Source organism: Rhipicephalus microplus, chromosome 10, assembly GCF_043290135.1.
Source record: "Rhipicephalus microplus isolate Deutch F79 chromosome 10, USDA_Rmic, whole genome shotgun sequence".
NCBI classification, from domain to species: domain Eukaryota; kingdom Metazoa; phylum Arthropoda; class Arachnida; order Ixodida; family Ixodidae; genus Rhipicephalus; species Rhipicephalus microplus.
Window position 1 is genome coordinate 5967176 of NC_134709.1, and position 60762 is coordinate 6027937.

The 60762-nt window shown below is 46.1% G+C and overlaps 3 protein-coding genes across 4 annotated transcripts; 2 read left to right on the plus strand and 1 right to left on the minus strand.

The window, feature by feature from the left end:
• Nucleotides 1-1861: 1861 nt before the first annotated feature.
• Nucleotides 1862-28373, minus strand: LOC119181908 (nucleoredoxin-like protein 2). Of its 2 annotated transcripts, none has more exons than XM_075874935.1 (4): nt 28239-28373; nt 9930-10134; nt 5556-5659; nt 1862-2747 (listed from the first exon to the last, which is right to left on the minus strand). In XM_075874935.1, exons 2-4 carry the CDS (start codon nt 10119-10121, stop codon nt 2606-2608), a joined length of 438 nt encoding a protein of 145 aa, XP_075731050.1. In that variant the 5' UTR covers nt 10122-10134; nt 28239-28373; the 3' UTR covers nt 1862-2605. The 2 variants fall into 2 exon arrangements, with proteins under 2 accessions (XP_075731050.1, XP_075731049.1); XM_075874934.1 differs by having other exon boundaries at nt 9930-10149.
• On the plus strand, nt 18800-25146 carry LOC119180792 (uncharacterized). Its single transcript, XM_037431928.2, has 4 exons — nt 18800-18958; nt 21462-21578; nt 23621-23796; nt 24741-25146. The coding sequence occupies exons 1-4, from the start codon at nt 18871-18873 to the stop codon at nt 24819-24821; spliced, it is 462 nt and encodes a 153-aa protein (XP_037287825.1). The 5' UTR covers nt 18800-18870; the 3' UTR covers nt 24822-25146.
• LOC119180791 (uncharacterized) lies at nt 28021-33746 on the plus strand. The gene is made up of 4 exons (XM_037431927.2): nt 28021-28509; nt 30422-30532; nt 31348-31526; nt 33485-33746. Exons 1-4 carry the CDS (start codon nt 28143-28145, stop codon nt 33563-33565), a joined length of 738 nt encoding a protein of 245 aa, XP_037287824.1. The 5' UTR covers nt 28021-28142; the 3' UTR covers nt 33566-33746.
• Nucleotides 33747-60762: the final 27016 nt, after the last annotated feature.

A 60762-nucleotide genomic window follows, 5' to 3' on the forward strand; every position in this document is an offset into this window, starting at 1 on the left:
TATGTGCATGGAGGAAGGAAAGCTTATTTCTTTCTTCATGTTTATGTGGGTTTTGTGTTTCCTTACCTTCCAAGTTTCTTTGGCTTTTGCGGGCTGTATGAACTTGCATAATTAAGAAACCGGGCTGGAGCACGGTGTTGTTACGTATTGGTAACGTGACGAACGCGACCGATTCTTTCGCTCTGCCGCGGTACCGCTGCGAAAAATGCTGTTCGGGCACTACACAAAGTCACTGCCTCACCCCGTGCGCAATGAGTACACCACTAAAATGACGAAACCCCTAGCCGCTATTTGACGAATACATCACGAACGATGTTGCCTCTCATCTTTGTGTACCCCTTGCGGACACCACCTGGTCTCTGGTTCCCCCGAGAAACTACGTGACCCGGGAGCAATTAAACGGCTACGAATTCTCGGGCACTCATATTTATGTCACCAACGGTCTCGTGAAGCAACTTCAAGGAAAGTTCATCGTGGCAGCAAAGGTAGGCTGTACGCGTAATGTACCGCATGACAATTCTGTATTTTTTTTAGCTATCCGCAAAGTTAGCGATAGGGCAAACAATCGATCGCTGAAATAGCGCCCAGCCCATTGCACTACCTGCCGCTGTTCACTAAATTATATAGCCAAGTTACCGATGTATTCCTCGTACGTGTTTTCCGCGCCAGAGGTCATGCTAGTAGCACATCTACTAATCGCATAAGCTAAACATACGCACGGCCGCCACTCACCGGTTCGGGGAACAATTAATCGCTGCTGCCGTGGCGACTGATTAAAGCTGACCGGGGAGTTCAGTGCGTGCACTGCACGTGTCGTTGAGGCGTGCTTACAAGTTGGAGCAGTGCGCCGTGAATTCGTCCTGGTCTTCGCGACGAATTAATCTCAGAAAATTTTTTCCAGTATTTTATATAGTGCATTACTCGCTGTATATTAACTATTACACTGAATTGAGGTACGAATAAAGCTGGCAATAGGACATTTGAAACAAGCAGACTTTCAGCTGAATACTCTTGTAGGCTGACTGATGAATTCCTCAGTGGCGAAGAAAACATACCTGTGGCTGTAGCCCAGAGTGGTGTCCCTAAAAGAAAGAATAATTGGTTCTGATGTATTATTCCAGAACCAAATTGATTGATTTGTGGGGTTTAACGTCCCAAAACCACCATGTGATTATGAGAGACGCTGTAGTGGAGGGCTCCGGAAATTTCGACTACCTGGGGTTCTTTAACGTGCACCCAAATCTGAGCACACGGGCCTACGACAATTCCGCCTCCATCGGAAACGCAGCCACCGCAGCCGGGATTTGAACCCGCGACCTGCGGGTGATTCCAGAACCATATTTTCAAGGGAGAAAAAGACATGATCAATCGATTACTCCCGACTGAAGATGAAGCAAGGAGGGGAGGGAAATAAAGCAAAAAGTTAGATCCTCCTTCTCAATCGTCATCATTAATTATTATTATTATTATTATTATTATTATTATTATTATTATTATTATTATTATTATTATTATTATTATTATTATTATTATTATTATTATTATTATTATTATTATTGTTGTTATTATTATTATTATTATTATTGTTATTGTTATTGTTATTATTATTATTATTGTTGTTATTGTTATTGTTATTGTTGTTGTTGTTGTTGTTGTTGTTGTTGTTTCCACGGCACCTACCGCTGTTTACTAACATCGAATAGATGTACACTTTTGAGAACATTCACTTATAACGTTAAACGAGTGGCAACAGAAATGTTGTGCTCCGTTCGTTTTTAATCAGTTGCTGCTGTTTTGCGTCGGGTCTCTCGGAAGCAGAGTGCCGCTCTCAGAAACGCACGGCCACAGCAAACGCCGTCCAACCAAACCAAACAGCGGGTACCTTTATTGAACTGCTTTTACAAAACACGATATCACTAAACCAATAAAATACGGCACTAGTGACGCGCTAGAACAACCTTATACAACATTTCAATACACTCAACAACACAAGGTAAGGCGAGGGCGTCGTCGTCGGTGTTCGTCTCACCACGAGAGACCCACGGGACACGACCCGCGCTTGGCATATCTCGCAGACCTCCGTCAAAAGACGACCATTCAAGCCAGCTGCCAAACGCCAAACAAAGTTCCCAATCTTTTCTGTTGCTCGGCCACCTATACTCGCCGCCAGACGTAACTGCTGACAGCCGCGCTAACCATAATGATGATGGTAAGCTGAGACTATATGTCGCATTTCAGGCATGTTTAAAACTTGTATACCTCGGCAGATAATCTCATTTACGTGCAAGGCCAACAAGAGGACATTTATTTAATAACGCCGAAACAAATTGTCTATATAGCGTGTCTATTTCAGAAAAGATGTAAAAAAAAAAAAAACTAACAGCCCCTAAGTTCAGAGTAGGAGAGGCGGCTATACGTCTCATTTCAAACGTACATAAAAGTTGTGCCACGTAAGGCTATCACATTTACGTGGAAATATAGAGGGGGCATAGGCGACGTTACTCAATAGCAAGCGGTGGAGCTTCTTCTTCATGTTCGAAGCAACGCTTGTACAGCTCCGAACTAGGCGCTAGTGGGCGGGTTTCTGTGCACGGCCGATGACGTCTCAGTGGCTGAGCCAATCGCGGAACGCTTGCACTCCGCGCTCCTGCACGAGCTTCTTGCCATTGGGGCAGACTACGGTGCCGTCGGTTTTCATCACCAGCAGCGTGGGCACGCCGGCCACCTTGAAGCGCTCTTCTAGTTCACTGTATAAATAACGTGCAGAGAAAAGAAAAATCAGTTGACCGTAAAGGCAAAGCAATGAATGCGATAGCAACAAGCTGTGATAGCAACAAATTGTAATAAACTGAAGCTGGCAGCTAACGCTTTTGGATCCGATATTCCGTAACTTCAGAAAACGCTGGTGTAAGAGAATCCGGCCGCTCTATGGAGGAATGCTCTTTTCGCGCAGTATAGAGCGCAGTCGAGCACTGATGACTGTCGAGTTAGCGCAACCGATAGCGACCACGCCGTCAGAATTAAGGTTCACAGGTGCTGCTCGAACGAGACCCATCCCCGCGTCCCTTCGTGCTCGTAAAAAACGGGTGGGGCGTTTCCTCTTTGCTTGACACGAGAGGGAAATGAGTGCTTTGCACCACACCCTACTACCCAAGCTGCGCGAAAGATGAAACAAAAACTACAGAAAAAGATCTGTGGACATATCACTAGCTAACACTATCCAATATGAAGCCTGTAGTTCTCATAATTCCCATGATTGTACAATGGTCACAGCGCTAATTTTTCCTCTAGATTATCGCATGAAACTTTTGGGCCTGATCGTTAGATCTTTGCTTCAGCCGCGTTGCACATACGATGCGCAGGGGCATGTCATCAACTTGGACTTTATACGGAACATGACGGCAACGCCAACGGCTAATAGCCATTGAGAGTGTTCATATATTTGCTATTGCATTAAAAAAGAACGTCCGCATGCAGAGTTTAGGAAGTGCCGCTGAGGTATCCATGTTTTATTTTAAGAAGTCTTTGTAAACTTTCGCGCTTCGAAAAATACACACCAAGAGATCAACAAAATTGAACGAAAAATGTGGCAAACTCAAATCATTCGAATCAGATAGAATGAAAATGTTAAAATTAAAGCTTAAAATGTCTCAGTAAATGCAATAAATGACTGTCTGCAGCGTTGACGTCTCGCGGCGTTGGTTTCAAACGAGCGATATGCAAAGTATGATCACCATCGCATAATGTCATCATTATCTGTAAGTGTTACAATGCTTATACAGCACACTGCGAGCATTACGAATAATTGAACCATTATTGGAGCAACAGAAAGGAAAATGACAGGTGTAACAGTAAAGAACAGGAAGGGAGCAGATGTATGTCAGGCAACAAACAAGTCTTAAAGGGCCCAATACCGCACCGAGTCCGAAAGTCGCTATCTCATCCTCGCCGCTTATTTCTTCATAAAACACGTGGAATGCCAGCGTTGGGCCAGGCCGGAGCGCTTTTCGACTACACGATGACATCTCCACTTGCGCATTCGGAAACGCACAAAACGAGGCCATATCAGTTTATCGCGCGCGATAGACATGCACGACTTGACAGGACGGGCATGCGACTGCATGGTAAAGCAGGGTCACATATAAGCGACCATTCACAGCGAACATCTCTCGCATATCGACCAATCGACAGCTGACCTCATCCTGACGTCACGGATTGTGCCAAAAAGACAGGAAACGCCAGGAAAGAATGACGCACTCGTTCTTCATATCTTCAAGGGCTGTTTAGTGGCTCTTTAACGAACTCTTAGTCAAATTCAAGAGTGAATGGACATGGGCGGGGCATATAGCACGTATATAAGTGAGATAACCGTTGGTTATTAAAAGCAACCAATTGTTTTCCTCGAGTGTATAGGTTAAAGCGTGAGGGGGAGACAGAAAGTAAAGTGAGCAGATGAGATGAATAACTCTAGGAGCGTACGTGGGCTAGTTGTAGGACACCGAACACACAAAAGTACGCCTAGAAACAGGCCCATAAGTAGTCTCTCTTCGTTTGTCTTGTTTCAAGGCGTAGATTAATGAAGAACGTTGCGGGTTTATAACGTGGTCGCAGGACCGGGTTGACTGGCGGAACATGCATGAGAGAGGCTTTTGCCGTGCACCAGGCTGAAGCTGATGATTATCCATCAATATCTAGCATCAACCAGTACCAGGCAATATTTTCCACAATTTATCCGATCTTTAAACGCCCGCATCACTAGTTTCAATAAGGGAGGCTTGTAAGCTCCCGTGTTCAGAAAAATTGTGGAGCAGTGACATGATGAGCTTCGAGCGTGGCAAGTCGAAACGGTTGTATTGTTTAATGAGGCTGAAGAAAAACTGCTGGTGTGCAACCTCCCGCAATGCCTTGTCAGCAAAGGTGGAGCCAGCTTTTGTCCTCCAGTGATCTTAAATATGTGCATACTTCTGGTGGTGCTCACTTACAGATTGAGTAACCTTTATCTGTTGGTGCAAATACTAGCGGCGTAGCCAGAAATTTCTTCGGAAGAGGGGGGTGGGGGTGTGGAGGTGATTCAAACATTATTTGTATGTTCGTGCGTGCGTTTGTGTGTATGCATGTATATATACGCAAGCAAATTTGAACGATTTGAGGGGGCATTCAGCTCCCCCCCCCCCACCTCGAAATCTAACCTCCCCCGGACTACGCCCCTGGTAACTACAACTTTATTTTGAAAAATGGAATACACTCGTTCTCAAAGAAATAACACATCGAGCACGTATCGCGGTGGATAAGGAAGACTGGTAACACCAAGACACACTTCGATCAGTAACTGACCAGAAGAAGTTGCCGCATTAAACTCGTCAAGCATGCGAGGAAAACGTTCAATTCCCTTCGCGGACAGGATAACATGCCCTTATTAAGATGGCGGCCGCAGCCATCTTTAGGTGGGCACGGCTTCACTCCTGGGCACTGACTTCTACTCCGTCAATTAAAAAAAATCTCCTTGGTACACTCCGTGATAACTAGATTTAGCCCATTCCCCGGGCGTCACTCACCCGTGGAGTGGATCTTCGAAGGGCAGGGCGTACCAGTCACCGTGGGTTTTGCGCATGTAGTTGAGCATGTCCTGCTTGCTCCGGTCGGCAGAGACGAACACGACCTGTGGCCCCAAACAAGAAGTGTACATTGCCAAGGTTGAAGACTGGCCGTCTTTATAAAGCATGCTTGTAGATTGCATATGCGCGCACCTGATCGACGGGACACAAAAAAGATACACACGCAGCAAAACGCCAGCTTCGAACAATGAATTTTATTCCACTTTCTGGCGGAATTAAATAAAGAAACATTGTCAAGAGAAAAAACATCGAACGAAGAAAAAAAAAAAACAAGAGTGTACGAATTGGTCTACCCGACATCACCAAACAGTCTAGTCATAAACATTTTACTGAGGTGAAAGAGAAAAGAATGATGTACACTATTTCTATTTATGACACGAAGAAACATATATTTTTCACATATAGGTTGACTGACGCCACCCTTACGCACTAGTTACTTAGGTGCACAATTTAGGCTGTTTCATTTACCTCGCGCGTCAGTTTTTCGCCACTATTTCTTGCAATGCAGCAGTTTTCAAAGATCGGTTGACATCCACAATATATTAAAAAAAAAATAGAATAGCAGTGTCCAGCAAATGCTCGTCTCAAGGCGCTTTGTTGTAAGTGCATCTTTCTTGTGTTCCACATATCAGTTGTTTTATACAATCTACACAGTCAAGAAGAGTATACATGTCGCAGAGCACTGTACGTAAGCGATGAAACTGCTGTCCTATATTTAATCAGGCCGAATTTCTGGCACAATCCGGAGATAGATTACAAAGCGAGATCCTCGAAGTTCCGACCAGGCGTTACTTATCCTGCGCAGAGTGGACCAGAGTGCTCTGAAGCACCACACTGTCATCTGGTTCCCCGCCCATCTCGGCCAGGTGCCGGGTGCCCTATCCAACCTCAAAGAGATCGCCCATGATGCAGCGCGCGCACTTACCGACCGCACCACCACAGGGCAACCTCATCTTTCTGAGTTAGAGACCAATAGGGATGCACCCATTACGTACAATGACATAACAAATCACTTCTACCGTGAACGCCGCATTTTCCACCCCCACATCCGAAACTTAACAGACCGCAGGCATTAGCCCTACGCCTATCACAGACAGACACGTACCCCACGTACCCAAACATTGCCAAGCTTCACGTTTATTATCCCGATGCATACCCCAGCGACACATGCCCATCATGTGGACACGCAGCGACACACGCACACATTCTCTGGGAGTGTAGAAACACTCCTCCCGACTCTACCTCAAACAAGTGGGATAGGTCTCTCAGGAGCTTACTTCTCGCCGACCAGCAATGGGCTGTCCAGCAGGCCGACGAAGCGGCCGCCAGGTACTCCCTGTCGGTCCCTACGTGGGAGACGCCCGCTACGCGCTAAGCGCGTCCTGCAGGACTGAAATAAAGTTTTTTCGTTCCATTCCATCCTCGAAGCTTTTCGCAGTGCGCGCGCATTAGACACGTGCATGCGGCTCCGTCGTAGGAGACCGTTAAATGCAACGTGGTATTCAGAAATGATAGGGCAAGGGTGGTATCGAGGAAAAGACGCCGTTGTGCTACGGAGTGGATCCCTACACGCTTCGACTCGGAACAGACACTGCAGATACGACTGCGAACATCTCCACCTTCTCAGAAGTGTCGTCCGAAAGCATTATAAACTATTTGGTTTTCAGCACTAACTTTGTTACTCCTGGCAAAATAAAGGCGCACAAGTCAATGGGATATCACAGCTGCTTTTACCAGCGGCTGTGTAGAGCCAGTCTGCAAAGGAGCTTCGCGACCGTAAATTTGATCGTGCTTTCAGACGTAAGTTGAACGGTTCATCGAATTGACCCATGCATTCGCCAGCCCCAGGATATCAAACAGCAATGCACGAACGCTGCTAAATAAAACAATGCTGATGTGAACGTTGCGTTCTCGTGAGAGTGCAGGGATATGCTCACTTGGCAGCCCGTTTCTCCATCCCACGTCTCCCTGACTGCCCGATTTGGTTCCATAAACATAGAGGGATGTATGTGGTGCGCGTGTGTTAGCAAGTACTGAGGGTTTAGCCAATGCATGCGCACCGTTATCGAGAGCGAGCCGCGCTTGGCTTCATCAACACGCATCGGCCTCCGCTTGCCATTTTTCGTGACGCGGTCAACTGCGCGTTCAAGTTGTGCAGCGCCTGCATGCTTGAAGCTGTAGCCGAGTGCCCATCTCGGATGGTGGCGTCGAAAACGTGGATGGCTTTCCTACGAACACCAGAAGTGTCCGCTTTAATTCATGCTTTCATGTATGCCCTCTTGTTCGCCAGCCTACTACGGAATGCGCTCCATGCACATGAACGTTGTTTTCTACGTCGAAATTTTCGCGCATTATGTGCGCCAACCAGGCTCTCCTGTGGTTGGCGCTGAGCGTTTTCGTGCGCTCGCACTGGCAGGGGCAGCGTCAGGATTTTTCTTTTCTTTCTGTGTGTGTGTGTGTGTGTGTGTGTGTGTGTTGGGGGTGTACTGACGACAATTACGTTCCTTCAGGGGGGCAGGGAGGCACAGAACTTATGCGTTATGTTTTGTTTATGCTTGCTCATGGGGGGGGGGGATGCGAGAATTTGGGAGGCTCAAGCTCACGTGCCCACATTCACTTAAAAAATTACACCGTCTCCTCGAAGTTGACAATGAAGTGCTGCGGAGCATCGCGGGTGTTTCCAACAAAACGTTCAGGTAACACGGCAAACCGCTAAACGCCGCCGTTAAAAACACCGCTGAAACTCCCTGTGATGCTCCGCATCACCCCATGTGTGTGTGTGTGTGTGTGTGTGTGTGTGTGTGTGTGTGTGTGTGTGTGTGTGTGTGTGTGTGTGTGTGTGTGTGTGTGTGTGTGTGTGTGTGTGTCAAGGATCCGAGACTGCCTCCGATTCTGGAGGCAGTAAAAAAAAAACTCCGTTAAGTGCGAAAGGCTTACTCACGGTAATGGGGCAGGAACAATACATTCACGGGCAAGAAAATAAAGGTAACCTTCTAGTCCTTTTGGGTGAGTGCATATTTATAATTTAGAATGTCTCCTTGAATCTATAGAATGAAACACCGGTGCGGTATATACGTACAGCCGCGTTCCCGTCGTGCGGCCGTGCTGTGTGGCGTGACATCTTGTGGCTGTTGCGGGATGTGACTTGACGTGCCCAGGACCTGCTTTGCGCGTGTGCCAGCGTTAAGATGCACGCTCCGTCGAGGTGGTTTCGGCATCTCGATGACGCGTTTCAGCTCATAACACGCACCTGTTGTCAGTCGCAACGCGTCATCTGTTAGAACTGAGATGTCTAAAGCGCCCTAAAGGCACAATCACAATTGAGAAGCGAAGCGAGAAAGGAAACAGCAGAGCAGCCGGAAAACTACGTTCAGATTGAATCTGAAAACGTTCAGATTCAATCTGTCCTCCGTACATACCAGCACCGCCTTCACCAATTCGAGAATGCATTCCGTTTCGCCCGTTTCCCGAGGATTCAACTTCGTGCTGAATTCTAGTTATGCCTGCAAAGTACTGGAAAGAAACAGTCTGCACCTCTTCAAGCGTTGTTTCGGAGAATGTACCAGAGGCAGCCACGGCAAGAGCGGACACAGCTGCGGTCTCAGCCCGTGCAAAAGCGAGGCACTACTCGCCGGTGCTTCCAGTATAGTTCTCGGCGATTGCAATACAAAGCAGGGTCTCGATGAACTCGTCCTTGTCAAGACCGCGAGACTTGTCGTGCTGTACGTGTAGTTCGCAATTTCGCCGATGCGGGTCATCGTCAACGCCTCTGCCGCCATGTTGAATTTGCAGCCCGTTGTTTACGTTACGTGGTTCGCGCTATAGCAAAGTCCGTAAAGCTATCGCGTGGCGGGCAAATCGTTCTCGGACCGATTTTTTCGCGTCGGCCTCGTGGTGTAGTTTTCCGGCAGACCGCGCATGCTCCTATGCCACTCCTGGGCACACCACGTCGGAGCCTGCAACCGCCGCAGAGCGCCTGCTCGCACGCTCTTGCACGTGAAGTCATCAACGCAGCTTCTATAGCATACTGGTTCACCAACATGTCCGTTTTGATTACGTAAAGGTAACATCATTATATTACTCTTAATATGCTTCAATATTATTACGATGCGGCCAGAATAGTATTGGCCTCTGTGCGTAGGAAACAACAATTAGTAAGAGATGTAATGACATGATTAATGCGACGTCACCAACCTATGGCACCTTTTTTGTTTTTGTATGTCCGGTCATGGCGGTGTCAGTGTGAGGTGTCCATACACAGCTGTGAACGGGGCTGTACACTGAGTGCTGTAGCCCTGTGTATGCTTCACCTACCTCAATGGCCAGGTTGTCTGCCCTGGCGTCCTTGTAAACGTTCGCCAGGACTGGCGTGAACATGCGGCACGGCGGACACCACTGCGCGGCGAAGTACAGGCAGATCAGCTGCTTGTCCCGGAGCACAGTGTCGGCCGGAAAGGACTTGCCATCCTTCTTGATGAATGACTTGCCCTTGAAGATGTCTCCCATCACGTTCACGTGTCTGGGAGAAATTGCCCTGCGACGTTGGACAACCGGCTATGCGGACCATAAACAGTCACGCTGTGATTGCGAGTTCGTCTAGCAATCGGGATACACTGTAACAAATTGAGATATTGTGAACGCCGGTTGCAGTATTCTTACAATTCCTCTACGTGTGGCTCATACCCACTATCAAAATAAGGCAGAAGTTGAATGCAGTATGGAAACTTGGAATACGGAAACATGCAGAGAAAAAAAAGTAACAAAACAAAACAAAGAAGGCAATGACGACAAAGATCTGTCGACAAACATTTATAAAATGTTTGAATGCCGCGTGCCTCGCCTCTCACTTTGTGTGCAAAGGTACCAGCGGAACTGACCAAAGCCACATTTAATATAGACAAATGGCGCTCTGAGAAATAGTGAGCGCCCTTCGCAATCATCTTTTAGGTGGCTTTCCTTCAAGAATATTTTCCAACAAGGACTCCTTTTTTTCTTAAACAGTTTTTCCCTCAATTCATATCTCAGCATTTCAATGAAAGCACGGGAGCTTCAAAAAGGCTTTTTTTTAAATTCTTGCTTGAATGTCACACGTATACAGTCGTCCTGGCGCAGAGAAAGAAATGAAACAAAACAAAAGAGTGACTTGAAAATAGCATTCTTAGGCACCAGGTTGAATGGAAACAATGATACATCATTTAGTCGGTGGTCAAGGTACGGGAAACATACCTGATCATGCATGTATTGCCATGTAATCAAACATGCGCCGAAGTCCAGTGTTGCTCGGCGCTAGGTACGCCCTTTCTCTTTATCCTTGTCACCGCGTGTTGGCCTGCCTATATTATCGAGCCTGAAATTAAGGTTGTCGTTATTTCGCCCACATTCGTCGGCCCGTTTATACCTATAAACTCAGCACGACGATACATGGCGTCAGAAGTAGGATACGAACCAACGCCCACAATCGTGGACCAGAACCACTTCACAGCGTGCTGTCCAAAGGCAGCGCAAGTCGGTGAATTGAGGTACAACGCGGATGACTTCAGCATCTTAGATGTCTGTGTGGACAGCGAACGAACCAAACTGGACTGGATGGCCAAGGCAAGTGTAGGTGGTGAGCACGGTTTTATTGCGACAGCAATTATAAAGACACTCTCGGTTGATTTTTGCCGTCACCGTCCTGTTCCGGATGTGTATATGTCCTTATATTTGTAAAAAAATGGCAAACAAAAATAAATCAATAGAAAAAATGTCAAAGCAACATACTCGGGATTCGAGCCAGCGAACACTCGCCCCGCAGCCCTAGACTACACAGCCGCTCGCCATTTTTTTCTTTAACGCATGGAATCAACACCAGTAATGGTGAACTAGCACGACATAATTTGTTACATTAGAATTACTTTAATGTACACAACTCTATTGTTAAAAACGATAGGAGCTATTTCAGAAGTCGGGCAAACACACACAAGTGCCTCGCCGCGTTGGTTTAGTCACGTCTCTCATAATCTTATGGTGGTTTTGGGACGTTAATCCCAACATATCAATCAATCAATCAATCAATCAATCAATCAATCAATCAATCAATCAATCAATCAAAGCGGTGGTCTAGTGGCTAAGGTACTCAACTGCTGACCCGCAGGTCGCGGGATCGAATCCCGGCTTCAAACTAGCAGACGCTGGCAGCGTTGCGAGGCTAGAGAGGGTGGAGCGCAGGAAGGGGAGGGAAGGGACGCGCATGCGCAATGGGCTTGTAAACGCCGCGGGAAGGGATGCCTAGAGTAGAGAGAGGGGGAGCAAGCGTTGGCCAGCAGACGCTTCTGACGCGTTGCGACCTGAGAGAGGAGGAGCGTAGGTACGAATGAAAAGGGAGGGGACGCGCATGCGCAGTAAGGGTGATCACTATGAGAAGCTTCACATATAAATGTGACCCCTTCCTGTTCCACTCATGATGTAGAAGATAAAAATGTCGCCAGCTCCTGCTAGAGGGAGCCATGCATAGATGCGGAGCAGGGGGCGCTAACGCTTACACTGGTGGCGGCGTTGGCACTGGCGCTTATTGCAGCGTAGCGCAGGATAGAAATCTGAGGAGGCGCAAAGCACCCAGTGATAGACCTGTATTTCCTACTGGAACATGCCATTCGCTGCTAATGGGCAATGAGAGACAGAAGATACGGATTGGACAGAGACCCATAATCGGTTTTTAGTTAACACGCTCGCTGCGAATTTTCATTGTCCAACAACGCTGAGGAGAAATCTCCGCCGGCGCTACACTGGAGGTGAATTGGTTGTGCACTGCGAGCACAAGAAACTCGCTAGCAGACGTTGCCTGCGCCGGCGTTTCGAGCCTAGAGAGGGGGGAACGAAGGCGGGGAGAGGGCGCGCATGCGCAATGAAAGTGTAAACGCCATGGGGAGGGATGCGTAGATGAGAGAGAGAGAGTGGGAAGCGAGAGTAGATAGCATACGCTGCCTGCGTTATACCTCTATCGTTGTTGCAAGGCGAGAGAGGGAAAAACGTGGAAAAGGAGAAAAGGGGTACGCATACGGAATGGTGGTGTAAATCTTTCACGCTCAATTGGTGTAATTGGGAAAATCAGATGCTTTTTGCCAATTTGGATAACGAAGCAACTGTACTATTCCTTAGTTTACTCGCGTACAAATTACTGTCTATTATTATGGGGTAACACTACAAACACAAACAAAGAATGTGTTTATAAACTACAGAAAAGAATAGTTCGGATAATTGAAGGGGTTCGACCTATAGAACACACTGCACTCCACTTTTCAACAAACACGACATATTGAAGTTTGAAAACATCCTAAATAAAAAAAATAGCCATGATCATATGGGATAAATTGAAATCTGACCCAGTCGCTTTTCATGATGCATATTCGCAAAGACAACATACATACAGCTTTAGACGCATAACATACTGCAGCGAAAGAATAAAGACTAACTACGGCTCGCAAAAGCTAGCGCATATGATCCCTAAACTATTAAATCCACATCCCGCAATTATCACCATAGTGCAAGAGAGCCGCTAATAATTGTATTTAAAAAAAAGATACATTCATATCTAGTAGGGCTCCAAGAATAATTTTTCCTCTCTCTGCGGTATCACACAGGTTGTATTTATAATTGAAGTGTATACACTCGTGACATTTTCATTAATGAGTTCTAATAAATTGGTTTGTTATTCAATAAATTTGGGTTTCTTCACATATTCTTTGCTTTGTTTGCTATAAACTCAGTCTTGCAGACAGGTCTGTACTTGATAAAATGTTCATCTAACATTTCTTTATAAGTTTTTATAAAAAATTTGTAAATGCGGCTGCTTCTTTGTTAAAATATTTAAATTATGTGTACATTCCTGCTTTTTTTTTTGCGCTTTATTGTCTGGGACGGGTTACGGCACCTTGTCAGGCATTAATTTGCCTTTTTGCCAACCTTGCCCCTGTTAGGTTTGGCCTGGAGATTCGTCTCTCATTCCCTTCGGCGCCCAGTCTGACAGACGCTGTCGAAGATTTGAGCAATTATCCAGACCAAGCAGCAAGCAAAGGCGAGTTCCCGTCCTTCAAATGCGGACCCTTTTGTCGTCCCTTCAAGCAGCAGCGTGCCTGATGACCTCGGTGATTCATCCGGAGCCAGAGCTGACAGGAGAGCGGCGCTCCTTTTTAATCCCCAATCACCAAGCCGACCGGCCGACTGCCTATGCTCGTCAGGCATTGTACGTGCTAGCCGGAGGACGAGACGTCGTGTCGCCAAGACGCCGTTAACCGTTCGAGAGAGGCCAACAAAGACAGCAACTTCCTGGAAGAGACCGCGGCGGCCACCGCAGATCGTCCCGCTAATGAAGCGAACAAATCGGCGGACCCTTTGAAGTATATGCTGCCAGGATCGTGGGAACTCTCGACTAGCGGCACTCACACGACGAGGAAGAGCCCTGCGGGCGCCACCTTGCAGTGCAGTGTTCACGTGGACCGTGCATGCTCGTCCCCCTCACCTGTGTGTGTGTGATTGGTGTTCCACTCGGAGAGGAGGAGCCCGACAGGGCATAAAACGACGCCGCAGAGTGCTGGACGGCGCTCTGAACTATGTAACGTTCAACCACCACGCTCGTGGTTGGTGAAACCACTAACTTTTTCTTTCTGTAAATATGTGTAAATAGTGCCATAAACCTGTTTTGTTTCGTATCCTCCTGCGTTCCTCCTTCCGACCTTAACAACTGGTGGCAGCGGTGGGATGCCATCACCTGCAACTTCTTTCCTTCCCATCTCTTACACCCCTTACTTGTGTCTACTGTACTTTGTGTACTGTACTTTGTATAATCAATTTTAAAAAATGCCGCGGGGAGGGATGCCTAAAGGAGAGAGAGGGGAGTGAGCGTAGCCCAGCCGACGCTGTGAGGCGAGAAAGGGATAGTGTAAAAGAGAGAGAGAGAGAAGGGCACACGCATGTGCAGTAAGTGGGATCACGTCGCACACCGGATTGAGCTCGACCATAAGATGCTTCCCATCTAAAAAAAGGCACAGATTTGTCGCAAAGGCGAAGTAATGAACGCAATAGCAACAAGCTGGAAGGTCACGCGCAGAACGGAAAGCAGATCGAAACGTGCCCCGCGTTTCTTACGCACAAACGGTGCACGAAACGTATTCACGGGTACAGATGCACGCGAATAAGCGTCTCAGTTGTTACTTCGCTATGTCTGAAAAGCGTGTGGTTTTCGCAAACGGGGACTGTAACAAAATAGACTTCACAATCGCCCAGCTTGACAGTCTCAAGCCTTGCGCAACCGCAAGCCGCCCCCACCTTTTGTCTCAGAGTGCGAATTGTACAGCACTTTCAAAAAAGCATGCAATAATTGCATTCGGTGCAGCGATAGACGCACAGCACATCTGTGTACTGACGGGTGAGTCAGACCAGTTGCGACAGGAAAATAAGCGACGGAAAAAAAAATTTCAGACGTCACTCGACACGAGTCAGCATCGATGTTAGCCTTACAGACACGCACCTCTGCGTACACCTACCTTCACTCGAGCATGCGCGTAATCTGCCTGCGACACGTATGCATGAGCCGGCTGCGTCGACAATTCAGCTTTCCGTTATTCCTGCAATAGCACGTGCAGTGGCAACGGCAGAAAGCGGGGGCCATTTCGTTCTTAAAACGCCACCTAAGATATATGCCGGCTTCTCAGTTTTACATTGCTCTACCGGATACGCGTAACAAAGCACGTTCCGGTGAAAATCTACAGCCTCCTCTTCACCGTAGTTAATATAGGAGCTCGCACAGCTGGCAGAGAAAGACCGCAAATGAGAGCTTTAGCAAGGCAATTTCGCGTAGAAGTGCTTAGTAAAAATGACTTGGCCAAACTTTTCCTTACTAAAACTGTTGCTTGGGCGAGTTGGTTCATGATTATTTAGACTGATTTATCAGCGCAAAAAAGAACTTTTAGAAAGACATACACACACACAGCGCTGATGTGTGTGTGTCTTTCTAAAAGTTGCATTTTTTTTTTGCGCTGATAAATCAGTCTCAACTTTTCATCTCGCCAAAATAGTTTATCCACACCCCCACGCAAACTTAAACACAGCACAAGCCGTAATATTAAGACATATACAAACATTATTGTACTCATCACCGGTTCAAATCAAGTACTAACTACTACGGGACTTAAAAAATAGACATTACTATCAAAGCTTAAATATTGTGTGTGTGTGTGTGTGTGTGCGTATGTGTGTATGTATGTATGTATGTATGTATGTATGTATGTATGTATGTATGTATGTATGTATGTATGTATGTATGTATGTATGTATGTATGTATGTATGTATGTATGTATGTATGTATGTATGTATGTATGTATGTATGTATGTATGTATGTATGTATGTATGTATGTATGTATGTATGTGTACACGTCAGATTACATTCTTTGGAACTGTGGTTCTTCCCTCATTACGCGGGAGCACTTCGAAAGGCCCATCAAATCACCAGCTTAGAAGAGTGGCAGATAGGGCTAGTTGGTACGACATGACGATAGTTATAGCGCGAGAACAGAACGACGACGCAGAGACAAGAAGCGCTCGTGTCCTTCGTGTCCTTGTCTCTGCGTCGTCGTTCTGTTCTCGTGCTATAACTATCGTCATACCAGCTTAGAGGGACACTATAAAGAGCAAAAAGCTTTTTCGCGTATAGTAAAGTACAATTTCACAGTCGCGAAAAAACCCCTCCACGTCGCGACACGACGCTTGGTGAGCGAGAAAACTCTCGAAAAGAAACTGCGTGTGGAAACGCCACCTTAAGATTCCCGCAGGAAACACTGTGACATCATCAGTTTTTGAAGGCCTCGGTCCTACGTAGCTTAGAATCGATAAAATTGAAGTACATTGTAATCAGTGGACGCCATAAACTTAGCATACGAAGTCTCACAAAATCTCATCATCGGCGAGTCAATGTCGCGAAAATACGAAAAATACATTGTGGAATTTTTTACGTCGCGCGCGCAGATCACGGTACGAAATTTAAAAAAGCAAACTTCATCTTTGATTTCCTCCGCTAATAATAAACTTGTGACGGTGTCCGTTTAAGACAATCGAGTTTTGGCTGTCGAGTACGCTCACGATCGGACCAGAAGGCTCGGCCTCCCTGTATTATCGTAGGAATAGCCAGGTTGCGCATTGGCGTCATGTACGGAATAGAAATAAAGTTTTGAAGAAGCCATTTCACGCTCTGTTCTACCAATGAACGAAACTGTGTTCCACGCCATGAGAGCCTGCCAGAAACCGCAGACTATATACGTGAGCGTTACATAAACTTGTCCACCTTTTTCGTTAAAAGTACACGCACGAAAAAACAGTGAAGTTGCGTGTACTATCAGGCGAGAAATGCAGACTAATTCAATCAGTCATCTCTGAAAAGTATGTCACGCGCTGAATCTCCTGCGATAAAACAGTGCATGTTACAAAAACGTTTTTTTAAATGGGTGTGCAATGTTATGCACGATTTAGAGCCTATACAACGCTTGATTTAGGACTGCTGTGCACTGCCACTCAAGCCAAACCCACGACTTTCGTCAGCCTAAATTTATGCATACTTGAATCATTACTAGGTATTTATTATGTCATTTCGAAGAAGTAAATAACAATAATATTAATAATAAATATTGAATATAATACATATATATTATTATTTCAGGATTTTTTAACTCACAGGCTCATGCCTAGATATGTTGTGCCAACAGAAAAATAGCTTTTCAGAGAAACTGCTGCGTTGGCTTAAATTAAGTTTTTGGTATTTAGAAGGAAGCAAGGTAACTGCACGAAGCAATTTTTTATATTAGGTTGTGAAAAAAGTTATTGAACAATAATCTATGCGTCATCTAAATATATTATGTAATTTTTTATATTTTTGTGAGTCGGCAAAAATATATATCTGAAACAATTACGCCTAACCCTAATCTTGATTTGGATATAATGCAGCCCACTGGGGTGTAGGTGTGGTATAAAAATGTCCACGTGTGTTCTTCATAGGCAAACTAGTAGAATGATAAAATAATGAGCTGCTCTTTTCCAGTGGTACACAGATTTGAAGTTGTACTTGCCACGTGGTAGTTAGGGAGTTCGACTACTGGCCCAGAAGTCACGGGATCGAAACCCCGGCCGCGGCGGCCACATTTTCGATGAAGGCGGGAACTCTTGAGGACCGTGTACTTAGATTCAGAACCGCAAGTGGTCGAAATTTCTCGAGCCCTCCGCTATACGGAGTCTCGTGTAATAGTGTGTATCATGGTTTTCGGACGTTAAACCTCAGATATTTTCCCCAGAATTGTCAGGGCTAACTCACGCTGAACATGTGCGCATTTCGATGGTTCGTGAATACTGGAGCTTACCCAGAACGCGAACCAAAGGGAACTCGGATGTTGAAATACCAGTTGCTGCTACTATAATAATTCCGAGCAACATACGTAACACTTCCACGCACTTATCTGTGTGATGATAAAGGTATCTGTGAATCTCTCTCCTTGCCCCGTTTTTTTTTTTTTTTTGATCGAGTCTATCTCAATGTGTTGTGCCACTGCCTTTCTTTTCAACAGAATAGAAAGTTGGGCGAGTTGGTGTATATTCATATTCAAAGAAAAGCGGCGCACAAAAAAGACGGAGACAAAGAAGAGAACCACACACAGCGCTGTCTCCGTCTTTTTTGTGCGCCGCTTTTCTTTGAATATGCCTTTCTTTTCTTTTCATTGTGTTCATTTTTCAGTTCAGCTAGATTATTTATGTTGCTCCAGTGGAGAGAACTGCCATGTGTCCGTTTTATCTTTCTGTATACTGTGTATCACACGTGTGCCAAGCCCGGGGCGACAGACCCTGTCGACCCTGATCTATAGCTTTTTTTTTGTCTGTACCCACAAAGCTCCACTGAATGCTAATGAAGCTGAAATAAATCTCAATTGATTTATTGTGATACTAATAATATTTTCAACCTTGATAAAGTTGGTCAAACTTGTCGAACAAAACGAATTTTCCGTCCTTACGTGCTCAGATAGGCGCTCCCCGTAAGCGTATCTCTTAATGGGAGAGAGTGTTCGATAGAGACAGAGAGGAGGCAGCCGGATCATGTGACGATGTATGGGAAAGTGACAGCGCGCAGCTGCGCCCCCGTTCGACTATCGGCGATAAGCCTGCAGGTATATGAGAGCACGCAGTCCTCTTCCGCCAGGTATTCGTTTGGTTGCACGTACGCGGACGCCGGAGACTTCAGGATGCGTCACTACGCCGTCACACTCCTGCCACTTCTACTAATGAGCACGTGCGGAGCGCAGCAGCTCCTGAAACTGGAAGAATGCAAAGGTATGTAAACTACTTTTCGCTCGCTTTCATCCAGTTTGTCATTTATTTTACCCCAAATAGTACAAAGCAGGCCCGTAGCCACCCCCCCCCCCCCCGAATTTCGAAAGAAGGGGGTAGTTTTGATAATATGTGGAGTTTAACGTCTCAAAACCACCATATGATTATGAGATACGCCGTAGTGGAGGGCTCCGGAAATTTCGACCACCTGGGGTTCTTTAACGTGCACCCAAATCTGAGCACACGGGCCTACAACATTTCCGTCTCCATCAGAATTGCAGCCACCGCAGCCGGGATTCGATCCCGCGACCTGCGGGTCAGCAGCCGAGTACCTTAGCCACTAGACTACCACGGCGGGGCGATCTGGTAAGACTCGTATAGCGTTTTTGAAGGACCTCTACGTCGAGATTACAACAACGGCCGATTCTGACGCCATAGTTGTCCGTCGCCCCCGTAGCCGGCGTACGTAACCAATCGTGCGAAATAAAAAAAAAAAATGCCGAGAACGGAACGAAAGTCGATCTCGGGACCTCTGCGCGTGGCAGCCCAGTACTCTACCACTGAGCTATGCCGTTGTATATTCCAGCATATAGACGAGGCGAATGAAGACGAGTGGGGCGAAGCGGACGCACAAAAGCACGGACGGACTGACTGACGCTTCACCCCACACATCATCATTCACTTCGCGAATATGCTGCGACACCGTTTTTATTGACATGCAATGCTATGCAACTGGCCACTACTACAACGACGACACGGGACGTACAACCCACGGTGTAAGGTGCTTCGCCCTTAAAAAAAAAAAAAAAAATGTGCACACGATGCCCTACACGTGTGCAGTCTTTCTAGTAGAATGACGAATAAGCGAATAATGAATACACAAAAAGTATGGTTTATGGCGTAGTGGCTGTGCTATACATCGCACTACCTGCGCGACACCTAGCGACGACACTTGATGACAGCATCCTCCCTTCTTTCGATCCTCCTCACTCTCCTTTCCCGACCCCCTGATGCAAGTGGTTATGCCATACATGGCTGAGGTATGCATGGTTCTGCCAATATGACGCCATCCATGGCTATGCAATGCTCATCTGGCATCTTCCTTTCCCTCCCCATCCTCCTCTCCCACACCCTTACTCTACCCTGGCTATGGTATTCATGGCTTTGCCTGCGTGACGCCACACAAGGCTATGCTATATGATTTGCCCTTTCTTATTCTCTTTTCTCTGCTCTTGACCCTCATTTCTCTTTCCAGCAACCTCACTTTACCATACTATGCATGACTACGCTGTACATTACTTAATAAATAGCTACACCACACTCCCCCTTCTCCTTCACCTCCCTCTCGTGTCACGCCTCCTCACGCGCCCTTTCATTTCCTCTCTTTTGCTACAGAATATTTTACGTATGGGCTTCAGTGTCACCATGTTGGGCTGTCAGCCATTGGGTCTTGTATCTTTAACAACTAAGCGGGCAGTGTTACGATAGACGCATACGCATGAATTCGGCTGGGTTGCTGCATACTATGTTTCATGCAAAGAATAATTTACGGCACGATATTCAAGAAGAAGAAAACATCGACTTAACAGGTGAAGATTGCGGCACCCAGGTGTCACACACAAAAAAAAAAAAGCCTATACATGGCTATGCTATTAGCCACTAGACCGCGGTGGTCTAGTGGCTAAGGTACTCGGCTGCTGACCCGCAGGTCGCAGGATCGAATCCCGGCTGCGGCGGCTGCATTTTCAATGGAGGCGGAAATGTTGCAGGCCCGTGTGCTCAGATTTGGATGCACGTTAAAGAACACCAGGTGGTCGAAATTTCCGGTGCCCTCTACAACGGCGTCTCATAATCATATGGTGGTTTTGGGGCGTTAAACCCCACACGCATCAATCAATACCTATGCTACACGTGGCTTTGCCAGCATAACACCAAGCAGTGACACAAGATGGCAGCAGCTGCTGACCTCATTCCTCCTTTTTTTCCCCCTTCTCTTTTACATCGCCCCTCCTCAGCTTCACTCATTTTACCACCCTCTTAAATAGTAATATAATATGGGGTTCAACGAAATGATATTACCGCATTCCGTAGTGGAAGTCTCTGGAAATTTCGACCATATATGGTGTTCTTCAACTTATATCGATATGTACACGATCCTCAGGCTCACCTCCTTCGAGATGCCGCGGCAGGGTTCGAGCCCGCGACCTTTGGGTCAGCAGTCGGTCTTCGTAACCGCTACAACACCACGGCGTACACCCATGCTCAAAATATATCTTATGATATGCCACACACGGCTTTACCTGCGTAACCCCAAGCGACGACGACGGCATAGGATGCCACCGTGCGACAGTATCCTACGGCCCGGGTATCTAAACTATTCCCCACGACATGAAGAGTGCTCGTATACAACCGTCGTCTTGGCCTCTGTTCGTTTCTGCGATACGTACCAACCGTCAAAACTTGACTTCTTTCTAGAACATTTTGCTTAATTCTTTTGTTTTTCTAGCTTCCGCAAAAGAAAGTATTCCTGGCTTCAAGAACATCACCCTTTCCCCTTGTGACAAGGATCCGTGCGTGATCAACAAAGGCGAGAAATACAACGTCACCTTCTACGCGGAAGCGAGTGAGTATCGCAGAGCACAAGGAAGGCAGCTGTGAATGTGTACATCATGTAGGTGCAATATGTTACGTTAGTAGAATCGCGAATCACAATTGCTTACGGCTATTCTTTTCTAGCTAAATTATTGATCCCTTTTATACAACGCCGTGGCTTTTGCGGTTTGTATGTACATGTGGAATTGAGAGTCCCGTAGTGGCACCTGTTGAGCTAGTAGAAAGCGATAATAAAGACAATGTCATTTTCTTGATCGTTTCCTGCTAGGTTACTTGCGCTACAGAAAACTTCTTTATAGACATGAAATTTTTCAGTGCCTCAACAATGCTAAAACCTAATCAGTATAACATAGCGCAGAAGCATAGAAATAAGTGCACGAAAAGTTTTATAAGGTTCAAGACTGAGCGTGTCGGTAAAGGATGACTGTAGATTATATAGAGCTACTAATGACGGTACAAAATAAGGATGCGCACACAACAAAGCAGTAGCTTTGAACAATTAATTTTATTCTTTCTTTGTGAAATAAATGCAGAAACATGAGCGAGGAAAAAGCCAGCGTGTTGCGTGTGTATCTTTCTTGTGTGCCGTCGTTCATTTCACCATAGAATCAAGTCAAAAAGTCGTAGTAACATTGGTTGCTGTTTGCAAAGTGTCAAGCTCTATGGTGCAGCAAAGAACTCTTTAAGGATAATTTTTAAATGAATGCAAAAAATCATAAAGCACAAGTTTTTTTTTTTGAGTAGACAGTTTGAAATAACCAAAAATAATTGTTCCACATTTTTAGTAAGTTCAAGCTACTGTTTAGAGCTAGCCTGATTACTTTTTTTTCATTGCTGTCAACAGTCTACTTTAGTTAATTTTTTTTTGAAAATTAACTTTCTCAGAGCTTGCGCGTTAAAGGGGCCCGGCAATATCTTTCTATGTAACTATCGAGTATAGTGTCATTGCAGGACTTTGTTAACGCGATAGCGGTAAAGAGCTCGTTTCGCAGAAATTACAGCGTCGGCGTCGTTTGTTTTAAACGGTAATCATCTTATGCGTGACGGAAAAAAAATCGAGAACGCTGCAAATTGAGAATCCTGGGCCAGAGTGACCGAATTAGGGTTGTTGCGGTCAGAGTTGGAATCGAACCCGGGTCGTTTGCGTGGTAAGTGGACGTTCTACAACGCGGCCTCGCCTCTGCTTGTGAAAACAGTGAAACGAACTTCCTCTGCTCGGAAACCCAGTGAAAGTAGCTTTCATGCTTCACAAACACACGTGCCCTGTATATATGCTTCACAATGCAACATAAAATATTGCAGTAATAATGCGTGGTAAAGCGTTCATTGCCAATGGGCGTCAGAATATAACGTATCCGTGGTTGAAAGCCGGTGCTTCACTGCAAAAGGCACACACGCTAAGGCGCCTATTCCCTTAAGGCCACGTAGCGGGTGCATATATAGCATATTCGAAAAGGTTTCATGCACTAAATGTTCGAAGTACGCACTACGAATAGGATGTCGCTATCGCGTTCAACTCCTAAAGGCGAAGCTTTAGGGTCCCCTAATTTTTTCCCCTCTCGAATCGACCCCCGCAAGAATTTCAAGTAAAAGCAGAGTTAGATTGTTACAAAGATCCGGGAGAGGGCATGACACTGCGTCAAAACACCACGTGCTCACACGCCGCAGCACGTACAAACGAGCTTTTGCATACCATATGCATGCATCAACCCTTCCGGTGCGAAACTATCGCTATGAATGAAAGAAGGGAATTTTCGGAACGCTGGTTCATCTATGACACAGCCCCGATGAAAAGCAGCAAATAGAGAAGCCAAAGAAGGTATATGCGGTCACAAGTTCGGTCCCTGCCAACGACAAGTTGTCTTTTCGTCCCCTTTACTTACTTCACATGCCGATACCACAATTACTACGAAACACTCAAAACAATACAGTTAACGTTCCTTATACATTCATTGGCCTCTTGATCTGCTTCTTGATATTTTGTTATCTCGTCACGTATTTGCTGCCATGACTTGCACTGAACAGCCATATAATCACGCCATGGCAATGCAGCTGACGACGCAGACTACCTGATGGTGTCGGATTCGGAGCAGCAGCAAACCGATACGATCAACATCCAGTCCGCGCGCTCGATAAGCTGCTACTACATCGATGTTCCCTGTAACGTGACCAAGGGAGAGGTGTTCCGAGGTTCGGTGACTCTCCGAATACTTGGCGCATTTGCTCCGGTAAGTCTCCGGTCGCAGTGACGAGATCTGTTTGACAATGGGAGAAGCTATAGACTATTGCGGCTGTGGATCTGCAGTATGCTTTTATATACCTCAGGGGGAAGGCATATATCAGCTTCTAGTTACCAATAATTACAGAGCAGAAACCTGGAGGCTTATACCAAGCGTGTTCAGCTTAAATTGAGGACGTCGCCGTGAGAAATGGAAAGGAAAATCGTAGATGTAACCTTAAAAGAAGGGAAGAGAGAAGAGTGTGTCAAGGAATAGACGTGTGTTTAGGGTATCACAGTTGAAATTAAGAAGACATGCGCGGGGCACGTAGCGCGTACGTGGGATAACCTCTGGTCATTAAGGATAACTGATGGTATTCCAAGAAAAGGTCAACGCGGGAAGGGGAGACGACTTTATGTGGGCCGATGATAATAAAAAGTTCGCAAGTATAACGTGGCAGCATAACGTATACAAGGTTGGGTTTATTGGTGGAACATGGGAGAGGCCTTTGCCTTGCAGTGGGTGTAGTCAGGCTGATGATGATGATGTGCCTTTAAACCTGCAATTTTAGTCAGCGCCTTAGTAGCCATGACAGCAAGAGCGGACTTATTTCTGCTGCTGTCATAACGTATCACGTGATCTCATTACGCGATGGCACCTGCCCAATAATTCAAGGCATTATTCCATCCATCTATTAAATTGGTAACGAATCTTTCTTCAAATTTACATTACAATGGCTACTAATAACATTCCTCGTACTTCAATCAATCAATCAATCAATCAATCAATCAATCAATCAATCAGACTTTGTTATTACGAAGAAAGGTTTGCTACAAAATATAAATATACAGACGAGGGTCCCAAAGTAATAAATTGCAACGCGACCTTCCTTGCATGATTATCTGTTAGTTCTTATTAGACTGAGCCGCATCATTACGCCTTTTCTTCATCAGGGCAACCTCACCTACAAGCTTGGAGTAGGCCACGGCAAGAGAACTTTCGCATGCGGAGTCTCCAATCTGATCGTGGAGTGACCATGCTGAAGACAAGTTTCTCTTCAAATAAATAAAAAAAAAACGTGAAATGACTTGGCCACAGTTACAGGAGGAGGCTGCTGCCCGATTCTTTTTGTCTCAGGACGATGCTTACGCCACTGCTTTCCTCCATCATGACGCGACGGCGGAATCGACCAGAGACCATCGCTTGATACTAACGCTTGATCGCCTTTAACATCGCTTTTAAATCCAGCCAGCTATCGAAAATTTTGATACTGCAAATTTAATAAAGCATGTGTGCACTCGCTTATGAACGCTCACTTGATGTGGCAATGTCTGAAGAAATAAACATAGCAAAATTTTATTTACGTAATTATTTATTTGATTATTCGTACTGCAAGCCAACATGTTAGACCACGCAGGAGGGCAATGCAGTGGAAAACTAATGAAAGGATACAGACAACTCAAGATAAAAAAATATTAACTCTACACGAAAATCGTGCAACCCGTAGCCATCTTGCAGAAAACGAAATGCTTGTTTGACACGATAAAAGAAAGATTACCTTTGAGAAACTCCGCGCCAGAACTTTAGGGAACTAAAACGTAACACTCCAAGTGCTAGAAAAAAAAAGCACGGATAAAATTACATTTTGATAAGACTGGACTGGGAAAAACTTCATTTAGCTTTCACAAGAAAGAAAAAAAATATCTTAAAACAGTAACAGGGCACTTATCACAAGAACAATTCCCATTATAATGAAAAAAAAAACGATTTGAAACACTGCTTAATGTTCGTGCCAATTTTCAGGGGAAAAAATGGTTTTCCAACTTAGCGAAGTTCCCAGATAGCGTGGCATGAAGAATTGATTGTATATGGCGCTGATTGATATGTGGGGTTTAACGTCCCAAAACCACCATATGATTATGAGAGACGCCGTAGTGGAGGGCTACGATAATTTCGACCACCTGGGGTTCTTTAATGTGCACCCAAATCTGAGCACACGGGCCTACAACATTTATGCTTCTATCGGAAATGCAGCCGCCGCAGCCGGAATTCGATCCCGCGACCTACGGGTCAGCAGCCGAGTACCTTAGCCGCTAGACCACCGCGGCGAGGCTTGTATATGGCGCTACACGCATTTTTTTAATTTGTACAATGAAGTTGTCGGAAAACTGTTTGTTTGAATTACGGGAGGAAGTTTACAGGATTCAATTAGTCTGAAATACGGAGCGTTGGGAATTCCTTCGAGCGGGAATTTTCAACGCACGGCATGTTTGACTTCACAAAGGTAAAACTTGGACACTTCTCTGCTTTTCTAGTGACGAATATTCTCTGATGTGATACAGTCAGTGGTTTGGAAAACGGACGTCTATTGCTTGCCTACATCTACACTTTATGAAGAGCTAACAAACACTGACAGACACCAGCCGCTCCTATACGGTGCCTGCGCATATAAATGTCACGAACACAGCGCTGCGGCATACAACGGTAAAACTGACGTTGCACAGCTGCTTGCGCCCGGAACGAAGACAAAAAAAAATGATAAAACTGAAAAAAAAGCCAGGCTTGCATGGAACACGACGCACAGTCATTACAACAGCTGGAAGAGCGGCCTTTATAAGCTCTTAATCTAATTCCACGAAAGTTCCAGCGGGAAAGCAGAACATGTTTACACGTTTTGAAAAAAAGAAAAGGTTCCGCTAAAGTTTAACATAAGTCACAGATAAACTTAAAATATGTGGAACAGCTTTTAATTTTTGTTCGCTGGGTTGTATACACAGCAGCGTGCCGCTTATTTAGTACTAGCTGAATCCTGGTTTTAGCTATAGTTGGCACTGGTTCATAACAGGGAAACCTTTGGCGCGAACTGAACGAGGTCCAAAAGAACAGGCCGGGTGCCAACTTCCAAGTCATTTTATTCAACTGTGGAAAGAATTTATAGTACTGACGAACCACATGCTGATGTGCACGCGCATCACAGTTTCTGGACAACCGAGGAACCGGGATGTGTTGCTGAGACACCTAATCTATTTATCATGAAGTGATATTGAAGCCGTGTCGACAGAGGCGTCGCCCTTTTGTTTTATGTAATACGCCTATATTACTTTTATCTCCGTCTTTTCTTATGCGCCAATAAACATTGCTTCAGTAAACTTTGGGTAGCATCCACACACCTTGCAACACGTTCCAATTGGGCTTCCGAAAGACATTTTTAAAGCCATCGTCCGCGTTCAATTTGAGCCACAAAATTTACTGATCTAATTAGTATACTTGCGTCATAGCTCCAGTAACTATTTTGTTGTACGCACATCACTGTTCTGAATACTATTTTGAACAATTTTCCGCATATAGTTTCTGTTAATTCATGCACCCATATATGGTATAATCAAGGCATGCATCCTTAACTGCAGGCCTTTTCATGACTTTGCAAATGCTTTCATTTGTGCTATTCAGCATATTCTGAAAGCATTCGAAAATCACATAAAATTTAGGTTGCCAATTTTTAGCACCATGAATATACGAATGGCTGACTTTCTGGCTAAGTCACGGCGTCAATTTATGAAGACCATGGTTAGCGTCACCCATATGCTAGGCATGACTAAACCGATATCAGAGAAGTCAGCATTACATTTTCCTAAATATTTACTGCATACCTGAACTGACAACTCGGAGGTTATTTTTCAGTATCAAATAATAACATTGAAAACAGTTCTTCTATGACAATATTGCACAGGCATGTTTTTGTGGAACGAACATGTGTTTGTGCTGCACGGACTTATACGTGTGCACTTTTATATTATACTGAGAAATAACCCTTGCGACGTCGGTTCAGCTATACAACAAACATAGTTTGAAAATTTAATACTGACTTGAGTGATTTGAGGGTCCCGTTGGTTTTGTTATGCTAGAAAGATAGGTGACACTAACCATGGTCTGCATAATTTCATGCCACGGGATGGCTAGGATGTAAGTCATCAATACAGTCGTTACGCTTAAAATGGCAACGTAAACTTTAAGGTGAATCTGAAAACAGCTGTGAATAGCACCAATAAAAATTTTTACGCAGTCACAAAAAGTACCACAGTAAAGCTGCTTATAGCTTGGTTTAAGCAAACCGATGCTGGTATTTTTCAGATGAAACACGATACACACACGCGCGCACCACGGTAATTTTGTTTTGTGTAGATTATCCGTTTCTTTTTTATATATAGCTTGACCGAGGATGCTTGAAATAGTGCGTGCCGGGTATATTTTAACATTTAACTCGGCGGCAACTGTTCTAGCTTTTTGTGTGTGTATTCCTCACCACACTTTGTCCGTAGTCGGGCACAAAAAGTAACCTTGATCTGTTGTAACAGATGTTCCACGGCAAGGAAAATCAAATACCGGCCGCCACAGTCGAAGTCGTACACAATGGTTGGAAATGGTGCTTCCATGCACCTTGGCTTACTCACCGATTGTATAGCACGGGCAGGAATGGAGGCAGCGGCTGTGTCCACACCAATGGTCAGCGGAGACGTCGACAACACCGCGAACTCACTGGCCAGCGTAACCGAGTTCGTAGCGGATGGTTAGGCCAGAGAAGGCTCGTCTCATTCGAACACGGGTCTGCGTCGAGAGCACGGACGAGTAGCATGCAACGCGTAGTGACGTTTCTATGGGCACTCCCGCTGTTGGTCGCTGCTTGCGCAGCGCAGAGCCTGGTTTCTATGGAGGCATGTTCTCGTAAGTACGTTGCTTATTCTTTGCGCGTGGGTGCGGCAATTCTCGAGTCACAATGAACGATATTAACAGAAGACTGACTTTTCTCGTTTTAGCATATTGCTCTTTCGCGGTGCCAAAAACAGCACGCTCACAGCGAGATGACGCTTGGTAGGATAGAAAATGGCCAAAAACAAAAAGCGCGGGTAGCGACACCACTATAAAGTTCTCGTACAAGTCTCAATGACATCATGAATTTCGTCCAGACTGTAATCTGAGTTCCCTGACCACGTTTAGCAGCTATTACGGAGTCACAAACGCAGAAATTGATGGGGAGACCGAAAAAGCCGCGTAGACAAGAACATAAGGACGCCAAACTGATTGTTATATATCCTACATGCTTAGGGTCACCCACAATCTAAAAAGGGTTGGAAGCAAGTACAATGTCCCGATCGTCTTCTCGGCGTCTCATAGATTAGCGAAAACTCGCCCCAAAGTGTGCTGCACCAACCAGTTGATTCCTGGCTGTAGAACGTAACACACCAAGGCTGTGTGCCATGGCCGTTAGTCAACGAGATCCCTCTTTAACAGTGGCAGAACTTACGCTAGTCAAACTGGGCACTGCATCAACCAGCGCGCTAAGGAACATGAACGAGCGTTAGGCGAATAGTTGGCGTCGTTCTAGTATTACCCGCCTCTCGCAGCGCTTGCAGAAAACGTGAGCCACGGTTTGAGAAAAAAAAATATCCTAAGAAGAAGAAATGGCAGATTATCTCACGTACTATCAGAAGTATTTTTATCACAAAGAAAAGTGACGCGTGCGTCAGCACCAGATCGGTACCCTTGCGAGCCGGTGAATATGAAATACCAAAAGAAAAAAATTGGTTGCACAAGTCTTACGTTGTTCTATTCGCCTATGATAGCGCATGCGTTCGTTCCATTTTATTGCTGTAGAATGCAATGCACGTGATTTCAATAAAAACTGAAGTAGCTAATTGGGCTAGTTGGAACATACTCATCACGATCAGCGCACAAAAAGGACAAAAAGAAAACTCATGAAAGTACACGACACAAGCACCAACTAACAACAGAAATATGTGTTGCGCACTTTCTTGTGTTTTTTGCTTGCTTTTTGTGCGCTAATCATGATGATCAATAAAAATAGTTGAAGTAAGCGCCCGTCCTGTAATGTACGTCTGTCTTGTGCTCGTCAAATGAGGTGCTACATTATTCTAAGGAAGAGAGGACATGGCCATTGGGCGTTTCGAAGATAGCCATAATACGCTCGGAGATGCTGTCGCAGATTCTATAGCCCTTTGACAGCCTATCCAAACGAGCAGAATGTGGTATACATCAAAAGAAGTAGTCTTTCTCGTGCTACTTCATAACAGAAACACGACACAAGAGAATCAAATATTGGATCAGCACGACAACCACAGTCAAGAGGTTTTCCTCCTTTTGTGTCTGTGCGCTACTTCACACTTGAATATTATCTGTCTCCCACATGCAGAGGCGTAAGAAAAAAAAAATGGGCATCTGGCAAAGCAGAGAGAGAGAGAGAGGGGGGGGGGGGCGTGGGGGCAAAGTTGGGGTAGGGCGATTGTAGGACGAGTCTTATTTTTTTGCTTTGTATAGACCATGGAAGAAAAAAACTTCGGGGGAGCGGGTTGGGGTGAAAAGGGTCACACGTATGGTGTGCCCCCTCCTGGCAACGCTACTGCCAACTAGCTTCATTTTTTTTTATTTTTTACGACGTGATCAACATTTTTGTAGCGTGAGTCTTCAACTAAATCCACCGTCATGACCAGGGAGCATGGTGAAACATACTTCACATGCTTGAATACTCCCCCTTCCTGAACCTTCCTCCACCTCGCGCGTTTCCGCTAAACTAACATGTCATCCTTCACTCATTTGTGCCTTCCGAAATTTCTGCTAGGAGGAAATGGCGCTCCTGGATTCCAGAACTTCACCATCTCTCCTTGTGACAGTGAGCCCTGTGTGATCACGAGAGGGGAAACCTACAACGTCACCTTCTTCGCACAAGCTAGTGAGTGTAGCGCACTGGAAACATTTTGTGATAGGAATATAGATGTCTGTGCACCATTTTATAAACACTAAGCAAGAAAGAATGGACTGAGGCTAGTGTAAGCCAATCAGATTATAAGCCACATGCGTATATTTTGCTTGTTTGCTTGTTCGTTTGTAAGTTTGTTTGAAGGAAGCGGCCTGGCTAACATTATGAAGTTGGGCATGTTGGTAATGCATAAAACACAGGACAAGGGGATGAAGGGGTGTGTTGCTAATTGTGTGCAGCGAATCATAGCAGTCTGGCGAACAAGTATTGCAGAACATAAACATAAAATAATCTTTTTTCTTGTCATTGTATCACTGCCCCGCCGCGGTGGTGTAGTTATTAACGCGCTCGACTTCTAATTCGAAGGTCGCTGTATCGAATCCCGGCTGCGGCGGCCGCATTTTCGATGGAGACGAAAATGCCTGAGGCCCATGTTCTTAAATTAAGGTGCATGTTAAAGAACCCTAGGCGATCGAAATTTTCGGAGCCCTCTACTACGGCGTCTCTCATAACCGTATCGTAGTTTTGTGACCTTAAATCCCAACAATTATTAATTATTGTCGTTGCATCGCTTTCGGAATGAACATTCCGACGGTGCTTCAGATGACAGTGCCAGATGTTTCTTTGCAATGTTCAGCAAAAAGCTGTACTGCGAACTCTTGGCTCCTGACAATACGTTACGCAGGTCGGCTCAATCATGTGATAAATACAATCGTGTTATTTTCTAAGTGCACAAGGGTGAGCAACAGTATACAGGGAATAGTCGAACGCTGAACTCACATTCGCAGCCGCCGACGCGAGTGTCGTCATGCTAAGCACCAGCGTCCACCAGCAGTCCAACGCCACGCTGGTCCAGATTGGACAGACGGTCAGCTGCCACTTCCGGGACTTCCCTTGCAACGTGACCAAGGGAGAGCTCTTCCGCGGAAGTTACAACTTCCGCCTCGGCTTCAGCACTTTCGCTCCTGTAAGTGTAAGCTTCAAAGCTCAATCGGGGCAGTTTCGCGAACGAATGTCATACATAAAATTATTGGTCAACAGCAGAAGTCCTACATAAAAAATGGGAAAAAAACGATATTGGGTTCTGTTTGCTGCCCTAATTACTTTTATGTAACAATACACTATCACGCAGTTCTGGCGTCGACAATAACAGCAATCGGTGTGGAAAAGACTCAACTTCTCATTTGGACGTGCCCAAAAACGAAAAGTCATACTACAAGTGATACGCCGCTGACAGCGGCGAACAGAGCGTCGGTCGTCGATGATCTGCGAAGCGACAAACTGCGTTCGCTATAATACATGTACCATCGAGGATTCCGATGTTATCACTCGTGGTCGCGTAGTCTCTCAACTAAACTGGATTCGCGTCCTGCGCACATTGTCACTAGAATTATGTCAGACAATCGTGAAGATTTTGAAGTTTCTCAGTGAAGCATTGCGGCACGATCTGCACCGAGCATTGCTCCTGTTCGCGAGTGATATCTCAACGCATTAAAATAAAACACGCGTGGCAAATATTTAGGAAACCCAATACAGTAAAACACCGCTAAAACAAAAGTATGAAACAATCAGCACTCTAAAGCATACCACACGGCGTGGCCGGGTTACCACTTTTCTGTGTATATTGTATATCGTTAACGACCACAGAACGAAGACGACTGCAGCGAATTTGCCGTTTTGACGAAGCAATTGATATGCTCGCAGTGTTTGAATTGATAAAATTCATAAACAGAGATTGCGTGCCCGAGCCGACGCCTCGACAAGTGGACTTGTCGGCTAGGGCACGAGACCCCAGTTTACGGATTTCCTATCGCAAGCTTCCTTCTTATACCCTCCCTTTCATATTTAGGAAATAGTTGTTTTAGCCCCACTGCGGTGGTCTAGTGGCTAAGGTACTCGGCTGCTGACCCGCAGATCGCGGGATCAAATCCCGGCTGCAGCGGCTGCATTTCCGATGGAGGCGGAAATGATGTAGGCCCGTGTGCTCAGATTAGGGTGCACGTTAAAGAACCACAGGTGGTCGAAATTTCCGGAGCCCTCCACTACGGCATCTCTCATAATCATACGGTAGTTTTGGGACGTTAAACCCCACATATCAATCGAATAGTTGCTTTACAACGAACACGCTTAAAAGCATAGGCAACGCACCACAACCAATCGAAACGGAACAACCATGGCATGCAAAGTCATCAAACTTTAACATTCAAATAACTACGGCCAAAAACCGTAGCTGGCTGGCTGTTCTCCTGCCTGGGCCAAGCCAGGCCGGCGGTCAGGCACAGGGACACGTTGCGAGGAGCATGTGAGTTTAACCTTCCAAGCCAAACTTGCGCGGATGGCTGCCAGATACAGAAAAACGGCGCAATCACTAGACGCATGGGGCAGCGGCATTTGACGCAATGCAGCTGTATGTAATCTCGCACCCTGGTCTCGGGCCGCAGCACACCGTGAACCTCAGCACGCCGTGAGCATCAAGTAAGTCATACCATGGGCAGAAGAAAACACTGTTTCCACAGGGGCTATTTCAATCTGCTGTTAATAACCTTTCATCTCAGTGTGTTTATCGACTTTATTATATATGGTCATTAAAGTGAGTGATGTATATAGCGAAAAGACTTGCCCAACGAAAAATTATTGCGGTTAAGTTTTAATGTATTTGAGAAGTCCATTTCGCTCAGCATTCTTTTAAATGTCTTTCTATTCTTAACCAGCTTTCTGAAGCATAATCAGCGCTCGTGTCCTCTCTTCTCTCCTCTACTGGCGCTTGCGCTGATTTCCACACATTATCAGCTTAAGGGAATGTGGTACATTTACCTATTTCATATTAAATAAACACATTTATATCCAAATATATTTGAGCTAAAATCATCGCACCTAAATTAGGTAACTAACTGGAAATATTGTGTATATATTTCATCACTACAGGAGGAGGCTACCTATTGGGTTCAAGTCGGCACCTACCAGGCTTTGTTCGCGTGCGGCCAGACCAAGCTCATCGTCGAGTGAACGAAAATACCACTTGTCATTACGACTTTGCTATCGGGTTCGCAAATTATTTAACAGTTTTGCAAAATACTACCAGCAATTTTACTAGGGTTGACCATCAATATCACGCCAGAGGTCACTACTGCATATTACTCACATATGTACGTGAATAGAATAATAAAAAGACTTGTTTGTTGGTTCACGCATAAACAGTAAAGCAATGATATATATATATATATATATATATATATATATATATATATATATATATATATATATATAAGGGATTATAGGAAGTATCACGCAGGCTCTGATGTAGAAAAAGGAGTAATTCACACACAACGAACGTTTCAGCACAGTTTAGTCCGACGTTTCGACCGTGGGACCGGTCTTCGTCTGGGAATACAGGGCATAAAATTCGCGCGCTTATATATGTCTATATTCGAGACCCCCCCAAAAAAACACACATGCTCTTGTGTAACGAACAAGGCTCATCTGTATCAGCACAAAAACGGTTTTCAGTGATCAAAAATATATATCTATACAGCACTGTGTGATGTCACCATTTGTAAGTCATTGGCAGCTGATACGGCTTTGCGGGATACACGTGTGCATCGCGACATTACGGATGTCAAAGCTCTTTTCTTACAATAATGGTTCGCGTGTAAGATATACGCGTTGCCGATGATAAATAATTCTATTATATATATATAAGAATCGCTGTTTCTGTATACATTATCAGCACAGCGCACTCTCTGATAAAGAAGCAGACTAGCGTACACTTGTTATATTGTTGACCAATAAGCTCACGTGGAAGGAAGACACGTCAATGTGCCTGCATCCTCATTGATACCATCTGCTACAGTATTGAACTTGAATATCAGGTATGATTCCCGGAGTTCACGATCATGGTTTGAGCGGAAACCAGATTCAAGAATGGTCGCTTTCATTTGATCGAAAGAGTGGCCCGGCATGCGAACGTGTCGTGATAGCGGTAGATGAGGGAATATATTTACATGGGATTTGTGGTTATTAAAGCGTATTCTGAATGGAGTTTCAGTATGACCAATATATTGTTTCAAACAGGCACTACATTCCAACATGTATACGGCATTATAAGTGTCGCAGTCGAAGCTACCACGAATCTTTAATTTAAAGTCCGAAGACGTGCTCGCGGCGTTTTGCGTGGTTTGCATGTGCGCACACACTTTGCACCGTGGTTTGTTACAAGGTGCACAGCCACTCTCTTTACGGGTACCAATTTTAGATGACGTTAACATGTCGTGAAGGTTTTTTGACCGTCGGTAAACAACACGAGGCGGAACAGAAAAAATTTTTTTGAGATTATCACTTTCGGTTAAGATGTTGTGGTGCCGTTTCAATATAGCAGATACCTTAGGAGCTGATGATGAAAATGTCAGAACAAGGTTAGTTTGAGCAGAGCTATCGTTCCCGTCCTTTCCTTTCAGAATCTCGGTGCGGTTGAGTTGGTCAGCTCGAGTTATGGCATCGTCTATTAGTTTTTCCGGGTATTTTCTTTTTACTAGAGAACTTTTGAGCCTATTACAATTTTCAATGAAATCTGTACGGTCAGAGCACAACCGTTTAAAGCGGTGAGCCTGGCTATAGGGAATTCCTGTTTTGCAATGCCGGGGGTGGCTACTCTGAAAATGCAGGAGTTGATGTCGGTCAGTAGGCTTGCGGAACAGCTTCGTAGCAAGTTGTCCTCCGGAAATGGTGACTGTGACATCGAGAAAATTTACAGAAGTGCGCGAAAATTGGTGCGAGAACTTAATAGACGGATGGAAATTATTAAACTTTTGAATGAAACCAAGCAGACCTGCTTCATCGTGTGTCCAGACAAGAAAAATATCGTCAATGAAGCGCCTATAGTAGAGAGGTTGAAGCATGTTTTTACCTAAAAATTCGCATTCCAGAATGCCCATAAAAATGTTAGCGTAGTTAGGGCCTACTTTCGTACCCATTGAGGTGCCGTTGGCTTGTACATAGTGAATGTTGTTAAACTCAAAATTGTTTAATTCAAGGATAAGTTTCAAAAGAGTACCAAGCGCTTCTTTATCAATAGGTTTATCTAAAGGGGAATTTTCATAGGCCTTTATTACTGCAGAAATACCATCTTTATGCGGTATGTTGGTGTATAGTGATGCTACGTCCAGCGTTACTAACATTGAACCAGATGGAACATGAAGATCTACAATTTCTTGAAGGAAATGGTTGGTGTCTTTGATGAATGACGGAAATGTGGCTGGAATCTTGTTTATGAGGGAGTCAACGTAACGAGATAAATTTTCGGTAACGGTGCCGATTCCGGAAATGATGGGGCGGCCGGGATTATTCTGCTTGTGAATTTTAGGAAGCATATAAAATCTTCCCGCTACGGGACTGAGTGGTACCAAAGAGCGGACTGTCTTTTCATCTAATTTACCATGTTCTAGTAAAGACGTAAGTGCGTCCTTAAGCTTAGATTTAAATTCGCTGGTAGGATCGGAGGGCAAAGCTTTGTAAAAAGTGGCATCTGAAAGTTGCCTCTCGGCCTCGCTTATATAATCAACCGCGTTGAGAATTACAATGGCCCCCCCTTTATCGGCTGGTTTGATGACGATGTCATGGTTTGTCGACAACTGTTCGAGAGCAACCTTCTCTTTTTTGGACAAATTGTGGCGGTAAGGCGCAGTTTTCTTATAGGCAGCGAAAATGTCGCGTTGTACAGCGTTTATGTAAATGTCAAGACATCTGTCGCGATGTGGTGGGGGTGTCCATTGTTTATATGTCGGTAGTGCAGGTCTGGTTTCATTCGGGCTTCGGCGGTCATGATAGTATTCTCTCAGACGCAAATTACGGGAAAAGTTGTGTAGATCCTTCAGAAGTTGAAACTCGTTGAAGCCACCTGAAGCGGGGCAAAAGTTGAGGCCCTTTGACAGAGCACCCATTTGTTCGTTGGAAAGAACTATGTTTGAAAGGTTTACAACGCTGCTATCTATTTGAGAAGACTGGTCTTTCGAATCATTCGAACGTGTTGCGGCGCGTTTGGTCACCTCAAATTTGCGTTCGTGCGTACATAAACCATCACGTAGAAACTTCTTCTGTTTAGTTGTGTTTAACTTGTTCCTCTTACGTTCTTCATAGGCACTTAAACATTCAGACTCATGCACTGCTAGCTTCTTTAACAGGCGAGCTTCTGTATGCTGAAGGTCTTGCGTGCAAGATTTATAATGGTCAATAATTATGGGTATGAGATCTAAGGACGCTTTACTTAACACTTCTTGCCATTTGGTTTTGTTAGAGGCCGAAAGTTCAGAAGTAGCTGGTTTAAATCTTATCTGTAAACCTTTCGGGACCACCGAAGCATTCAAGTAGCTCGTAAGTGAGAATACGTGTAGCTCGGAACGAACCCTTTTCTCAATAATTTTCCTAGCTTCTAAAAACTCTCGCGAAGGAAGACTTGAAACATTGCCTTTAAGCGCAGGCGCCTGCCGTCAGTCGGTGGCACTCCCTCGACCGGCGTTCCGGCGGGTAGGGTAGCGATGACCCGTGGTGGCGGGAGCCTCAGTTCGGTTTTGCCGAGTTGTGTCTTGGCTTGAAGAACCGGAGTTGTGTGTAGCACCCGCAGGGGACGTTTGTTGGCGTCTCCTGGGGGACGTCGGCGTAGATCGTTCTGGGGGTTCGCAAGGTGGGCAGTCACGCCATGATGATGTAGTTCCTAGGAAACGTTTGCAGCAGAGTTCGCGAATGTGGCTGGCGATGATGGCAACACCTTCGAAGCTTAGATGAAGACCATCAGCTGCCAACACACGTGTCAGGGGCAGCCAGTGGAGACCATGATCGACGAAAAAAACTTTCTTGGAGCGCCTACAGTAGTTGTGCAGCAGTCGGTTGAAGTATGTGGCTTCCATATTGCACCGGTAAACAAATGAAAGGTTGCCGTTGCCATTACGGCGGTTAGGGCAGCGTGGAAGAACGAGTGTTGCGTAAATCCTTGAAATGTGAGGCTTGGCGTTCATAACGTGCTCCAGCAGGGATCGGTATCTTCCGAATGCTACAGCAGCACTTGTTGAAGCGATGTCGTTGGTACCAATGTGGAGAACGAGGGCGGTTGCGGATTCTGGCACAAAGTGAAGTAAAGACCGCACGTCGGAGATATGCGCACCCACTTGAGAGATGAAAGCGGGAGTCCCTCTTGAACATGGGTCGAAATGCTGGTGGACGTACTTGGTCTGAGAATCACCAATGACGACTGTAGAAATTTCTTCTTGGGGATACTTTAAAATGATGTGCTTTGACGTTGTCGTGACAAGAGCCATTGCGGGTAAGTAGAAGGGATTATAGGAAGTATCACGCAGGCTCTGATGTAGAAAAAGGAGTAATTCACACACAACGAACGTTTCAGCACAGTTTAGTCCGACGTTTCGACCGTGGGACCGGTCTTCGTCTGGGAATACAGGGCATAAAATTCGCGCGCTTATATATGTCTATATTCGAGACCCCCCCAAAAAAACACACATGCTCTTGTGTAACGAACAAGGCTCATCTGTATCAGCACAAAAACGGTTTTCAGTGATCAAAAATATATATCTATACAGCACTGTGTGATGTCACCATTTGTAAGTCATTGGCAGCTGATACGGCTTTGCGGGATACACGTGTGCATCGCGACATTACGGATGTCAAAGCTCTTTTCTTACAATAATGGTTCGCGTGTAAGATATACGCGTTGCCGATGATAAATAATTCTATTATATATATATAAGAATCGCTGTTTCTGTATACATTATCAGCACAGCGCACTCTCTGATAAAGAAGCAGACTAGCGTACACTTGTTATATTGTTGACCAATAAGCTCACGTGGAAGGAAGACACGTCAATGTGCCTGCATCCTCATTGATACCATCTGCTACAGTATTGAACTTGAATATCAGGTATGATTCCCGGAGTTCACGATCATGGTTTGAGCGGAAACCAGATTCAAGAATGGTCGCTTTCATTTGATCGAAAGAGTGGCCCGGCATGCGAACGTGTCGTGATAGCGGTAGATGAGGGAATATATTTACATGGGATTTGTGGTTATTAAAGCGTATTCTGAATGGAGTTTCAGTATGACCAATATATTGTTTCAAACAGGCACTACATTCCAACATGTATACGGCATTATAAGTGTCGCAGTCGAAGCTACCACGAATCTTTAATTTAAAGTCCGAAGACGTGCTCGCGGCGTTTTGCGTGGTTTGCATGTGCGCACACACTTTGCACCGTGGTTTGTTACAAGGTGCACAGCCACTCTCTTTACGGGTACCAATTTTAGATGACGTTAACATGTCGTGAAGGTTTTTTGACCGTCGGTAAACAACACGAGGCGGAACAGAAAAAATTTTTTTGAGATTATCACTTTCGGTTAAGATGTTGTGGTGCCGTTTCAATATAGCAGATACCTTAGGAGCTGATGATGAAAATGTCAGAACAAGGTTAGTTTGAGCAGAGCTATCGTTCCCGTCCTTTCCTTTCAGAATCTCGGTGCGGTTGAGTTGGTCAGCTCGAGTTATGGCATCGTCTATTAGTTTTTCCGGGTATTTTCTTTTTACTAGAGAACTTTTGAGCCTATTACAATTTTCAATGAAATCTGTACGGTCAGAGCACAACCGTTTAAAGCGGTGAGCCTGGCTATAGGGAATTCCTGTTTTGCAATGCCGGGGGTGGCTACTCTGAAAATGCAGGAGTTGATGTCGGTCAGTAGGCTTGCGGAACAGCTTCGTAGCAAGTTGTCCTCCGGAAATGGTGACTGTGACATCGAGAAAATTTACAGAAGTGCGCGAAAATTGGTGCGAGAACTTAATAGACGGATGGAAATTATTAAACTTTTGAATGAAACCAAGCAGACCTGCTTCATCGTGTGTCCAGACAAGAAAAATATCGTCAATGAAGCGCCTATAGTAGAGAGGTTGAAGCATGTTTTTACCTAAAAATTCGCATTCCAGAATGCCCATAAAAATGACCATTCTTGAATCTGGTTTCCGCTCAAACCATGATCGTGAACTCCGGGAATCATACCTGATATTCAAGTTCAATACTGTAGCAGATGGTATCAATGAGGATGCAGGCACATTGACGTGTCTTCCTTCCACGTGAGCTTATTGGTCAACAATATAACAAGTGTACGCTAGTCTGCTTCTTTATCAGAGAGTGCGCTGTGCTGATAATGTATACAGAAACAGCGATTCTTATATATATATAATAGAATTATTTATCATCGGCAACGCGTATATCTTACACGCGAACCATTATTGTAAGAAAAGAGCTTTGACATCCGTAATGTCGCGATGCACACGTGTATCCCGCAAAGCCGTATCAGCTGCCAATGACTTACAAATGGTGACATCACACAGTGCTGTATAGATATATATTTTTGATCACTGAAAACCGTTTTTGTGCTGATACAGATGAGCCTTGTTCGTTACACAAGAGCATGTGTGTTTTTTTGGGGGGGTCTCGAATATAGACATATATAAGCGCGCGAATTTTATGCCCTGTATTCCCAGACGAAGACCGGTCCCACGGTCGAAACGTCGGACTAAACTGTGCTGAAACGTTCGTTGTGTGTGAATTACTCCTTTTTATATATATATATATATATATATATATATATATATATATATATATATATATATATATATATATATATATATATATATATATATATATATATATATATATATATATATATATATATATATATATATAGGCGAGAGATAAATCCAATGGTTCCGGTAGGAAATGCAGTCGAAAAAAGGAAGACGACAAACGTACGAAACGCAGTTTTTACTAACGTTTCGGCAGGTGGGCCTGCCTTCGTCGGAGTGACTCCGACGAAGGCAGGCCCACCTGCCGAAACGTTAGTAAAAACTGCGTTTCGTACGTTTGTCGTCTTCCTTTTTTCGACTGTATATATATATATATATATATATATATTTCTGTTTTTTTACTTAAGCAGAACAGAATATTGACATTAATTGAAAGCCATAGAGATGATTATTTATCGAACACTACTTGAAACCAGTTGGAAGGTGGTGGACATGGAAGCAATTTTTCGCTGCTGTTCATGGTATTAAAATCAGATGCAACCTCCGGCACTTGCCTCTGAGTCTCTGGAATGGTCTTGGGCAGCGCTTCTCTATATGCCTTTATCCGCACCACGTCTTCTGCGCGTGAAACTTCGAGAACAATGTATTGATCAGAATTTCGCGCCGTTTCTCATATTCTCGCAACTGAAAGAAAAGGTTTAGCATGCTGGTCTAAAAAAAAAAAAGTTAGAGGACGCTTGAGCATCGACAGCAGAACGCGATAGCATAATCGGGCCTCGTTCACAACGTCTCCTCAATCGCTTCGATTCCCTTCTCGATGGACAGTGAGAAAACGAACGTCTGTGCGGGTAACACTGGCCGTTTCAAACTAAACTCGAATGCCTGCTGCAAGTACTTTTGGGAAGTGCCCAGTTGCACACGTCGTTGATGGTGTTGTTGATCAATCAGTTGATCAATCAATCAATCAATCAGGTAATTTCATTCCTCTTTACACTTGAAAAAAGAGGAGAAAGTACTAAAAGCTACTACAGCTTGACAGAGGTCCTGCCCCCTTTACAAATGACAAAAAAACACGTAGCAGAGAAAGCATAAGCGCAACACTATAAAAACAAAATAATGCACGATAACAAAACAGTTGCAATAAAAATAACAATGTTTGTAACACCTATATATATTTGTATATGCATACAAAAAGAATATGCGCCTATGAATGTAATTGCGTATTTCGCGGATTAACGAATTTTTTTTTTGCGTGTGTCGTGGATTGATAATGATAATTTACTATGCCTGTGCGCTTTGTAGTGAGTGCGCCTTTAAAACACCCAATCGTTGCGCAATTGACACGGTTTGTCGCCTGGTGTCATTCGCAGTTATTGCCTCGCATGACATGCATATAGAGTTTATTTCCGACGCAGCTTCGAACAACGGCGTGACCCTGTGGCAAAACACCTTTTCCACAAAGGGGTGCTGGGTACGACTCTTGTTCGAACCGAAGTTTTTTTATTAACTTATTCCCATCTTTCGCGATTTTTCAGTCAGGTACAACGCAGATTTATCACTTACAACCAATGACGCCGACGACGACAACATGTAGTATTCCTGATAAAAAAGCTCTTCAACGCTACCATGTTAAAGCAGCAGATTTCAATAATAAAAACAAAACAAACTTCATGATTGGTCTTTAGCTGGAGACAAATCAAACTTATTGCCGAGGTCTTCATTTATTTCTATATTTCTTTATTTTGTTTCTTTGTTCATGTCAGAACAGTAGGCCAGTTGCAAGACTAAGGGCAGACTTCCGAAATAAAAAAATTTCGGGTTATAGGCTCAATGCAGGTGCTCACGTCTGCATGGGTTCTGCCATATTGGTTTGTACTCACAGATACTGGTGGCTACTTATACAATAATTAAATGCATACAACATAAATGCGATCTAAAATCAACGTAGGACATTTAACTGTGGCGTTTCACGTGCAAAAAAAAAACGCAAATGTCTCAGTGTTATCTACTTTAGGACGATTACACATAGAACTGTATGTTGCCACACAAGTACATGACTTGCGTACACCTTGATGAAACTGGAAGTTTGGCGCTACGGTAAGCCACCAAGAAAATGATGGGTTTGCAAAATTGTGTTGCTTGCGGCTTAGAACGCTCTTGTGGCTGTGTTTATTGTTCTGTTCTGGCTGCTGTTTTTTATCATTGTGACCCTCTTGAGCACATTTGAATGCATGGGTTCACCTGAAGAGGTCAGTCAGAGTGGTGAAGTGGAATGCTCAACATTTGCCGAACTTATTACGACAAAGAGGATGTAGTTTGAACTTTTATTGTTTGCAAATACGTAAGGTGAACGAGTCGTTATGGAATTTAGCCTGATTAAAAGTTACCCGGAGCCAAGAAAGAAAGAAGCTTATCCACATACTACCCATTATCCTCACGCTGTTTCAAGCGACACGCATTACAGCTCCCATAGACACTAGCGCCAAATTTCCCTCTAGTGCATCAGGAAATTCTGGTTGACCCAAGGTGGGTCATGACCACGTCATCAAATATTGTCATGCCCGTGCGCCACTGCGAAACAAATAGTCCATAATTGGTATTTTCTTTATACAGCGAACGCTGTTATGAGATCGCAACAAGGACCAACTCTGGCGCCGTAGATTTCCACCGCCGGTGTCCGTGACCAATATTTCGCGAAATACAAAAATTAAATAAATAAATAATGCTGAGGGCCGACTGGAAGTTGAACCCGGGCCCATTGCGTGGCAGCTTTGTACTCTAGCAGTCATCTATGCTGGTGCTTGAAGTTTTGATGCAAAGTAACCCCATGCAAGCTTCATGTCGGGTAAGAAAGCGTTTTAGAAGGGTATAAAATAAGCACGAAGCTTCACAGAATGGGAATTGTGTAATAAATGAATCAATGAATGCTCCAACCCATTACAAAAGCCTGATAGATGGGTGGATATATGAACTTTATTTGGTCCTTCAGAACGTAATTTAGCACGTTGCAGGCCGCTCCCACGTCGGAACAGAAGGACCAAGTCTCTCTGCTGCGTTGCGGGCCCGGTGGACTGCCCATAGTTGTTGTTCAAGTCCGGAGCTTGCAATAGCACCCTCCCATTTGGACAGCGTGATACTTCCCCACAGCGTAACGCGGGGCACCGCCAGAGCATATGTTCCAACGTCGGTATATCGTGGCAGTTGGAATGTATGTATTATTTGGCTGTATTTCGAGATAAATTTTGTTCGATAGCGCGTGATTAGGGTACGCCCCGTCCTGAAGAAGCCTGAGTGTCAGAGCCCGATGTCTGCTCAGTTTTCCGTGCGGTGGAGGGTATTGTCTCCACGTCATGTAAAAATGTTTTGTCAATTCATTATACGAGATGGGAGGGTCACGGTTTTCCAAGGCATCAGCGCCGCGCCCCCCGATAGCTACGCGGTTTACTAGTCCTCGTGCAGCTATGTGGGCTGACTTGTTTAGACTGTGCGGTGCTCCCTCAATGCGTCCCATATGAGCTGGGAACCAAACGAGTGTGTGTGGCTTTATGTCTTTGTCCCGAAGAATTCGCAAAGCTAGTTCCGATATTGTTCCCTTGGCAAATGCTCGGACCACTGATCTCGAGTCGCTGTACATTGTGGACCTCCTGTTATCCAGCAAGGCTAACGCAATCGCCACTTGGCTATTTCAGCCACCGTTGTCGAGTTGGTGTTATCATCCTCGTGGTTGATGCTCACTGCCGCATACACCTTCCCCTCGGGATATCGGGCCGCATCGACGAAGGAGCAGTCCCCGGCATGTTCTTGGGCCCTTTGTAGTAGAGCCTTTGCCCTGGCCCGTCTTCTACCCTCGTTATGCTCGGGGTGGAAATTTCGCGAAATGGGGACAACGCAAAAGCCTGATGCATAATTATTCATCGTCGTCAGCATCAACGAAGTGCACATAATGCTTTACAAGTGGGTAACGAGTTTTAGGGGCGAAGCTCCTTAAGGCGTGGGCTGTGCGTCCCCTGTATGTAGCCACCTCTCGTTTAGTTCTTGCAGTGTCCAATAGATGGCGGTACCGTCTCCTGTATGTCGCCTCCTCTCGTTTAGTTCTTGCAGTGTTCACTAGATGGCGGCACCGTCTCCTGCATGTAGCCACCTCTCGTTTAGTTCTTTCAGTGCTCACTAGATGGCGGGACTTGTAGCTGATGATGAAAAGATGCAAGATGTTATAAACTAGACGGCGGTACTTGTAGTTGATGATGAAAGATGCGAGATGTTATAAAATAGGAAAGATGTCACATATGTGTGAAGAAGAAGATGTGCCAGCAGCAAGCAGCATCGCCAACGGCCGGCTCTCTCGGCTCGTGCTTCGGTTCGTTGCTGTGCCGATCGCTGGACGGTTCTTCACGCTGTCCCGTCGCTGCCTTTAACGGCTAATAAACCTCTTCACATTTGGTGGAAGGTGCTGTTAATCCCCGTTGCTACACCCTGGAGCTGCGAAGCCGCACGCTACCACCTGTCATGACTGCCAACGCCACTACATCGACGCCTTCGCTCCAGTTCAACTGCCCTGGCCATCCTACGCTACGGGAGCCGAAGGTCTTCAGCGGTGCGGATGGGACCGACGTCGAAGACTGGCTCGAGCACTACGAACTGGTGAGCGCCAACAATAAGTGGGATGAAGCCGACAAGCTGGGCCACGTGATATTTTATCTCACTGGCGTCGCCGAATTGTGGTTTAATAACCACAAACACAACATCCCCACATGGAGCGTCTTCAAGACGTCATGTGCCGAAGTGTTCGGTCGGCCGGCTGTCCGCAAGCAGAGGGCAGAACAGCGCTTGCGCGTCCGCTCTCAGCAGACTGGCGAGACCTTTACCAGCTATATTGAGGACGTCGTCGACCTTTGTCGACGTGTGAATGACACCATGCCCGAATCTGATAAGGTCAAAAACATCCTGAAGGGCATCGACGACGGCGCATTTCAAATGCTCTTGGCAAGAAATCCGAGCACAGTTTCCGAAGTCGTCAGCTTGTGTCAGAGCTACGACGAGTTAAAGAAGCAACGCACTCTGACTCGGCAGCCTCAGCATGGTGGTGAGTCACTGTCCAGTTTCGACACCCTGCCGGACGATTCACCGCTGCTGCAGCAAGTTCGAGCCTTCGTCCGTGAGGAAGTCGCCCGCCAACTTTCTTTAGTGCCCTTCACTCACGAGACCACCACCCGTCTACCTGCCCCGCTTCGCACTGCTATTTCGGAAGAGGTTGCCCAAGCTGTTCCTGTTGCGCACCACGAGCCGCCTCTATCCAGCCTTGCCCACTGCCAGCGTGCCGCGCAGCCGGTAGGCCCTCCTGTCGCCTATCCGCCAGCCGTGCAGCCTGTGGCCGCGCCCTTAACGTATGCAGCGCAGCCTGTGGCTCCTCCTGTCACCTGCTCGCAAGTGATGCAGCCTGTAGCAGCGCCGTTCACATATGCAGACGCTGTGCGTAGGCTTCCGCAACCACCCTACACCACGCGCTCACAGCCCGTGCACCCGGCTGCTTACACTGCACCTTGGGCGGCAGCACCAGTCGCCAATCCCTGGAGGACGCCCGATAACCGACCGATTTGCTACGCCTGCTTCACTCCCGGACACGTTGCTCGCTACTGCCGCCGTCGACCTCAGGCGTTCGGCGACTATGTCCGATCGTCGCAAACCGGCAGCCAACCCTTCGCGCAATACGGGCCGGTCTCGTCACCTCGCTATGCCCCTCCTAACGACCCCGACTTCGTGACGCCGCGCGCACCCTCTCCTCGTCGGCGATCGCCCTCCCCCATGCGTCGCCGGCCCAGACCTGACCAGGAAAACTAAGCACCGCAGTTCAAGAGGCAAGAACTGCGCCATTTTCGAACTGTCTAAGCCCTCGCCCCTCTCCTGCTAACGTGGTCGCAGTAACTGTTGAAGGTTATTCTACTTTCGCCCTTGTAGACACCGGCGCCGCTGTTTCTGTTATTGCCGCTAATGTCTGCCGTGTATTACGTAAAGTCACGACGCCGCTTTCTGGACTGTCACTCCACACCGCAAGTGCACAGCAAGTAACGCCTCTCGCAGCCTGCACTGCAAGAGTGTCCATCGAAGGCATTGTTTACACTGTGGAGTTTATTGTCCTTGCTGTCTGTTCGCATGATGTCATCCTCGGGTGGGACTTCCTATCCCGCCATAATGCCGTCATCGACTGCGCACGCGCTGAAGTTGAGTTTTCACCCTTTTGTGATGTCCCATTACTTGACGCTCTTCATCAGCCGCCGAAGTTGTTTGTGCATGAAGACACCGATATTCCGCCTGAAAACTTCGCACTTGTTCCAATTTCATGCAACGCCTACACTGACGCTACAGTCTTTTTTATGCCTTCCGATATCTTCACGAGTCGTCGAGCTCTGCCGCTGCCTTTCGCAACGATTGACCTTGCCGCCGGAAGAAGCAACATGTTCATACTCAACCCGCTTTCCACAACTGTCACTTTGCTTGCGGGAGAATGTCTCGGCCGCGTGCAGGATCTCGACCCTTCGTCTTTGGTTGATGTCCCGGATGAATACTGCGACCACCCAAAATCACTGTCGGCCCTCGAGGAGTCGTCTAAGGATACGTTTTCCAGCGCCATCGCCGACACCCTTACTCCCACCGAACATGCCGACCTGCTTGATCTTCTGCATGAGTTCCGGAATTCCTTCGATGTGTCCCAACCTCAACTAGGCCGCACGTCGCAAGTCAAGCATCATGTTGACACCGGCCTACACCAGCCACTGCGTCAAAGACCATACCGTGTCTCCACTGAAGAGCGCCGCGTCATCAACGATCAAGTCGAAGATATGCTTCGGAGAGACGTTATTCGACCATCTCACAGTCCCTGGGCGTCTCCTGTCGTCTTGGTGCGTAAGAAAGACGGATCTATCCGATTTTGCGTAGACTATCGTCGTTTGAATAAAATAACCCGCAAGGACGTATATCCTTTGCCGCGCATTGATGACGCCATCGACACCCTTCACGGAGCGGAATTCTTCTCGTCGCTGGATTTGCGGTCTGGCTACTGGCAAGTTCCAATGGCTGAAGCCGATCGCCAAAAAACTGCATTTATTACACCTGACGGACTATATGAGTTTAACGTCATGCCCTTTGGGCTTTGTAACGCGCCCGCCACGTTTGAACGACTTATGGATAATACGCTACGTGGCCTCAAGTGGAATATGTGCCTCTGCTACCTCGACGATGTCGTGGTTTTCTCGCACGACTTTCCTACGCACCTCCTTCGCCTCAGGCAGGTTTTGACTTGTCTGACCAACGCTGGCCTGCAGCTTAACCTGAAAAAATGCCGCTTCGCTGCACGCGAACTCGTCATCCTAGGCCACATCGTGTCGAAGCACGGCGTATTACCTGACCCAGCAAAACTTCGAGCAGTCGCAGAATTTCCCAAGCCGACGACCATGAAGGAACTTCGCAGTTTTGTAGGCCTATGCTCATATTTCCGGCGCTTTGTTCGCAATTTCGCATCCATCATGTCACCATTAACCCAGCTTCTTCGCGGTGACGTGAACCTCTCCTCCTGGTCCCCTGCATGTGACGTTGCCTTCACTACTCTGCGCCGTCTGCTCACCTCGCCACCTATTCTTCGCCACTTCGACCCGACGGCTCCTACCGAAGTGCACACCGACGCCAGCGGCGTCGGGCTAGGTGCTGTCCTCGCGCAACGAAAACCCGGCTATTCAGAATACGTTGTAGCCTACGCTAGCCGCACTCTGACGAAAGCCGAAACTAATTACAGCGTGACAGAAAAAGAGTGTTTGGCTCTGGTGTGGGCGCTTGGAAAGTTCCGGCCGTACTTATACGGCCGCCCGTTCGATCTAGTAACTGATCACCACGCGCTTTGCTGGCTCTCCACGCTGAAAGACCCTTCTGGCCGCCTTGCGCGATGGGCACTCCGCATCCAGGAGTACGACATTCGCGTCGTATACCGCTGTGGACGCAAACACTCTGACGCTGACGCCCTGTCCCGCTCACCTTTGCCACCAGATCCGACGTGCGGAAACACGTGCCTCCAGTACTTGTCATCGTTAAATCTTGACTCAATTGCCACCGAACAACGTCGTGACCCGTGGATCGCATCTCTTCTCGAATATCTATCCGGTACGCCCAACCTTCCGGTATCTCGATCCCTCCGACGTCAAGCTTTCCATTTTGCCATCCGCGATCAACTTCTCCATCGACGCAACTACTCTCCTGATGGCCGCCGGTGGCTACTGGTCATTCCACGCACTTTGCGATCGCAGGTATGCGCTTCTCTTCACGACGATCCACAATGTGGCCACGCCGGGGTGTTCAAAACATATGAACGCCTTCGCCATCGCTATTACTGGCGCGGCATGTACAATTTCGTACGCAAATTTGTGCAGTGCTGTCCTGACTGCCAGCGACGCAAATCAACACCGCTACGTGCTACTGGCGAATTGCAGCCACTTCCGTGCCCTGCCAAGCCTTTTGATCGTGTTGGCGTTGACCTCTACGGCCCCCTTCCATTGACATCAGATGGCAATCGGTGGATTATAGTGGCGGTCGACCATCTAACACGCTACGCCGAAACAGCCGCTTTACCGAGCGCTACCGCTCAGGATGTCGCCTCTTTCATTTTACGTCAATTTATCCTTCGACATGGCGCACCTCGAGAGCTCCTTAGTGACAGAGGCCGCGCTTTTCTCTCCGAGGTCGTCGAAGCTCTGCTTTCGGAATGCCACGTCATTCATCGGAAAACGACAGCATACCACCCGCAGACTAATGGGCTAACGGAACGGTTTAACCGCACGCTGGGTGATATGCTCTCGATGTACGTGGCATCTAATCATAGCAACTGGGACCGTGTTCTCCCATACGTGACATTTGCATACAATACTGCAATACAAACAACCACGGGATTTTCACCTTTCTTTCTTCTTTATGGACGTGACCCTTCCCATACAATTGATACTCTACTTCCCTACCATCCTGATGCTTCAGAATGTCCACCTATTTCCGATGCTGCTCGACAAGCCGAAGAGTGCCGCCAGCTCGCCCGTGCGTTCACCTCGGACGAGCAGCAACGCCAGAAAGAAAACCGTTGCACCTCTCTTCCGGATCCCAGCTATGCCCCAGGGTCTCTCGTGTGGCTTGCCATCCCATACCAAACTCCGGGACTCTCATCAAAACTTGTCCCCCGGTACGAGGGGCCTTACACCGTTTTAGAGAAAACCTCTCCGGTTAATTACCTAATTGAGCCAGTTTCCCGATCGGATGACATGCGCCGGCGTGCACGTGACATCGTCCATGTTTCCCGCCTAAAACCGTATCATGAGCCTCTCCCTGAAACTTCTTAGGTCGCCAGGATGGCTCTTTTTTCAGCGGGGGCGATTGTGAAGAAGAAGATGTGCCAGCAGCAAGCAGCATCGCCAACGGCCGGCTCTCTCGGCTCGTGCTTCGGTTCGTTGCTGTGCCGATCGCTGGACGGTTCTTCACGCTGTCCCGTCGCTGCCTTTAACGGCTAATAAACCTCTTCACATATGGCACGTGTCATTGGTGGAAGGCAATCGTTCGATTTAGTGCGGCGACGTACGCTAGGGGGAGCATTGTAATAAAATCGAGTAGGCAAAATGTACGGAAGATTCATGGTTTACCAGGTTTTCCTCCAGAGCTTCGCCCACTCATCATCATTCACTTCGTGGATATGGCGGCACTTTTTTTTCCAAAGGATGACGAATAATGGCAGTGAACGCTTTCTCACTAAACAAATATTATGGTGATCTGTGATGTAGTGGGTACCATGCAAGCATGCTTTTAGTAGTTGCTACAGGAGTGTTTGAAATAACTCTAGAAAGGCCATTTTTTTTCCAGCTTTCGCTGTGACTGTGTTGCGCGTTCTGCGCAGGCCAGGCGGTTTAAAAAGGGTCATATATTTCATTGCGCCTTGTTAGCTTGTTTTCTACTATACCGTAGGCAACTAGTGCTCGAGCTCCATCGGACAACTTTGAATAGGAGTCAGGGTAGAACTGTGCAATACCCCGCAAGGGGTATTCAGTGACAGCCACATCTATCGAACTACGAATACTTTCCGAACAATCAGTATTCGCTGCATCATCGGACAGATCGCAAGCTGAAAAAAAAAACAGTGTCTCCCCGAAAAAAAAAAAAGAAGACAGCATAGGCTTGCCTTACCAAGTTCGCTCGACTTTCAAGTTCTTCGTGGACCCCACGTGCTTTTTCGGGGGACCACGAACACTTGGACGGCCATTCTCAACGTAAAAATAAAACAGCAGAGTTGACCTTGAAGAAAGGTGCCCTTTGTCAAAATGGACGAATGACGCAACACTTACGGTGTCACATTTACCTCTCAACAGTCATTTCAGCGTTTATGTATATCACGAAAGTGAATATTCTTTAGCAGGAAAGTGGATATGCTCTGCAGTAAACGAACAAACGAACAAACGCGCGCGCGCGCGAGCGCGCACACACACACACACACACACACACACACACACACACACACACACACACACAGGTAAAAGCTTCAAGATGGTCTTATCATTTTCAGGTATCTTGAAGTGGCAAACAAAAGAACTGTGCATAACAATCCTTATTGCCCTTTAATTACATCTATAGAATTATCCTTAAAAGTAAATACAAATGCGAGAAACTTACATGCCACAACCACATACGATTATGAAGCCCACTGTAAAAGTGGAGGGGGGGGGGTGACAACTAAAAAAATGGCAGCATATCCACGGAGTGAATGATGGAGAGTGGGGCGAAGCATTCGTCCGTCCATGCGTCCGTCTGTGTGACCGTCCATGCGTCTGTTTGTGCGCCCGTCCCTGCGTTCTTTCATGCATCCGCCCCTGCGTCCGTTCATGCGTCCATCCATGCATCTGTTTGTGTGTCCGTTCGTTCATCTATTCAACACTCCAAGTCCCACCATCTCGCATCTTTTTATCATATATTCCCCATATAGAAGCACCGCCATCCAGCTGACATTCCAAGGACTAAACGAGAGGTGGCACACGCACACTTTCTTACGGCCTGCGCTTTGGGTCCACTTCCCACCTTTAACCACCTCGAGTTCATGGTATATTCTAGTTCACTGTATATTCATGGCACTGCGACCAAACGCTCGCTAAACCTTTCGAAAACCAAGGAGGTTACGCCCAGCGAGTATAACGTAGCAACCTTTCCCTGTCAGATAGGGCTCAATTTACATGCCAATGGCTGCTAATGAGAAATGAGAGACAGGAGAATTCGGCTTTTACTTTCTTACGGCTTGCGCTTCGTATTTACTTCTCATTTTTAACCACCTTGAGTTCATTCATGGTATATACAAGTTCATTGTATTCATGGCACTGCGGCTCAACGCTCGCTAAACCTTTCTAAAGCTAAGGAGGTTACACCCAGCGAGTATAATGTAGCATCCCTTTCTTGTCCGATAGTGTTCAATGTACATGCCAATGGCTGCTAATGGGGATCGCAGCGTGCGCGTTGACTAAAAGCCGAATGCCCATGTCTCTCATTCCCCATTAGCAGCCATTGGCATGTACATTGAGCACTATTTTTTATTGTTAAACAACGCACAGAAGAAATCTCTCACTGGCACCACCTTGGAGGTCAAGTGTTATACCTATTTCGGGTATGTGCCACTGGTGGTTACATACGAGGGACGCCCAAGCCACGCCATAAGGAGCTTCGCCCCTAAAAAAATAAGGCAATTTCGTGTTAGTACTGGCAATCCTGTGGAAGAGCGAAACTGGGAGGCCTCGGTGTATATTTTTTAGCCTGCGTATAACCCGTCTCCTCTCTGTTCTATTCGTTTATTTCAATGTTCCATTTCAAGCGATGCCGGATACATAGAGTTTCCGAGAATATTTACTAGAGAGAACAATTGTGCTGCGATCGTTCAGTATCCATCTTTGTAATAGCGGGTGTGCACAGGTTTGCCCAACCTTAATGCTTATGGCTACAAATGCACCTGTGGCTTTGGTTGTTGCTGTGTTTTGCATTTGTTTGAGATATAAATTAGATTCTTGTGAACTTCTAGACCAGTTATAAATCGTGAGCCTAAAGAGTAAAACTGCTGGCGGTGAAATGGAACCATATACTGAACGTTTCCTGAACATTGTCTCGCGACAAGGCGGCTGCTAGCCACATGGAGCCAGACGTAGCCGAAACAATGAAACTTTTACAAACACATCTAAGCATTTCATGAAAACCCCAGCGTGGGTGTGCGCCACATTTTCAAGGAACTTGACTTGACATGTGCTAAGGATCGTTCCCATGCTGGCTGAAGCACATTGAGTTGCATTTCTCATCGATACGAGCGCCAGAGCTTTCTCTAGTGTATTATTAGAAAAATACGACCTGGACGTGCTCCATATATGGCCTGCAAAAGGTAGCACCACTTTCCATTTCGCGGCAATAAGCGCATACCCATGCAGTGGGTTTCAGTATCTCATTCTGATTACTGCCTCACCGAACGCACTTAAAGTGAGCTGGGCTTATCTTCGCCGCGGCAGATGCGCTCTAAGCGATACGACATTCCTCGTACCTTTCCCTTGCTTCCATCCTCGTTCACTCAAGTCGACAGCCGTTCGGGTCCCTCCCACCATGCGACCCGACCCGGTCATGGACTTGGTTCTTCTGTCCGCCATTATGATGGGAGCGATCATGCTGTTCGTAATCCTGTGGCTTCTGGTACGCAAGTACAGTATCGCTCCGCTCGCGAAGCCGCCTCGGGGCGAGGACGCCCTGAGTGACGTCGCCCCTTCGCAGAGGCGCGCCAGCAAGACGTCGATGCAGCGTGCCGGCGGCACGAAGTCCGCTTCCACAGGGCACGCAGTCTCACCGGCGCTCAGGTCAGAAGCGCGCCCCGAAGCAAAACCTCAGCGTATGACGTCTCTTCCGTCAAGTGACGACAATCGTCCAGAAATAAACCACGGTAAGGCGGCCGCTGTGATTGCCCCCAAGCAAGGCGAACTAGTGACGGACACGGCGAAGTCCCGGGACTGTGGACCTGTACGCCAGGAAGACGGCACTAATGCCCAAAACAAGCCGAAGGCTTCTTCAGGGTTGGTCATCGCCAACGCAGGGGATGAGGGCGCTTCAAAGCAGCCCTCAAAAACGAATAGCCTGGCGGAGGACACATACGTTGCATCCACTGGCGCAGGTAAACCATCATTAACTGCTCTTTACCAAAGAGGTATGCAATATTTTGACAATGTGGTATTATTGTTGTTGCTATGAAGAAACAAGCAACACGTATAGACAAAACAGACAAGCTATGATTTTCGTCTTTCTGTCAGCGCTTGTCCTGACTCACGATGGTTTCTGCAAACACGACACAAAACACAAGAAATAACAGTTTCGTGTCCTGTTAGCGCTGACCGTCATGAGTATGTTCCAACTGTAGCCATTTTTGTATGTATGGCTGTTTGCGTTCTTTGCTTCTTTCGAGCAGTGCCACGACGCGTGAATGTTGTGAACTGTCAATTAGTAGAGCAACATACAAATGCAACCGCGGCAGGAGGCGGAGGAAAACAAAAACAAACAAGAGATGGTCTGCTACACTATGAGACTTATTGTAACATGTAAAGAATAATGCAGATGGCTGGGTTTGGAACGCATAGAGACAAGGAATTTTTGTTTCCTGCCTTCGCAGCCTTGAAACCATCCACACAAAGGTAAGTCAGGGTGAGAAGTACATCATGGCTTTCTTTTTCCTTTTTTTTTTCATTCACCGTGATGTTTGTACTTGGGGGGGGGGGGTGTCAGAAATAACACTTCGCTCCTCTCACCCCATCCACCTAATGAGGAAACCCTGCACAAGCTGGGAGACCGTGACCAAGATTCGAGAAAATGTGCACGTAGCGCCGTCTTTCGTCGGTGACGGGGAAGGCCTGACCTAATTGAATGGGAAATGTGCGAGAATAAAATCTTGTCTGACGAAAAAAAGCTGATTACCAAAAACAACTCTTGCTTATATGCTGCAAAGAACGCTAGAACATTGTGGTAAAATTACAGCGTAACCGCGTGCCTTCCCAGAGGGATTATTACAATAGGGCCCCTATGTTTCCGATAGGCGCTGTTAAGTTGTCATTAGTTAAGCCGCATGGTTTGAAGTATGACGCTGAAATTTCACCAGAGTGCTCCAGTGTGTGTCGACTGTACATAACTGAGAATTGCTTCTGATAACTTCCGTTTCTCGTCAAATGTCTTTTCCTCCTGTTTTCCATTCAGTTATGGTAGTACGCCAGTGTTGCTGCCGAGAGAGACTGCACCTAGCACCTAACAGATGCCCGAAGTCCTGGGCATGCTAAACGGTTTTGTGTAAAGATCGGTCACCCTGATTCACTGCTCCGTTGCAAGTAGCTATCGGTCGTGCAATCTCTACCAATTGCCCATGCAAATAAGTCATTCAGCCTTACGTCCTGTTGCAAAAGATGTATGTACAGTAAAGACATCGTTCGTCGAAGAGCAACCTGGAGCGGACGGCGTCAAGGGGACGTGCGAGGGCCAGGCGACGCGGGAGGAGACTAGCGTCGGCACGTCAGTGGAGCGGACTACCGCCAGGGAGCAGCGACATCACAAGAAGTTCAACAAGCAGCACCGCGATGGCGGCGTCAGTGACGGAATCGGCAGCGAGACTACCGCGATCCCGGAAGCTGGCTGCGACGCCGACACGATGACTACGAAACGAAAGCGCAAGTCACGACATGGAAAGGATTCCAGGTGCGTTATATCATCAATAAATTAATACACATATTTTAGTACACCCGACTACAATCACTAACACAGCGAATGTGCTTGTCACTACCATATCCTTCTATTTTCGCACAGTTGTCAGTCAAATGTGACAGCCGCATGTGCTTCATCAAACGGGAAAAGTGACAGTCAGCGTCGTCGAGTCGAATGGTAGCAAAAATAATCATCATTGTATCCGTCATAATCTTCATCATGATCTTCACCGCGTCAACGAAAATGGTGGTGACCATGATCATCTCGTTGTTATTCCTCTGAACAACATGATTGTTCCTCGGAGGTGAAAGGCATTCTGTGCTGTCACAATATTTTTAATCATCATCCAAAACAATGATGCTGATGACCACATTGAATGGATTTGGCCTTTGAGTCATCTTGTGACAATGCATGCAGGAACTTGCGAGTTTCTACAATAATATCTATACACCAATCAAATAAAACTGCTGACTTTACAGACTGCAGTTTATTCAGTTGAAGCATTGTATTTATCCTCAATCTTACTTACCAGTGTTTTTGTCCGTGCACACCTAATGTAATTGATATTGAAATGGATTAAATTGATTGATTGATCGATCGATGAGAAAACTTCAGCTCGGAATTGCATACAAATTTGCAGCTTACGTGAAGTTATGTCGTGAGAATATGCACTACCATTATATTGTCCAATAGAGATGTATTTAGCTGTAGTTTACCTGTTAAATTAACATCTATCAAACCACCGATCGTTATGTATTTATATTTATAAACTTCCTTTTTCGAGGTTCCCGAATATTAATTAAAGTCATTGCAAACATAGCAGGAAACTTATTGAGTGAGCTGATATTTAACTTCTTCCTTTCATGTTCAGCAAATCTCAGTAGAATTGCTGTAATACTGCCATCGAAAGAAATCCCGCCATATCCAAGGAATTAATGATGATAAGTGGGCGAAGCTCGAGAAGGGGAGATTTTCAATAAACCGTAACTCTCCCGTGAAAAGGTAGCCCATTACATCGTTAGAAAGACGTAAGACTATGCGTATATTATACAAACCAACTTTTATTTTGTTCTTGTTCGTTTGTTGTTTCGTTTCTCCGTTTGTTCTTTTAAGTTATTCGTTAAATTTTTCGGATTGCGAGGTTTCTTCATTACTACGGCTTTATGGTTCGTGAAATGAAGCGAGAGAGGTTCTTTTACTGGCTGCAGTGGGAAGTTTGCAACACGTCCCTCGGATCGTGGTAGCTTGCATATGGATGCATCTGAGTGCGTATTTGGGAAGCATGTGCTACACGATGCAGTCATTGGCCATGAGGTCCTTCCATCTGTCTGTCTGTATGGATGGATGGATGGATGGATATGGCTGTACTCTTTAGATCGGGCGGTGGGTAGCACCACCAAGCCGTAATACTTAATGATCTCAAAACTATATTTATTTATTTTTTCCTTAAAAAGTGAGTTTGAGGATTCGTACTTTGCAGTGAAGAGTTTAATTTTCACTCGTGCCTTGACTTTAGCCACCAATCAGATAACCTCCTTCTAGTTAAGTCTACTTGCTTAAAGTCTATTTTGCCCTCCCGGTCCCTAAACCCCTGTGTTTTGAAAAACTCTGCGCCATCATCCTGAACTATAGGGTGAAGCCCTTTACAGAACATTATCAAGTGTTCGGCAGTTTCTTCTTCCTCTCCACACGCACTGCATACTGTGTCTACCCCTTCGTATTCGGCCCGATATGTCTTGGTTCGCAGTACTCCCGTCCTAGCCTCAAACAGTAGAGAACTACCCCGAGTATTATCATAGATCCTTTCCTTGGCAATTTCCTGCTTAAAAGTTCGATAGATCTCTAGTGCGGACTTCTTAATCATGCCCATTTTCCACATGTCAGTCTCCGTTTCCTTCACTTTCTTCTTAACCGATAGTTCTTTTTGGTTTGGCCACCTGCTGTTTTCTAAGTATTTACCAGTCAACTTCCTGGTTCGCTTCTTCCATTTTGTATCGACATTCTTCATGTACAAGTAGCTGAAGACCTTCCTAGCCCAACGCTCCTCCTTCATTACTCTCAATCGCTTCTCAAATTTTATCTTGCTGCTAGTTTCCCTGCCTTCAAATGATGTCCATCCCATATCACCTTGTACTCCCTGATTTGGTGTATTCCCGTGAGCTCCTAAAGCAATCCCACCTATTCCACGTTGCTTAATTTCTAATCTTGCTTGAACTTTTGATCTCATGCACAAGACCGCATTGCCGAACGTCAGCCCAGGAACCATGACCCCTTTCCATATTCCTCTCACAACATCATACCTGTTGTAATTCCACAGTGCCCTATTTTTCATCACTGCTGCATTCCTGTTACCTTTAGTCGTCACGTATATTTCGTGTTCCCTCAGGTACTCGGTCCCATTGCTTATCCGTACGCCCAGATATTTGTATTTATCTGTTATCTCTAGCGTGACGTCCTGTATCCTAAGCTCACTACCTTCGTTGTCATTGAAAATCATGACTGCTGATTTTTCCTTACTGAATCTAAAATCTAACCTATCTCCCTCATTACCGCAGATGTCCATCAATCTCTGCAAATGTTCCTTGTTGTTGGCCATCAGCACTATATCATCTGCGTACATTAATGCTGGTAGTGCCTGATCAATAGGTTTTCCTTGTTTGACTAAAGAGAGGTTGAAGCCCAGTCCACTTCCCTCTAATTTTGCCTCTAATCCTTGTAGGTACATCATGAATAATAAGGGTGACAGGGGGCACCCCTGCCTAAGCCCCCGTTTTACCTCTGCAGGCTTGGATACCTGTTTTTCCCACTTTATAACTACCTTGTTATTTTTATAGATACCCTTTAAAAGATTAGTGACTACATGTTCCACGCCTAGTGTGTCCAGTATTCCCCACAATTCCTCTTGAACCACGCTATTGTACGCTCCCTTGATATCGAAGAATGCTAGCCACAGGGGCCTGTGTTCCTTTTCTGCTATTTCGATGCACTGCGTCAGTGAGAACAGATTGTCTTCCAACCTCCTGTGTTTCCGAAACCCATTCTGCAGTTCCCCCAGCACCCCCTCATCCTCTATCCATGCCTGCAGTCTTTCCTTTATAATCTGCATCGCCAGCTTGTAGCCCACTGATGTCACCGTTATAGGACGTTAGTTGTTTATGTCAGCTTTGTCCCCCTTTCCTTTATAGATCATGCTCATCCTGCTAAGTTTCCATCCATCGGGAACTTCACCATCGATTATTATTTTGCTCACTGCCTCTCTCAAAGCCTGCTTAGACTTCGGACCTAATGTTTTTATCAGCCTAATTGGAATGCCATCTGGGCCTGTTGATGTACTAGTAGGGACCCTTTTCTCAGCCCTTTCCCACTCTCGTTGTGAAAATGGAGCCATTGCACCACTTGATTCGTCCTTGTCTATTGTGGTGCATAAAGTGCTTCTTTGTTTAAATTTTTCTGTCACCCTTGCTCTTATATATTCAATAGCTTCGTCTTCTTCTAGCCTGGCACCTTGGGCTGTAGTTATAAAACTCTGCTCTAGGCTCGTCTCATTTCTTAGGGAGTTTAGATGGTTCCGAAATTTCGCAGCTGCCTTTCTATCTTTTTTTTTTCTTATGTACTTCTGCCTGATGTACTAGTAGGAACCCTTTTCTCAGCCCTTTCCCACTCTCGTTGTGAAAATGGAGCCATTGCACCACTTGATTCGTCCTTGTCTATTGTGGTGCATAAAGTACTTCTTTGTTGAAATTTTTCTGTCACCCTTGCTCTTATATATTCAATAGCTTCGTCCCCTTCTAGCCTGGCACCTTGGGCTGTCTTTCACACACACTAGCGCCACCTGCTGAGTGAGTCATGCAACTAGGTGGTTACGAACCGGTCACAAAAAGACATGCATGGACAGACCCACAGCTTTAGAAAATTCACCCCTAAAAAAAAAAAAAAATGTTCCTTGTCTGTCTGTCATCTATTGAAACTAATGCCCCTAAGCTTCTCATAAGCTTCCGCTAATGACAATTCGTCACAAAGCAGCCGCTTCAATTAATGTTTTTTTTTTAAAGAAAAGCTAGCAAACCAGTCCTGGTTTCTCTTCGAATACCTGTTGTCAAACTAGTCTGTTACACTGCAGTGAGGACCAATAAGATTAGGGGCACTTAGGGCACACAGATATAAAATCACACTATTTGAAACCAATTCGTGTTTACGTCTTCCTACGTTACACAGACTCTACAAGCGATATGTACGCACATTCGCCATAGATACGCCTCTGCGCTGTGGTTTGTTTTCGTTGCGCTTCTCACGCTCTATATTTTGAGGTGAAGAATAAGAAAGTGAGTTCTGTTCTCACGGCGTTGGAACTAGAGATTTTAGAGAAAGTTCCTTAAAGGCTCTTCGGACTTCCAGGCGAGCGCAAGAAACACACCTGGAGAACCTTGCACGTACTAGTTTATGTTTGAGAAATTCCTTACGGTATGTGTACACAAGTGCGTATGTGACTAGCGGACGTTGATCTGCACTGATATGTTGCCAGTGTTTACTGAGGATTCCACCATCATAGATGGTGAGACGTCCATGTCATTTTTTTTTTTTAGAGTGCCCCGCCGCGGTGGTCTAGTGGCTAAGGTACTCGGCTGCTGACCCGCAGGTCGCGGGTTCGATTCCCGGCTGCGGCGGCTGCATTTCCGATGGAGGCGGAAATGTTGTAGGCCCGTGTACTCAGATTTGGGTGCACGTTAAAGAACCCCAGGTGGTCAAAATTTCCGGAGCCCTCCACTACGGCGTCTCTCATAATCAAATGGTGGTTTTGGGACGTTAAACCCCACAAATCAATCAATTTTTTTAGAGTAATTATGTTAAGTCGGTGTAAGCCCTCCCTCTGCTTTTATATAGGAGCGAAAATTCCAGGAGTAAATTATCTACAGTTATGATTTCATCCGCTTTTTGGAATATGTTTTCATGCACCACGAAAACGACGACTGGCGGGGAATCGGAATATGCAAACATATTATCCCGTCCACTTCTCTGACTTTTATGTGCGTTTTACTTTTGTGCTGTACTTTCATTAAGAAGAACGCATGCGAGCTTGCCCATATTTCGACACTTTTGAAGGACTGCTACGCACTAACCACGTCCAATAAACGCACGCCCTGCATGCAGGCATACCACTGGGGCTGATGGCGTCATAAGCAACGGGTTGTCATCCACAGAAGAGCACTCGCATGGGGGCCTGCTCGTTCCGAAGTCGCACTCTAGCAGCCGTCGTCTCTCAACCAAGTCCAGGTCATCGCGCAAGTCCGCCACAAGCGGGGACGCCAGGTCAGATGCTCTGACATCGCCCCCGGCGGGATGGACCAGCGGTCAGGCACCCAACGTCGTTGCAGCGACTGCTGAAACAGCCGTCACTGGCGACGACGACACGTTCCTCTCCAAGTTGCCGGAGATGGATGGCAGGGACGTGCAACCGCCGACGCCACCGCATCCAAACACGGACGTCTTCTCCCGGGAGCATTCATCCTTGATTGAGGCCGCCGAACCTGTGGGCGCAGCACTGACGCCCTCCGGCGAAGGCGCCTCGGGACAGATGACGCCTAACGTGATCCGCTCAGCGAGCGGTGCTTGCGAGTCGCCCACTCCGATGAAGCCGAGCCTGATGGACTTCTCGCGCGAGCGGTCGCTGAACATGCCTGCGTCACCGCACAAGACTCCTACTCATCCGCTACCACCACACGACGAGACGTGACTCGTTCATTATGTATAGGACGCGAAAATTCATACGCCTTGGGAGCTAGCATACCTATGATGCGCGGGGAATAGCGTGGCGCTTCAAACCACAGCGTCACATCCCTGACCAACTGACTGCGTGAAGT

Coding starts and splice junctions, on each gene's coding strand:
- LOC119181908 (XM_075874935.1), bottom strand. CDS start 10,121: ATGGGAGACATCTTCAAGGGCAAGTCATTCATCAAGAAGGATGGCAAG. Junction 5,660..9,929: donor CAGACAACCTGGCCATTGAG/GTAGGTGAAGCA, acceptor TTGGGGCCACAG/GTCGTGTTCGTCTCTGCCGA. Junction 2,748..5,555: donor TTCGAAGATCCACTCCACGG/GTGAGTGACGCC, acceptor TTATTTATACAG/TGAACTAGAAGAGCGCTTCA.
- LOC119180792 (XM_037431928.2), top strand. CDS start 18,871: ATGCGTCACTACGCCGTCACACTCCTGCCACTTCTACTAATGAGCACG. Junction 21,579..23,620: donor CACCTTCTACGCGGAAGCGA/GTGAGTATCGCA, acceptor ATGGCAATGCAG/CTGACGACGCAGACTACCTG. Junction 23,797..24,740: donor TACTTGGCGCATTTGCTCCG/GTAAGTCTCCGG, acceptor TTTCTTCATCAG/GGCAACCTCACCTACAAGCT.
- LOC119180791 (XM_037431927.2), top strand. CDS start 28,143: ATGTTCCACGGCAAGGAAAATCAAATACCGGCCGCCACAGTCGAAGTC. Junction 28,510..30,421: donor TTCTATGGAGGCATGTTCTC/GTAAGTACGTTG, acceptor AATTTCTGCTAG/GAGGAAATGGCGCTCCTGGA. Junction 30,533..31,347: donor CACCTTCTTCGCACAAGCTA/GTGAGTGTAGCG, acceptor TCACATTCGCAG/CCGCCGACGCGAGTGTCGTC.